The sequence below is a fragment of the Erinaceus europaeus genome (assembly GCF_950295315.1).
Source record: "Erinaceus europaeus chromosome 6 unlocalized genomic scaffold, mEriEur2.1 SUPER_6_unloc_3, whole genome shotgun sequence".
Taxonomy (NCBI): Eukaryota; Metazoa; Chordata; class Mammalia; order Eulipotyphla; family Erinaceidae; genus Erinaceus; species Erinaceus europaeus.
In genome coordinates, this window is record NW_026647136.1 from 886,916 (window position 1) to 959,004 (window position 72,089).

At 43.8% G+C, this 72,089-nt stretch overlaps 2 long non-coding RNA genes across 2 annotated transcripts; both read right to left on the reverse strand.

Annotated features, from left to right (window-relative positions):
* Positions 1–1,806: 1,806 nt before the first annotated feature.
* On the reverse strand, positions 1,807–3,050 carry LOC132536171 (uncharacterized). The gene is made up of 3 exons (XR_009547839.1): positions 3,006–3,050; positions 2,497–2,538; positions 1,807–1,841 (listed from the first exon to the last, which is right to left on the reverse strand). It is a non-coding gene; the product is annotated as an uncharacterized LOC132536171 (long non-coding RNA).
* A 25,854-nt stretch (positions 3,051–28,904) lies between these two features.
* On the reverse strand, positions 28,905–30,280 carry LOC132536172 (uncharacterized). The gene is made up of 3 exons (XR_009547840.1): positions 30,201–30,280; positions 29,578–29,619; positions 28,905–28,945 (listed from the first exon to the last, which is right to left on the reverse strand). It is a non-coding gene; the product is annotated as an uncharacterized LOC132536172 (long non-coding RNA).
* Positions 30,281–72,089: the final 41,809 nt, after the last annotated feature.

Here is a 72,089-nt window from a genome sequence, read left to right on the forward strand (position 1 = left end):
AGACATCCAGAAACAGGTATGGGGCAAAAGAGGGTGGGGGAGAGAGGGGGGAAAAGAGAGAGAGAGAACTGCAGCTCTGCTTCACCACTCACAAAGCTTTTTCCCTGCAGGTGGGGAAGAGGGCTGGTACCCAGGTCCTTACACATTATAATCTGTGAACTCAAACAGGTGCGTGGAAGGCATATTCATGACACACTAAGTTGCTAGTGGAGACAAGAGTGGAGGAGGAATTGGTTTTATAATAGATCAGTATAAATCATTCCACCATAAAGGCGATAGAGAATTGAACAAACAGCATACAGTGCCCAAGGAACCTGCATGCATTATCAAAGGGTCTAATATATCTGTAAGCAGATCTCATGAGAACAATACAGAAAACAGGGAAGAAGAACTACCAGAGCTCATAATGACTAAGGTTCCTAACTCAGTGAGAGAAGTAAATCGACACATTTGAGACAGATACTCAAAGTTTCTATGCTCAAGTTCACATGACTCATTTCTCTGTAGTCCATAAATGTGTGAAGCCACCTACTAGCTTTCACCTTTTCACTTCACTAAGCGTAGTCACGTTCAGTCCCCCTCCCCCAAATGGAAGTGTCAAATTATCTCAATGTTTGTGAGAACTATGGAGTTATTTGTTATGGGAGACACAGAGCTTTGGAGTGGGGTGAGCATGGAAATCTACCCCTATATTTATGTGAGCTTATTAACTATTATTCAGTCACTAGTGAAAATGTAGGCAAGAGAATGTTTTTGGAGGGCCAGGCAGTGGCACACCTGGTTCAGCACATGTAATATTAAACACAAGGACCAGCGCAAGGACTCGGGTTCAAGGCACTGACTCCCTAGTTGTAGGTGGATTGCTTCACTAGCAACAAAGAAGGTCTGCAGTTGTCTCTCTCCTCCCCACTCTCAATTTCTGTCTGTCCTATCCAGTAAAATGGAGGAAAAAATACGGATTCCAGGAGCAGTAGATTTTTAGTGCTGGTACTTAGTCCCAGCTATAACCTTGGAGACTAAAAAAAAATCTTTGTTCTTCATTATAAATATCTTGGATACAGCACTGCAATTCCAGAAATCAAATGATACACAAAGAACTATATTGCCACCAGGGCTGGTGGCTGCATCATGACTCCACTGCTCCTGGCTGCCATCGTCGTCTTCTTTTTTCATTTTATTTCATAGAGAGGAAACAAGGGGGAGAAAGGGGCAGAGGACTAGACAGACACCTGCAGTACTGCTTCACCACTCAGGAAGCTCCCCTGCTGCAAGTAGGACCCAGGGACTTGAACCCAGGTCCTCTTGCATGGTGACATGTGCACTCTGCCAGGTGCACCACTGTCTTCCTCCACACCCTTTCTTGCTTTTTTCCAGTTGAATAAAGAAAACTGGGGTCATTATTTTCTCTTCACTTAAAAGTATCACCCTGTCCAAGGGTAAATAATCTACTGGAAACGACACAGAACACTCTGTAAATGCAAAAAATCCATGCGAATAGAAAAGCTGTCTCTTGAAAACAGTTCAGTACAAGAGACATCAAGGATTGACAGAAGAAGCCTTCTGGAAAAAAATCGTGACATTTCAGGTGCCATGTTCTCTCCATGTTTAAGTCAAATTAATTATTGTTGCATATAGTCCCAGCTTCCTTTTCTGTGTCTGCAGGAAATACACTTTCCTGTCTGGTACATTCTGGATTCTTACGTCATCTCTAGATCTATTTCTGTCGAAGGCAGGAGCTTGGAATGGACATGTACGTTCTAGTCTTAGAAACACTTACACTGATGTCGTCTGCATACTCTAGCATGGCGTCCACATAGTCCATGTTCTCACTGTAAATGTTGCTAATCAAGTCCATAGTGACCCAAAACAGAAGAATAGCTGTTAGCTTGTTTTCTAATCAACTTATGTTTTGGCTGATTACTTCAGTATTTTCCGCTACTTTTTCAAGATATCAACTTTTTAAAGATATATGCAAGATCTAATGAGAGAAACAGTATGCAAATGTATTTTTGGAGAATGGAGAGATACCAGAAAAAGAAAAAAAAATCTATGTTGTCAGGTCACTGAGGCCAGGGCTGCAGATCCCGTCCTCACAGCTTTCCTGCCTGGAGTCCAGGCCAGAATCTCCCTGGCCTATAGGGCTGGCAGATGCATTTGCTTTGCCAACCACCCCACAGAGAAACCTGCCCTTAAGACATGGCAGTTTAATACATGGTCCGGGGTGATGTTAGCTCCCATCACAGCATGGAGAGAAGGGGGACAAGAGGGAGAAGCACTGACTGCTAGGACTCTGCATTCTGAGAACTTGAAGATTTGAAGTACCATGGCCTGGGATAAAGTATTGGACTCTCAAGCATGGGGTCCTGAATTCAATCCCTAGAAGCACATGTACCAGACTGATAACTGGTTCTTTCTCTCTCTCTCCTCCTTTCTCATTGATAAAATAAACAGAATATTCTTAAGAAATGATTTGAAATATGTGAACTAATGACATACCTACAAAGCTCCTTATACCATTGCTCCATCCTCTCAGCTGATCTGAAATCCAAGAGGAGAAAGAAAGTTAGAATGCATAAAATTCACACAAACATATTGTGATTTCTGGCCAGTGTAAACATCGACGTGTTGGTTATTGGTGGGACTGTGTGAGTCTGGAGGCCTGTCCTGTTACTGGGTGGTGAGGGCCCTGCTCTTTGACAGACAGCTTGCTGGGTTGGAAAGAAAAAATTCTAGATGGAGGATAAATTGTGTTGGGGCTTGGGCAGTTATACTGGTGGTTAACTGCACATGTTACCATGCACAAGGACATGGGTTCAAGCCCCTTGTCGCCACCTTCAGAGGGCTTAGCAGTTGTATGTGTTTGCCTGAATCTGATCCATTGGGGACAGTTGACAGCACACAGATGTTTTTGAGGGGGTCAGCACACGTTTGGCTAATAGACCCCCAGATGGAGCTGTGCTCCCCCTTGAGAGTCATGAGGCGAGAGGGCCGGGCTGCAGTCTTACTTAAAAGAGACAACGAAGCTGCGGTCAGCCCAGCCCAAGACCAGCAATGGGAGGTTTCTTGAGACTTTCTTGGGTTTCTTCATGTTGGGTGCCACCCAAATGTCCAGCAGGGCCACCCAGTACTTGATTCTGAAGTGACCCTTGAACCTGGAGAGGGAACAGAGTACAGTGCAGTTAGCTTGCATCTCCAGCATTCTGGGAGCAGCTGGGTTTCTCCTGGGGAGATGGTGGGTGTGTTTCTGTGGCTCCTTGCTCTCTGAGCTTGAGAGCACAGCAGAGGGAGGGCTGGGGCCTGTGTGCTGTGTGCTGACTGGAGCCCGGCCCAGGATGTCCCTGAACACTCCTTACCAGTGGGAGAAAAACAGCCATTTTCCTGAACATTGTAGAACAATTAGATATCCCTCCTATATTTATGAGCTCGCTAAGAGAACCTTGCACTCATTTAGCATCTTTCCATGTAGTGTCTTATTTGTTAATCATAATGATCCATGATCATATTTCCCTTATTAATTGTATGAAAATTGTAATTAACTTATTAGGTAATTATTGTCACCCTGAAAGTGCTTGAGGATACTAATGAAATAACTCATGCATTATAAGTTCAGTTAAATATATTTTCTATGAGACTGAAAGAGTTAAGATGTATTTTCCATGTCACTTTGTTTTAATTGCCACTGGGGTTATCACAGTGGCTGCCTGATGAATCCACTGTTGTTACTGATCATTCCCCTGTTTCTGTGTGTTTGTTTTTGAGAGGACCGAGAGAAATTGAGAGGGTGGGAGACTGAGTTGAAGAGAGGAATGAATCTGCTGCCCTGCTAACTGCTTATGAAGCTTCCCCTGCAGATGAGGAGTGGGGATTGAACCTAGAACCTTGGGCATGGTAATAAGTATGCACACTGAACCAGGTGTGCCACCAGCCAGCCACCCAGTCTCAGTTTCTAAGGGCTTTGCATACCTTTCCATAAGTTAGAGGGAAAACATTTACCTCAAAGAAAGGGTGCACATGTTTACAATGAGTCAATAAGTGCAGCAAGCAAGTAGAACAAAAAATAAAGACACCATAAAGTATTTAATCAAATAGTTTATACTTAGACCTAGATACCTCTTCACCCACTTCCTATTTCACTTCCTAGATCACACTAAGGCTAAACTTGTCAGACAAAGTAAGGACAACAAAAGCTGAATAAGGGCAAGAGACCAGCAGACTTCAATGATGGCTCTCTTGGTCACCACCAGGCCACCCCATCATCTGGGGCCCAAGTCAGGGAATCCTGGGATTCCCACATAGACACGATGGGCCTAGATCTCTGACAGAGACCTGTCTGCACTGTCACTGGTCATCTCCATCAGGAGCAACACCATAAACCTCTTGTGGGCCTCTACAGGACCTTGCCCTCAATGTGGAACAGCAATGGTAGGGACTGCCCCACTCTCTGAAGGGAGGTTGACTCAACATACTCTGCACTGGAGGAAGACTGGTCCTGAAATGAGTGCAGCCTAGAAATGTAAAGGAATCATGTGAGATAAGCTAAAAGGGGAAGGATGAGTAGAGATGATCTCACTTGTAGGCAGAACATAAGGTTCAACAACAGAAAGGAGAAACACGTAACAGAACGTGGACTGGTTTGGTGTATTGAGCCAAAGGAAAGGACTCTAGGGAGGGAGGGCAGGGAGAGGGCTAGGTTGGGGGTGGGGGACAGGGGGTGATTGTGGAGTCCTGGAGCATGATGGGAAAGGACCTAAGTCAGTGAAGAGAGTGTTTTGCAGATACCCGTCAAGGTGCAATGTCAAGATTATCTTTGTGTCAAGAACTGTACTAAACCATAAACCTACAATAATATTAGTTTAAAAGATAAAAAGTTGTTATTTCAAACTTGCTTTATTAGTGTTTTATTTATAATATTTCACTTAAAGTCTGGCCAAATGTAAAAAGCTTCCTAAATGCTGTGCCTATCATAAAGCCAGGTAGAGGCTCATGTGCCATGAAAAGGACCTTGTGCACAAGCAAAGGGAACTGCATAGTGGGAGCTGTCACTGGGTGTCTCTCCTCTCTGTTCCATTCCCCATATCCTTCTCTTGTCTCTCAGGTACTTTCAAAAGAAATTTGAAGAGGACTTTGCTCAACAGTGTTGACCACTGACTGAATTCATTGCCTCGTGTCACACAAAATAAATTCAGTTAATGAATTACTCATTCCCTCATTCCCAGGTCCCCGTCACCAGGTGCAGGCTGTGAATAGAAACACTTTGCAGAAATTCAGTGTGTCTGTGAGTCCTGGGAAGCATGTCTGGCTGTGGCTTGTCCTGTCTCCCTCGTGCCCAGTTGGAAGAGCAGGCCAGTGGTGGGTCCTCCAGGCTGGGTCCCCGCTGGCCTCTGACTCTGCATCCCTCCTTCAGCTTCTCCACCCTGGCTGCCCTTGCCCAGAACTCGGGGCCCTGCCCAGTCTCCCTGCTTCCCCTCTGCTGCCTTCCCAGTGCTGGACAGAAACCTTGCAGAAAAGCCACCTCTTCTGTCCTCAGGGCAGCAGAGAAGCAGCAGCTGTGGGGTAAGGAGCAGGGGGAGCAGGTACGCACTTCATGTTGGAGATGAGCAGCACGTTGGAATATAAGATCATTTGTCTTTTCTGCCACTTCCGCCCCTTCTGGAATTTGGCAGGGCCAAAGAGCAGGATGCGGCCACGAGGCATCACTGGGACACTCTCCTGTTGCGGGCCACTCTCCTCCACAGAAGTCCTGCAACGCAGCAGACCCACAGGGCAGCCTGTCAGCCAGCATTCTGGACACAGGGGCTCATGCTGATGCCAGCACTCACAGCATTACAGAGGAATCTTAGTCCCCTAGAAGGACTCAGCACCCCCACTCAGGAGTCCTGAGCTACACAGAGCTCCTGTGAGAGCTGAGGTCACTGAGGGCCAGTGGAGATGGAGGGCAGCTTGAAGTCCTGGACACAGGGACTGTCACGTTAGTGGCAGGGGACAAGGAAACAGCGGAGTCACTGGACCTGGGAGAAAGGAGACACTAAGAGGGAGTGAGGGGGAGTGAGGGTTGGTGTCCTTGTGCTTCGTGCTGAGGAAGGAGCTGAGTGAGGGGTGAAAGTGTTCTGCAGATCCCGCTCTTGGGGAGATGAGAAATCTTACCTGTGTCAACAATCCGCACTGTAGTGAATTAACACTGGCCCCCAATATAAGAATAAAAAATAAAAGGGAGAGGATGAGAAATGTTTCAAAGACCCAGCTCAGGGCCAAGGCCTAAACGCAGCACAGTGTCTAGAGTGTTGTGGGAAAATCATCAACCCCAAGTATCATCTGCAGTTTTTGCTTCTGTTACTCTGCTTCTCTCTCTACCCATTTATCTCCCCCTTTTCTTTCCTCTTTGCTTCTTTTCTCTTGTCTTCTCTGTCTCTCTTCCTCTGTCATAAAAATAATTTTAAACAGATACATGTGGGACCTATAGAGGTCAGATTGCATGGTCTCCAAGAGTGTGAAGAGGTCATTCCATTGTGGTCTCACATTAACATACACACTTAGATAACAGGATTATTGAAAACTGACTCTAATCTTTAAGTCAGTCTTCACTTTGGGGTTGAGGGGGGCAGGAATCCCACAATCAGCAAATAATAAATCAAACATCCAAATGTTTCTCAACTCAAGGAAGTACTAAGGTATTCCTGGCTGTGCCCTGAGTGAGCCCACAGGACTCTGATCCTAGCAGGTCAAGTCTGCTCTCTGGCATCAGCAGGAGGGAATCTCATGAGCACAAGTAACCGTTCATGAGACCAGGGCTGAAGCTGAGGATTCTGTCAGTGGGCATCACACAGAGCACATCCTGGGACTGCCCTCCTCCTGCTCTGCCGGTCACACAGGGCATGTGAACAGACTCTACCTGAAGCAGGACAGACAGCCCAGACACCCTGAAAGCCGCGAAGACTTTCTGGTAGACTCAGACATCCTCTATTCTTCACTCCTTGACACTAAAGAGAGAGCTGGACACAGAACTGCTTGCACTGTCAGCTCAGTCTTCAAGACTGAAGATTCCACTGTAGCCAAGGCCCCTGGGCTGTGATGTCATCGGTCAAAGGTCAGTGTCATAATTGACCAGCTGACAGCATAACTGACTCCCTGAAGCATGTTACACCACCACTCTTCATTATTAAAATAGTTTTCTTTTGAGATGACTGTAGACTTTCAGGATTTTACTAGGAATAATAGAAATGTCACAAGCCTTGCCCCATTTCACACAGTAGTTATATCATTATATAATTCTAAACAGTAAATATCACAGCAAGATATTCACATGGGTGCTGTCACAGACACACTATTTCCAGGAGCATAAGTAGTTGTGGAGTTGGATAGGGGCCCCGAATATTGAAAGCAGCTTTTGACGTGAAGCCAGTTGTTTCGCATGTGAATATTTCCAGCTGTGCCCACCTTGTGATAACTCTGAAAAGGTGAGACGAGATAGTATTGGGGTCGCAGACTCTCCCCTTGCTTGGAAGGGTGTTGGCCTAGGCTTAAGCTTCCTAATAAAGGCTCTTACTATTGCATGCGATTCTGGTCTTTTTTGTGTGAGATCCGGACTCGAACTTCTGGGTACAAGATTAGAATGTGTGTGTGTGTGTGTGTGTGTGTGTATACAAAAAGGAAATGTTATCTCCATAAACTCATTTTTAAAATAAACAATCCAATAGAAAATGAGTTGTAGTTACTCTTCTTTTTTAGTTTTATTTATTTTTTTGAAATATCTTTAATGGTGAATTAATGTTTTACATTGGATAGTAAATATAATAGTTTGTACATGCATAACATTTCCCACTATTCCATATAACAATACAACCCCCACTAGGTCCTCTGTCACCCTTTTTGTAAACCTGTATTCTCCCTTCCACCCACCCCAGTCTTTTACTTTGGTGCTATATGCCAATTCCAGTTCAGGTTCAAGTTGTACATATTCTATGATGTCCTTCAACTCTAGTATAAAGATACACATCCGAGTAACCACTAGAGGACTTGATGTAGCTTAGAATAGATAGATGCCTTAGCTTTTTGCTATATTTTTCTGTTTTTTATTATTAGGTCTTTCATTTTCTTTTTAATTTGCTATTAATTTTGTTACAAGATTGTGATCACAGTGCACAGTTCCGCACCACCAGAGTACTGTATCCTCTCTCTCCCAAAGACAACCACCAGAGTTCTCACAAGTCTCACAGTTTGCTTGCTTCTGTTTTGTTTGAATTTTTTTTCTTGACAAGTTTGTAAATCAAATCTCCAGATTCCACATATGAGTGAAACCATCTGGTGGTTGTGTTTCATATCTTCACTTATTTTGGTAAGTATGATCACTTCAGTTCCATCCATTTTTTCTTTTTGATTGCAGAGTAGTATTCCATGCAACATCTGTCCCATGAGTCCTTATTCAGTCAAGTCATCTGATGATGGGAATCTAGGTGGCTTCCACTCTTTTTCATTTTCTTTTTAATAATCATTTTATTATAGTTCACTGGACAGGGACAGAGAAAGTGAGAGTGAATGAGCAGATGGAGAGATAGAGAAGGAGAAGGAGAGACACCTGCTTCACTGCTTCAACTGCTTGTGAAGCTCTTCCTCTTCAGGGGGACCAGTGTCTTGAACCCAGCAGCTTGTAACTAGTGCTCTGAGTCATGTGCGCCCCACTCTGCTCCACCCCTCCATCACTTCTTGTCTTAAACAGCCCTGGTAAGATGTACTCCATCTGATCACAGACAAGAAACATACAGATTAACATCAGAGAGAGAGTCACTGGTCAGAACAATCAGGGTGCTGAGCCCCATACATGTGTGTTTGTGTCTGTGTCTGTGTCTGCTTGTGTGGGGAAGAGATGGGGAGAAGCCTGTTCTCACTGCCATGCTGCATGATCTGAGTGCTTGAACAGTCTGAGGGGTTCCTCAGACTCCTCTTTCTTTCTTACCTTTTCCTTAGTATCTCATAAGCTATTTGAAAGAAAATATGATGTGATGTTTGAACAGTGCTTTCTTCACTCAACTCATGAAATATGAGACACTTCCAGAACTGTTCATCAGCTCATAAAGCCTTCTCTCTCTCTCTCTCTCTCTCTCTCTCTCTCTCTCACACACACACACACACACACACACACACACACACACACACACACACACACACACACACAAGTATGGACCCGGGACTTGAAGGCAGCTGCACTGTGGTGGTAACACGTGCACCCTTCCAGCTGAGCCACCAACTGGGGCCTGGTCTTTGCACGGATTCCTCTGTTTGCACAAATCAAGGGCAATTTGTGCACTGTGGTGGGTGACTGCCCAGGTGTGAGACACACACAGACAGACACACAGACACAAACAGCAGGCTGGCAGCAGGCAGGCCTCGTCCCTTGTGTCCTTCCCAGTGGAAGCGGCCTCACTCTCAGGCCTGCAGTGAGAGTTCTGTTTCTCCTTCCCTGTACCTTCTATCTCACACTCTCTCAGCCTATTTCTCTCTGTCTCTGTCATAAAAAGATAATGAGTAAAAAACAATGAAAGGAAAGCTGGCCGCTGGGAGCATTAAATGTATCACACAGACAGCAACCCCCATAGAAAACCCATGCGGCAAAAATGAAGAAATAAATGCATTTAAAATTTTATAAAATCAGACTTCATATGACAATTAAATGTGTTATATTGAAGAGGTACCAATACAACTAAATATTAGGATGAACTCTGTGTAGGGAATTGTTGCTTCCACCAACTAGGTTGTTAGCCTGTGGATACAAAGGTACTCAAGGAAGTACCACTCTTTCTTTCTTTCTCTCTCTCTCTTTCTTCCATAATATCTCTATGTTTATCATGCCTAGGGCTTCACTCCTCCAAGGCTGTTTTTTTTTCTCTCTCTCAGATAAGGACAGAGCGAAGGGGAAGCTCTCAACACTGCCGTCTTCTACAGTGTGGTGAGACCCAGACCTGAGCCCAGGTGATGCACAGGGCAAAGCAGGCAACTGACTGGCTCGGCCATCTTGCTGTTCCTGAAGGGTCTTTCCTACCTCTATTCTAGCTTTTACCTCATTTTATAACACTTCAACATACTAACTACCAGACAGTTCTCATCTTTCGTACTTACTTTTAAAATTTATTTTTAATTTTTTATTAGAGTGTTAATATTCATTCACAAAACTGTAAGGTAATAGGGGTACAGTTCCACACAGTTCTCACCACCAGAATTCAGTGTCCTGACTCCTCCATTTCACCTGGGTGATGTTGGGAGCGTTTGTCACCATGAATCTTGTTTTTATAGCTTCAATGAGAGGGAAGCTAATGTGCAAAACACCAGAGGAAGCTATGCACAGTTTCACTTATCTGAGAGAAAAGTTCTCCCAAGATCGCCAATATAGGCTGATTCTATAACTAATCTATCTGTATGTATATATATATATATCCCTGTCCCCAATTTTTATAGTGGTCCTGCATTTACCCCCTATCTAGTTCACCCCCTGGCATCTATTACTACTTTCAGGAGTCTTTCCCCCCCTTCTCTCTCAGATAAGTAAAACTGTGCAAAGCTTCCATTGGTGTTTTCCAAATTCACTTCCCTTTCATTGATGCTATAAAAACAAGCTTCCTGGTGACAAAAAGATTGGATCCTGGTGGAATAGTGGTACAGAGCCCTCTGGTTCACTTCTGCTCCCATAAATCCCTCTGGGAGTCTGGACCAAAGATCATTATGGGGCGCAGAAGATGGGAGTTCTGGCATCTGTAATTGCTTCTCCACTTGACATAGATATTGGCAGGTTGATCCATACCCCTAGTCTGTATTTATCTTTCCCTGGTGGGGCAGGGTTTTGGAGAGCTGTATTCTGGGTCATGTTGGTGAGGTTGTCTGCCCAGGAAATTCAGGAGGGTAATACAGTAGCAGCCGGAACTTGGTGACTGAAAGTCAGAAAGATGGGAAGCAGGACAAAACATTTAATGAATAAGAACCCTCAAGTACATACAATGCCTTCTTAGGCCCTTCCACTAGAATTCCAGGCTTTTGAGGTCTGAGTCTAATCGGGAAGGACTATGAAGGACTCTTGTCTGAGGCATGTAATTGCCCCTTACTTAGGGGGACATGTACACCTGTGCCAAGCATCCTAGGCCCCAGCCTATGTCTACTCTGTAACTTTGTTCGAAAACGTGCTGTTGAAATGGAACTAGGTGGTCTCATGTGTGAGGAAAGATCTCACCATAAGAGGAGATGGGAGGTTGACATCTCAGACTTGGTGTCTGTGGAGAGAATCCACGGTAACAAGTCAGCAGCAGTGCGTAGTGGCCTGGTGGCTCAGGTAGTGTTGATTTAGCTGAGCTTGTTTTTCTTTGAAATCCCAGTGATTGGGATTTACTCTAACATACTTGACCTCACTATGCTTTCTTCTGTTTAAGGCTGTCTGATAATAACAGAATCTTAGATATTGTCAGGGCCAATTGGTTTTGATCTATCTGGCTAAGGTTATAGGTAAGTTAGGTACTTGTACACACACATACAAACATTCATCAAATGGTCTTTAAAGATTATAAACAGATGTTGTAAATATAGTGGTCAGTGGTGTAGATATGTCTCTCCAAACCTTGTAATTGTCTAAATATGTGATATCTGTTTAAACTGTGTACAGTCTGGAGATTTCTTTATTGGGCAAATTCACTAAGAGAAGAAAACAGCCAGAAAAACTTGAAAGTCTCCAGAGTTTGCTGGGTCAGGAGTCAATGAATTTCAACTGCTATCCTTCTAGGCTTCCATTGATGGTCAGTTGCTCCCTGGGGATCCTCTTGCCTGTCCACTCTCCTTGTTGGGGATATTCTGCCTGATTCAGCAGCTGTTAGCTTTCATTAGTAGAACACATCTGTTATTTTCCCCCCTGGGGGCCCATAGATGTCAGTAGGTCTTGCTGAGATCAAGCATGTGCACCAAAGACACAGTAAGTAGACCAGGGGCTGCTGATGCATTGGTAGCTTTCAGTTTGCCAATGCTCTAACCCTTTGTGACCTAAAGTTTTGTTCTAAAAAAATCCATCCTTATTTGTGAAATGGATGACATGTTTTAATGAGATGACTTTCACACACACACACACAAACACACACACACACACACACACACACACACACACACAAATATGTATGTAAATTTTCCATGGTAAGAAAAACCTAAATAATTGTGGAATTTGGGGCTATTGGATTGGGTTATCTTATGCCTTATAGGTTACATACACATATGCAAAAAAATCCATAGACCTATAAGATGTACCTTACGGAAAACCATAATAATTGTGGAATTTGGGGTTGTTGGCTGTTTGGCTATTGGCCAAGAGTAAGGTTGTTCAGTTTAGGACTTTTTTCTCCCCAGTGCTAAGAGAGGAGCTGCCGCTGGAGGGCAGTGTTAGACAATTAAAAAAAAAAATCAATGCCTAGTATCCTTGCCTTTCTTTCAGAGAGAAGACATTTTAAATCCAACAGTACAGATACAGTTATCTTCTCATTCAACTGCATGAGTTTGACCTCTGAGGTTATTTCACTGTTTTGTTTGTCTCTAGTCTTTGCAGTCCATAGAACTCAGCTCTTCTACCCCCCCCCATGAGCCCCAGTGATTTCACCTACAGGTTATTTAGGAAACCTGAGTCTCTGTATCTGCTGCTTTCTGACTTGAACTGCCTTGTCTTCAGCACTCAGATAATTAATAAAGGAATGCTGCCTCAGGTGTTACTGTGAGTCTGGTTTTGACAGGCTTCCTTGTGCCCGTATGAATGAGATACACTCTTTCTAGAGAGCTTACACAACAAGATTTCTTTCACCACCCACAAGGACATCTTTGGATTGCTCCAAATCTTTCATCTTTCCTGCATCCTAAAGTTGTCTATTTCATCCTAAAGTTGTGTATTTCAATAACCCTGGAGATTATATATATATCGGGTTATTGCTGGCGCTCGGTACGTGCATTGCGAATCCACTGCTTCTGGAGACCATTCCCCACATTTTTGCTGCCTTTGTTGATGCCGTTGTTGTTGTTATTTTTATTGTTGCCATTGCTGTTGTTGTTGCTGCTGGACAGGACAGAGAGAAGTCGAGAGAGAAGGGGAAGACAGAGAGGGGGAGAGAAAGTATGACACCTACAGACCTGCTTCACTGCCTGTGAAGCGACTCCCCTAGAGGTGGGGAGCCAGGGGCTCGAACTTTTTTTATCCTTATGCAGGTCCTTGTGTTTCATGCCATGTGCGCTTAACCCACTGCACTGCTACTGCCTAGCCCCCTATTTTCTAGTTTTAAGGTCTTCCTTGCAAGGGTATGGGTATGCTTACATGCTATTTTTTATAATGAGTGCTCAATTTAAAAATATAAAATGTCTGAATTTAAAATGAATTTTCAATTTAAAACATCCCTGGAGATCAATAATAATTGTATTTATATACTATTTGCACTTGTGTTTCATTTTGCTCTTACTCTTTTTTTTTCCTCCAGTGTTGTTTCTGGGGCTCAGTGCCTGCACCATGAATCTACTGCTACTGCGGGCATTTTTTCTATTTTCTTAGGCAGGGCAGAGAGAAATTGAGAGAGGAGGGGGAGATAGAGAGAATGAGAGAAAGATAGACACCTGCAGACCTGCTTTCCTGCTTGTGAAGCAACCCCTCTGCAGGAGGGGAGCCAGTGGCTTGAACTGGGATCCTAGCGCAGGTCCTTGCACTTTGAACTATGTGTGATTAACCTGGTGAACCACCACCTGACCTGGCCTTTCGTCTTTAACTAAAATTAAAGTATGGTTTTTGTTATGATTGCCACTGTTCAATCAGTAAGGTGGTCCTGACTTTAATCTTGTGATACAGCTATTATCACTATCATTCCAATTTACAGTTGAATTTGCAGCTAGAGATATGTTTTTAACTAATCAGACACTGAAGAAATGTGACCACTAGCTAATTACAGATTGTGTTCATGTAATTGGCAGAGCTGCTCTTGCTGACACTGAAGTTGATTTCACTCACCTCTTAGACTTTCTGTAGATTCTGACTTAGAAAGGTACATCAAAACTCTGGTGACTGCTATGTGCCAAGTAGGGATTCATATGCTTATTAATATTTTCTCAGTAGTGTAAAGCCACCTGTATTCTGAGGCTCATTGGATCAGTCAGTCAGATGTGTAACATACTGGTAGGACCTGAAGGTTCACAAATGAGTAGGAGCACAGCACAACGTGTGCTTGACGACTTAGCTTCCTACCCACCGCAGCATGTCCTGTCCTGGAGTGAATGGTGCTCTGGCCTGTCCCTTATACAAAATTACAACTTAATACTGTTTGACTCACAGGTTGGTTAGTTTTTTAAATCAGTGATTCTATTCAGTGTCAGTGAGGCTGGGGAAGTGACATTCTTACCAGCATTGCTGAGTTGGTTGCAAATTGATGCACACTTTCAGGAGAAAATGTTCTCAAATGATTGTTAAACTAAAAAATCACATGGGCTTGGGAACCGGACAGTGGCACCCCTGATTGAGCACAGACATGACATGTGCAAGGACCCCTGGACAGGACTCCAGTCTCCACCTGTAGGAAAAAGCTTTACAAGTGGTAAAGCAGGGCAGGAGATCTATCTCTATCTATCTATCTATCTATCTATCTATCTATCTATCTATCTATCTCTAACTCTATATCTCCTGTTATCTCTCAATATCTCTTTCCATATTGATTTTTCTGGCCCTTTTAAACAAAGAAGTAACTTATTAATAAAGAGTTGTAAAAAAAAGAAAATACATAGACTCTTTGAATAAGAATATACGTTAAAAAACTTGTCCCAAGGAAATCACTGGGCCTTTGCTCCAAAATTCAATACACAAATCCTGGTACTTCAGAGAAAAATAGACGAATAAGAAACTGGTTTAAAAAATGTTAAGTTCTGTGGACTGGGAGGTGGTGCAGTGGATAAGGCATTGGTTTCTCAAGCATGAGGTCCTAAGTTCAATCCCTGGCAGCACATGTACAAGAGTGATGTCTGGTTCTCGCTCTCCTATAATTTCTCATTACTCAATAAATAAAAGCTGAAAGAAAAATTGTTAAGTTCCAGGAAGATAACTCATAAGCAGAGCACAGAACATAGATGCATAAAATTCCCAGGTCTGGTGTGTGTGTGTGTGTGTGTTTGTGTGTTAGAAATAAGTGTATCTGGGGCTGGGTGGTAGCACACCTGTTTGAGCACACATTTTACAATGCTGAAGGACCCGGGTTGAGGTCCCTAACCCCCAGCTGCAGGGGGAAATCTTTGCAAAAGGTAAAGCAGTGCTGCAGGTGTGTCTCTGTCTCTCTGTCTCTCTTCCTCTCTAACTTCCCTTTCCTCTCAATGTCTGGATGTCTCTGTCCAATAAATAAAGATAATAAATTATATATATATATATATATATATATATGTATCTTTTTTAAAAAACTGCGTGCCACAAAGGAAAGTCACAAATGGGCTGGGTGTATGGATAAACATGCCAACTCCCATGTTAAGAGGAGAAGCAGTTACGGAAGGCAGAATTATTTTTTTTAATTTATTTCATTTATTTATTCCCTTTTGTTGCCCTTGTTGTTTTATTGTTGTAGTTATTATTGTTGTTGTCGTTGTTGGATAGGACAGAGAGAAATGGAGAGAGGAGGGGAAGACAGAGAGGAGTAGAGAAAGATAGACACTTGTAGACCTGCTTTACCGCCTGTGAAGCGACTCCCCAGCAGGTGGGGAGCCGGGGTTCGAACCGGTACCCTTATGCCGGTCTTTGTGCTTTGCGCCACCTGCCCTTAACCCACTGCGCTACAGCCTGATTGCCGGAAGGCAGAATTCTTACCTTCTGCACCTCAAAAGGAATTCTGGTCCATACTCCCAGAGGGAGGAGAAATGTTATGGTAAGGTGACTTAAAGATGACTATTTACAGAATGAATAAGTCAACTCATATCTTTAACCTTGGGAGAACCACATCAGTTCCCAGTGAAGGGGCAGAGAAAGAATGGAATTGTACTTCTGTTGTCTTATAATTTTGTAAATCAATATTAAGCCACTAATAAAAACCTTTCAAAAATTGAATAGTCTGTGGGCAGGCAGTGGCACTCCCAATTGAGTGCACATATTGACATGTGCAAGGACCTCGGTTCAAGCCCTTGGCCTCCATCTGCAGGGAAGAAGCTTCATGAGCAGTGAAGCCAGGATGCAGGCATGTCTCTGTGTCTCTCCTTCTTTCTCCACAACCCCTGCCAGTTTCTTTCTGTCCTGTCAAATATGAAGGAAACAAAAACCAAAAAAAAAGGGAAGGAAAAATGAATGGTCACTAGGGTCAGTGGATTCATTGTGGAAGCACCAAGCCCCAAATGATAACCCTGGTGGAAAAAGAAAATCTGAAAATGGTAGAATTTTGTATTCAATTATCAAAATAATGTAGTAGCATAATTTTTTAAGTTTGGAAATAGATTAAAGATGCCATCTTAAGCAACAAAAGCAAATTAATATATAAAGTATGATGGATTCCTTGTGCAGGCACCAATCCCCAGCAATAACCCTGGTGACGAAAAAAACAAACAATAACAACAACAAAACTAAAAAAAAATGATGTTGAGATAAAGAAGTTAAAAGAATCTTCAAATCTAAAGCAAACAGGTAAACAGTAACAAGTCAGCCCACATATCTTTGTAGACACTATATAGAAGGCAGTGTGCAGACATCAGATAAAACAACAATGCTGTTGGGGGATGGTCTAGACATGAATTGCAGTAGAAAAATAAAATTGTTTCTGGAATGTGATTAGTAGTCTTTTTAGTTACATAGCCTTTCCTTTCATTGTACACATTTGAAATGTTAACGAATCTAATTTCTTTGATACTTGATTAAAACCAAGGGCGAAGGACAGTGATAATGAGGAACAATAACTTCCAAAAAGCCCCCAGGGTTGACTCACTCACCAGCTGGGCGGCCAGTCTCAGTGAAGATTCATGTGACCACCATACTTACCTCTGGACCTGTACGGAGACTTTCCATGAAGTCTTGGAAGAGTGTCTGTCATACTCATGCTTAATGTACCCAAGTGTGAATTAACTAGGGGACAGGTGACCCTTTCAAATCACATGTAGGAACAACTCCAAATTCAGTTAAACTCTGTCCTCTTGCTTGTCTCCTAGACATCCACATAGCAACCCCTGGTCTCTTCCCTGGCTGGCAAGTTTTCCCACCCGCCTGTTGCTGCTTCTGCTGTTCAGACCTCTTTTAATGTGGATGTCCATGTTCACTACAGGCTGTGTTGCAGAATAGACTCAGTGCTCTGTTTGTTTGTTTTTTTTTTTTTAATTTAAGTTTCAGGTGATCTTCAGGGGTTTAATTCAATAGCTTCTTCTTTGGGACACCATCTTTGAAGTTTCTGAGTTTTCCTTGTGCTTTGATCTGATAAACTAGGCCTTGAAGATTGACTGCTCAGCCTCCTTACATGTTCCTGCTGTGCACTGTTTCCTCCTGGTGGAGGCCTTGGTGCTGTTGCCTGACCTCTTCAAAAGTCCTTTTCATCAGCTCAACTCCCACAACTTCCTGCACCTCCTTGTTTGAATGGGAACATTCCTTGTCCCCATCTCAGGAAGTTTTGCTGCTCCAAGAGTTTTTGTTTCCTCTTCCTCTCCTTTTGTTTGGCAGGGTGGGGAGGACCTCAGGCTTCTAGCATGTCTACTCACTCTGGCTGATGTTGCCCATTCATATAGTGATAGACTGAAACACCACTGCTGGGGCCAGATGGTGGCACATATGTTACAATGTGCAAGGACCCGGGATCACCACCAGGTCCCATCTGCAGGGGTGGGGGAGAAGCTTCATCAGTGGTGAAGCAGGGCTGCAGGTGTCTCTCTGTCTCTCTCCCTCTGTATCTCCCCCTTTCAATTTCTGGCTATTCCTATCCAACAAATAAAGATGAAAGAAAGGAAGAATGAGGGACCTGGGTGGTGGTGCAGCGGGTTAAGCGCACAAGGGACGAAGCGCAAGGACTGGCATAAGGCTCCAGGTTCCAGCACCTGGCTCCTCACCTGCAGGGGGTTCGCTTGACAGGTGGTGAATTAGGTCTACAGGTGTCTTTCTTTCTCTTCCATCTCTGTCTTCCCCTCTTCTCTGGATATTTCTCTGACTTTACCAATATTGACAATAGCAATAACAATAGAGAGAAAGGGAAGAGAGAGGTACAGAGAGGGAGAAAGGAAGCAAGGAATAAAGAAAGAGAAAGAAAGAAAGAAAGAAAGAAAGAAAGAAAGAAAGAAAGAAAGAAAGACCACTCTCTGAAACTTGCTCTGGTGCTGTGGTCCCTCACTATGGTACTAGAACTTGAATGTGGACCACATGCATAGCAAGGTTCTTTTGATTTTTAAAATTTTTTAAATTAATTAATTAATTAATTTTGTTGCCCTTGTTGTTTTGTTGTTGTTGTTGATGTCGTTGTTGGATAGGACGGAGAGAAATGGAGAGAGGAGGGGAAGACAGAGAGAGGGAGAGAAAGACAGACACCTGCAGACCTGCTTCACCGCCTGTGAAGTGACTCCCCTGCAGGTGGAGAGCCGGGGGCTCGAACCGGGTTCCTTCTGCTGGTCCTTGTGCTTAGCGCCACCTGCGCTTAACCCGCTGTGCTACCACCCAACTCCCTGTGTTTTTAAATTTTATGATTAGATTGTAAAATTCCAGTGTATAGTGCCATCTGACACCCACCACGAGTCCTGAATCCCAACCACTCCACTACCCAAAGATGACCACTAGAGTTCTCACTAGAGTTTTACACTTTGCTTGAATCTGTTTTGTTTTTTCAAGTTGATATGTTTCAGTTCTCTATATTCCACATGAGTGAAACCATCTTAGAGTTGTCTTTAATGCCTTTATTTATATCTATAAACAAAATCATCTCCAGTTCTATCCATTTTGTCCTGACAGACACAATATAATCTTTTTGATTGCCGAGTAGTATTCCATTGAATATATATCCCCTAACTTCTTTAGCCAGTCTTCTGATGATGGGCATTTAGGCTGCTTCCACTCTTTGACTATTGTGAATAATGCAGCTATGAACATAAAAGTGTCTATGTCCCTTCACATTAGTGTTTGAGTGTACTTTGGATACATGCCTGTATGGAGTTATAGGATTTATATATATTGCATGGAATATTACTGTGCATTCAAAAATATGATTACATACAAAACTTTTAGACAATTTGTTCAATTTTCTTGAAATATGCCACTGAGTCTTGATAGGGGTTGCATTGTAATTGTAGATTACTTTTGGTAGAAAGACCATTTAATATTGTTTATTCTTCCAATACAGGGACAAGGAATGTTCTTTAATTCTTGTGTGTTTTTCTCTATTTCTTTTAACAGTGCCCAATAGTTTTCCTTTATGTGTTTGTGTGGTTTATTTTTTTAACCTCCTTTGTGAGACCATCCCAAGGTATTTTATTTTTTGGTTTTGATTGTAAATGTAATTGAGTCTTTTATTTTACTCTCTTCTAACATTTTTGTATACAGAAATGCCACAGACTTATGAGTATTGACTTTATATCCTGTTACTTTATGAAATTTATTAAATACTTCAGTAGTTTTTCCGTAGAGCCTTGAGGTTCTCCAGATATGTTATCAGTCAGTAGCAAATAGTGCTAGTTTAATTTTTCTTTCTAATTTGCATATATTTGATATCTCTTTCTTGTCTGCTTGCAGTTGTGAGGACCTCAGTGACTATAGTGAATAACAGTGGAGGTAGTGGACATCCTTGTTTGGTTTTCCCCATTGAGAATGATGTTAGCAGTGGGTTTGTCGTAATGGTGTTACTAGGTTGAGTAAATGTCCTTCTTTTCTCAATTTCTTGAGTGTCTTTATTATAAATGGCTAATGGATCATGTCAAATTATTTTTCACCATTAGTTGATATGACAGTGTGATTTTTTTCTTTTCCTTCTCTTCTCTCTCTCTGTCTTTCTGGTATGATAGATTTTATTGATTGGCTTTCAGATATTGTTCCATTCCTGTTTCTCAGGGTTGAATCCCATTTGTACTTGGTGAATTATTTTCTTTTTTTTTATTTAACAAAGGATTAATGAACAAAAACATAAGGTAGGAGGGGTACAACTCCACACAATTCCCACCACCCAATCTCCATAACCCACCCCCACCCATGATAGCTTTCCCATTCTCTAGCCCTCTGGGAGCATGGACCCAGGGTCGTTGAGGGTTGCAGAAGGTAGAAGGTCTGGCTTCTGTAATTGCTTCCCCGCTGAACATGGGCGTTGGCTGGTCGGTCCATACTCCCAGTCTGCCTCTCTCTTTCCCTAGTAAGGTGTGTCTATGGGGAAGCTGAGCTCCAGGACAAATTGGTGGGATCTTCAATCCAGGGAAGCCTGGCCAGCATCCTGGTGGCATCTGGAACCTGGTGATTGAAAAGAGAGTTAACATACGAAGCCAAACAATTTGTTGAGCAATCATGGATCCCAAGCTTGGAATAGTGGAGAGGAAGTGTTAGGGAGGTACTCACTGCAAACTCTAGTGTACTTCTGCTTTCAGGTATATATTTTGCAGTAGTTTATGGATATGTGTGCACATAAGCTCTCTCTCACAGAAACTGGTGTATATCTAGGTTATGGGACTTTGTTAGAAAGTGAAATACCTGAGATGAAATTAGAGTGTACTATAAAAGAAAAGGTCTCACCCGAGTAATGAAGCTGAAGGGTTGTCCAGAAACAAAAATCAACTCCAAATGGATCAAAGACCTAGATGTCAGACCAGAAACAATCAAATACTTAGAGGAAAACATTGGTAAAACACTTTCCCACCTACACCTCAAGGACATCTTTGATGAATCAAACCCAATTGCAAGGAAGACTAAAGCAGAAACAAAGCAATGGGACTATATCAAATTGAAAAGCTTCTGCACATCCAAAGAAACTATTAAACAGAGAGACCCCTCACAGAATGGGAGAAGATCTTCACATGCCAGACATCAGACAAGAAACTAATCACCAAAATATATAAAGAGCTCAGCAAACTTAGCACCAAAAAAGCAAATGACCCCATCCAAGAATTATTTTCTTAACATGTTAGACTCATTTTTTCAGTGTTTTTTAAAAACAAATGGATTGTAATTTCTTTATTATTATTATTTTAATGTATTTATTTATAAAATGGAAAAACTGTTACAAACATTTGTATGTTTATGAAATGGAGGAAATGATTCTCTAAGGAGAATAAAAAGAACTGCACCAGAAAAGGCAAAAACACTGAGTAAAACATCAAATTCATGCATTTCCTTTTAAGTTGCACATCACCTGTTCATACGTAGTTGAAGCTTTTCTCCCTTGGTCGAGATCAACTGCAGCTGCCATAAGTAAACATGTTTTCTGTGAGATCATAACTACTTGGTCAGAAGGACAAAACTGGTACATCTATGAGAAATGGCCAGAATACTAATAAATAGTAATAACACTTCCAGATGAACACAAAGAATAAGAATGAATTAGATAATTCAGCTAAAAAAGCATCTCACTAAGAATTATATAGACTATAGCATTGATTATTGGTTTCAATGTTATATTGTTTTCTCACTGATTTTAGCACCTCCATAGAAATAAAAACATTTTATTTACCTGAAAAAAATACAAATTGATTGAAAAACCTAAATGATTTCTTTCTCCCCATCATGTCAGTGCTTTAAAACATAACGTTAAACAGTAGATCTTTGAGGGCTTTTAACTATTTGTCTCTCATGTAGATTATTGCTTCTTCTCTTCCTCACTTAATTCAAGTGCATGGTTTTTGTTAATTTTTGGTAATCTCTTTAAAAGTATGGGGTGTGTTATCTCCTTCCTGCCAGATCTCTTCCCTACATTCTGCACAAATCAGGGATTTAACTATCTCCTTGTGACAGACAGTTCATGTAAAAATCCCTGCAAATATGTGCAGAGATATGATGAGTTAATGAGTTAACGAGATGTCTTTGAGCCCGACATTCCCATGATCGTTCTTAGTGCTTAATTTTAATAAATATAAATAGTCATTTCTGTATTCTCATCTAACTCTTCAACTAAGTTTTCTAAAAAGAAATGTCACCTGCTAGTAGATCTAAAATTAAATTTCAGATTGATTATAAAAGTCAGTAGTAATTCAAGAGGTAGATTATGGGGGAAGATCCTGAAGATGATATCATGGCTGGAAAAAGGACCAGAAAGCTCAATCAGGGAAGAGAGTAGCTCCCAAATATGGGAAAGGTGTATAAAAATTGTTGACTGTAAGCCCCATAAATTTGATCTGATTCAATGCCCATATTCAGCTTAGGAGCCTATGTGACCTCTGCATCCCTGAGTTCACATTCTATGGTCATGAGTAGGAATGTTCCAAGCTGCCCCAACTTCAGTATCCAACTTCCTCAGGTGGAACATAGAGTATGTTGTCCAGCCTCCCTTAGGAGGATGAAAATTCTTAACTCAGAGACTATTTGAAAAGATAGAGTCAGCTCTTATGAAGAATTTGAAACAACAAGGGCAGCAAAAGGGAAAATAAATAAATAAAATTAAAAAAAGAATTTGAAAGCATCTTGTAAAAAAACTTAACAAGTATATTATAAAAGAAAAAAATGAGGGCCTGGCAGTAGTGCAGTGGTTTAAGCACACAGGGTGCAAATCTCAAAGACTGGCTAAGAGTCCCAGTTGGAGACCCTTGCTCCCCACCTGCAGGGGGATCACTTCACAAGAGGTAAAGCAGGATTGTAGGTGTCTCTATCTCTTTCCCTGTCTCTGTCTTCCTGTCCTCTTTCAAATTCTTTCTGTCCTATCCAACAACAATGACAACAGTGTTAATAACAACAATGATAAGCAACAAAATGGAAAATAGCCTCCAGGAGCAGTGGATTATAGTGCAGGCACTGAGCCCCAGCAATGACCCCAGAGGTTTAAAAAAAATCAACATTTTTCATGTGAAATCATAGGAGACTGAAGAAAAGATATGGCTCTTACCTCCACAGAGCCCTGCTGCCTCACTAGGGAAAGACAGAAACAGGTTGGGGGTATGGACCCACCTGTCAATGCCCATGTCCAGTGGAGAAGCCATTACAGAAGTCACAACTCTACTTTCTGCACCCCATAAAATCTTTGGTCCAGGGGCTGGGTGTTAGGGCAGCAGGTTAAGCACACATGGCACAAAGCTCCAGGATTGGAGTAAGGATCCCAATTTGAGCTCCCAGTTCCCCAGCTGCAGGGTGGGCACTTCATAAGTGGTGAAGCAGGTATCTGTCTTTCTCTCCCCACCTCTGTCGTCCCATCCTCTCTGGATTTCTCTCTGTCCTATCCAACAACAATAGGAATGGCAATAATAACAACAGCAATAACAACAAGGACAAATAATGGAAAATAATGACTTCCAAGAGCAGTGGATAGCACCAAGCCCCAGCTGTAATCCTGGAGGCAAAAAAAAGAAATCTTTGGTCCATTCTCGCAGAGGGATAAAGATTAGGGAACCTTCCAGTGGAGGGGAGGGTATAGGGAACTCTGGTCACTGGAATTGTATGTGATTGTACTTCTCTTATCCCACAATCTTGTTAATCATTATTAAATCACTAATAAAAAAAAACAAGATAAAAAATCTGTAAAATCAAAGAAGCACACTATCTGCTAGGTGCCTTCTTAGTAACTTTCTGAAGCTCCACATCCATTCTGTAGTATATTTAGGAAAGAGTTTAGTCTAGCTAGCTTAACACAAATACTAAAGAAAACATGTTCTCTGTACACTTGTTGAGGGAGGAACATTGATTTTTTTTTCTATTTTTATTAGTGATTTAATAACGAGTCTGTTGTTGTTATTGTTGAGTCAATGATTTATTTATTATCATTTGTTATCCGTCTCTTGTCAGTTATGTGACATCCAGGTATCTTCTGCCAAATTCTGTGTTACCTTTGTGTGTGTGTGTGTGTGTTTATTTTAGAAGAAGTTGTTAAGTTTGTAGAAGCTGTTAAATTTGTTGTAGTCCCAGTAATTTAACCTTGTTTTAGTTTTGCTTACTCATAGCAATGAGTCTCCAAATAGAGCCTGATGTTAAACTGTGGATGTTTTCCACCGATGTTTTCTTTATATTTTTTATTCTCAGTTCCAATAACCAGATCTTTGACCCATTTTGAGTTAATTTGGCATATGTTATTAAGGGGAGGTGAAGTTTCAGTTTTCTGCAATTGACTACCCAGCCTCAGCTATTGAAGAGTCCTTCTTTCCACTCACTGAAAAGGTTTTAGTCCTTTATAATGTATGCACATGTGGGTTTATTTTCCCTTTTTGCCCTTGCTTTTTATTGTTGTAGTTATTGTTGTTGTTGTTATTGATGTCATCATTGTTAGATAGGACAGAGAGAAATGGAGAGAGGAGGGGAAGACAGAGGGAGAGAGAAAGATAGACACCTGCAGACCTGCTTCACCACCTGTGAAGTGATCCCCCCTGCAGCCTCTCTCCATTTCTCTCTGTCCTATCCAATGACAACGATGATATCAACAACAGAAACTACAACAATAAAAATAATAATAATAATCCCAGGCATTAGTAAGCTCTAAAAGACATGAGCCTATCATTCAGAAATGTGAAATTTGGTATGTATGGAACAGGCTTCCAAAAATTCTGACATCGTAAGGAAAGAGATGCTTGCTAACACGCATGTACAAGACAGACTGAGAACACAACCAAATTTACCCTGAAGTTCATAAAATTTAAGCAGAGTCACACATGACCTCGGCTGATTCCAGAACTGCCCAGGTGAGGCTTCAGCAAGGGACTTATGTGAGCCTTGAACAAAAAATAGAGGTCATATAAGTACAGAATTATAGGGTGAATTTTATTATATCAATAAACAGAAAAATACAACAAATGACTATATACCAATATATGACATTATTAATGGGATAATGGGGCCTGTTAAGGGCCAGAGCAGTGCATTGTGGTGCATTGTGGGCGGCCCTGTCCCCACAGCCCATCAGAAACTCAGTGTTAGGCTCCGGGGCAGTCTGGGTCAATACAGGTGGCCGTGTCGGAGCCCTGTGCCGATGAATGAACATGGAGCACTGCCTAGTGCTCTTCATGTTATGGAAGATAGTGTCCTCACTCCTCTGCTCCACAGCCACTGACATACTCTTGTTCTTGTCTCTGTCAACAGAGCTGTCCAGGGTCAGGTAGAGTCACCCCCAGTGCAGAGACCTGTGAACAAAGCAGTGGGTTTAGCAATGGACAAAGGAGGAGCCCCAGGGAGCAGAGCAGAGGCAGTGAGAGGATGAAGGGGTTGGAGAACCAAGGGGCCAAGGGTCCACTTCCTCACTGAAACCATGGTAGAGGGAGAGATGGGAGAGCAAACCCAGTCTTAAGTCGAGGAGACGATTCCTGCATATCAGCAGGGAAATGTTTAATGAGGAGTTGAGGTATGTGACCTTATGCTTTACTGAATTTAATATTTGTAACTGGAATCCAGATAAATTCAATATGGAGTCTCAGCAGAGAGAATGCCTTGAGGAAGAATGCCACATCTCCTTACTCTCACTCTACACCCAGAAAGTCCTCTGAGGCTGACCACAGGCAGCAGCAGAGAACCAGAGTCCTGTGTCACCCTGTCAGGCTTGGTCCTTTTGTGCTGGACATTATTTGGAGGAAGAGCTCATGATCCCTCAGTGACCAAACAAGAGAGATGCTCTATCTGTGGGGGCTGAGTGGGATGAATAAACAGGCTAGTTTATTAAATTGATCTGTCTTCGGGAGTTGGGCGGTAGCACAGTGGGTTAAACACACATGTTGCAAAACACAAGAACCAGTTTGAGCCCCCAGCTCCCAACCTGCAGGGGAGTTGCTTCACAGTTGGTGAAGCAGGTCTGCAGGTGTCTATCTTTATCTCCCCCTCTCTGTCTTCCTGTTCTCCTTCCATTTCTCTCTGTACTATTCAACAACAACAACATATATAATAACTACAACAATAAAACAAGGACAACAAAAGAAAATAAATAAATATTAAAATTTTTTTCAATGTTGTGTCTTCAGTGTTTAGGCAAGATTTGTTTTATCAATACCTCAGGGTTGATGGGGTATGAATACAACCTTGAAAGTGTAAGTCAGTACTTCTGGATTAGAATTATCATAATAAAAATATCTTAACCCATTCTATTCTGATCCAAATAAATACCAACTAGCACTTTTCTTTAAGGCACAAAGATTGGTGGGAGAGTTTTAGCATTATATTGGGGAAAGGGGAGGGACTGGATAGAAGGACCATTTTAAAGACACCTGATAACACATAGACTTTCAGTCTAGTGTCATGCTGATCTGGGCCTGAAGACAACTTGGGAAATGAGATTGCTTTGGGGGTGGAATTGAGAGTTTCACTGTAACAGGAATCCCAAGGCTTCTCCAATACAAGCTCAGAATAGAGTCCAGTCCATTCCTGCAACTCTGAGTTGCTCCACCTCTACCAGAGTCAGTGGAGACACGCATGGTTTCTGGGGGCTTGTAGGTCCCTGCCAATGCTGCCCTCCCTCCCATGGGATTGGTTTTCAGTGTCATGAACTTGTTTCAGGAAGGAAGATCTGACCTGGATCAAGGCATACACAGGCACCCAGGGGGTCCCCTCTCCCCTGCTGGTCTTTACATGCGAGGCTGGGGGACTCCTGTGCTTCCTGTGGAAGCTCCTCAGTGGCCGGCATTTGGCCCACTTCATGCTCCTGCAGATGTTTGCCACCTAGATGGAGAGAAACCTCAGTCTAGGTCCAGGCTGACCATGAAGAGACTCACCTCACTGTAAGTGTGACACAGGGGCCTTCTCCTGGACCTTCTGTGCAAAGAAGGAGATGTCTCTGTGTCACTGTGTTTCTGTGTCTCTGTGTCCCTGAATCTGACAGGAGATCTTGCCCTCACTTGTGCCCAAGAAAAGAGTTGACAAAATAAACAGGAAGATGCTCTTATTCATTCCTGTGCCTGGAATGCCATGAATTCCTCATGAGGAAGAGCTCTACAGAGCAGCCCAATCTGCCACAGAGAAAGAAGTAGAGAAGCAAGGACTGTCCCTAGAGCCTGTTACAGAGCAGTGAGTTGGTCACTGTCTACTGAATGCATGGAGGCCTGTTGCCTGCGCTTTTCCCTGTCAGAAGGTATTGAAGCAAAGCTGGAAACCATTTACTCTGAATCTTTACAGTTAATGTCTCACTCCAGTCAGCCTCTTCTCAGATTGCCCTGACACTCACCTGCAGGTGGCTTTCTGGTTACTTCCAGCCTGGAATTCGCATCCTGGAAGAGAAGGAAGGCAGGGTCACAAAAATCCTTTGCAGTGTGCAGTGGAAGAACACATTTCCCAGCAGCTCTGTTTCCCCAGAGAGAGAGTCCTGTGTCCAGTATCAAAGCTACTTGACCCTTGGGGGTGACTGTGGTTGAGTCGACACTGTAGATTTGAGTGAATCCTTGGGTTTTCAGTGCATGTTCAGAAGTGTGTTGACAAGGATATGTGGATTTCTTCTTGCTTGCTCTCTAGTCTCAGGATATACACACAGGTAACTCCCAGTTGAGTGAGTAATTTATAATTTAAAATGTCAAATATATCAACTATCTACTCAAATGCTTTGAAAAAAAGCAACTCCCCCCACCCCCCTTGAAGGGAAGCATTACCTGGTGTATGAAGAAGCAGGAAAATGTCATCAATGCTGCAGAGTGAAGGCCAACCCTGACATGATGCAGCTGTTCAAATTATGCAAAAAAATTAAAAGAAATAATGAAAAGAAAGCAGGCTAGGAGGTGGTGCAGCTGGTTAGGCACACACCTTACCAAGTCAAGAACCCAGGGCTGAACCCTCACTCCCTACCTGTAGTGGGGAGGCTTCCTTAGAGGTGAAGCAGGTCTGCAGGTTCTATCTCTCTTGAGTGGGGAGAAGTGGGTTATGGTGCACAAGGTTAAGCGTACATAGTACAGACTGCAAGGACCTACATAAGGATCCTGGTTCAGTTCGAGCCCCTGCTCCTGATCTGCATGGGGATCACTTCACAAGTGGTGAAGCAGGTCTGCAGTGTCTCTTTCTCTCTCCTCTATCTTCCCCTCCCCTCTCAATTTCTCTTTGTCCTATCAAAAAAAAAAAGGAAAAGTCAAAAAAATATCCATAAAAGCACTGGATCTGTAGTGCAGCAATGAGCCCCAGCAATAACCCTGGAGGGAGGGAGAGAGATAGAGAGAGAGGGAGGAAACAAAAGGAAAGGAAAAAAGGAAAAGAAAGGAAAGGAAAGGAAAAGAAAATTGAGGTTAGTATTTTCTCTTCACTTGAAGAGCCATCCTTGAATTGGGTTTGGTGTACTGCACCAAAGTAAAGGACTAGGGCGAATGGTTGTTCCAATCCTGGTGCATGGTGGGGGAGGAGGAGCTGGGCTGGGAGTGAAGTGTTTTGCAGAAAAATGATATACATATGTGCCAACAACTATTTACTGTTTACTGTAAACCATTACTCTCCCCATGAATAAAAAGTAAAAAAAAAATCCTGGCCAGGGATAAATTATCTACAGGAAACAATGCAAACCACGTTGTACATGCAAGAGTTAATTGGGAAAACAATCCAAGGTAATAGAAAAGCTGTCTTGTGAAAATTATTTGGTGCAAGAGACATCAAGGATTGATATTAGGGCAATATGAAAAAAATGTTAACTTTTCAGATGCAATCTTCTTTCCAAGTTTAAGTCATGTGACCACTAAGGACTGTTGCATATAGTCCCAGCTTCCTTTTCTGTGTATACACAGACCTGTGTGTCTGTAGAAAGATACACTTTTCTATCTGGTACATTCTGGATTCTTCCCTCATCTCTAGACCTCTTTCTGTCCAAGGCAGAAGCTTGGAGTGTAAGTTCTAGTCTTAGAAACACTTACAATGATGTCTTCCACCTGCTTTCGGAGGGTGTTCTGGAAGTCCAAAATCTCATTCTGAATGTTCCTAATCAAGTCCACAGTGACCCAGAACAGAAGAATATCTGTTAGATTATGTGCAAGTCAACTTACATTTTGACTAGTCACTTCAGTATTTTGCACGCCTTTTTCAAGATATCAACATACTCAGCAAGATCTAATGAAGAGATATACAAATGTATTTCTGAAAAATGAGACCAAATCCTAGAAAACATATATTGTCAGGTCTCTGAGAGCAGGGCTCCAGATCCTGTCTTCACAGCTTTCCTGCCTGGAGTCCAGGCCAGAACCTCCCTGGGATGTAGGGCTGGCAGATGCATTTGCTTTGAGAACCACCCCTCATAGAAACCTGCCCTTAAGTCTGGGCAGGTGAATACATGGTCCAGGGTGATGTTAGCTTCCATCACAGAGTGGAGAGAAGGGGGACAAGAGGGAGAAGCATTGACTGCTAGGACTCTGCATTCTGAGAACTTGAAGATTTGAAACCATGGCCTGGGAGGTAACACAAAGGAAAAAGGATGCAAGCATGAGATCCTAGTTTAATTCCTGGAAGCACATGTACGAGTGATGTGTGGTTCTTACTCTCTCTCCTCCTATCTTTCTCATTAATAAATTAATGTCTTATAAAAAAGATTTGAAATACCTGAACTAAGGACCTACCTATGAAGCTCATTGTACCATTGCTCCATTTTGTCGACTGAACTGAAATCCAAGAGAAGGGCAGAAAAGAAGTTAAAATGCACAAAATTCACACAAACATATTGTGAGTATTTCCCCCACCAATAAAAAGTAAAAACAAATAATAAATAAAATGAAATAAAGTTATCCCTTCCAGGGGGAAATTATCTACAGGAAACAACAACAACAACAATATCAACATGTAAACATCAACATCAGGTTGTTATTGGTGGGACTGTGTGAGTCAGGAGGCCTGTCCTGCTCATTGGGTGGTGAGAGGCCCAGCTCTCTGACAGATAGTTTGCTGCGTGTTGGCAAGGAAATCTTCTAGCTGGAGGAGAAATTGGGTTGAGGCTCAGGTGGTGGTGCCAGTGGTTAATTGCACGTTACCATGCACAAGGACCCAGGTTCAAACCCCTGGTCCCCACCTGCAGAGGGCTTAGAAGCTGCATGTGTTTGCTTGAATCACAACCATTGGGGGACAGTCGAGAGCATACAGCTATCCTTGTAGGGGTCAGAGCACATGTGGCAAATAGACCCCCAGATGGAGCTGTGCCCCCCACCCAGGTGAATCATATGGAGACAGGGCCGGGCTGCAGTCTTACTGAAAAGAGACCACGAAGCTGCGGTCATCCCAGCCCAAGACCAGCGATGTGCGGGCTCTCGCTCCATTCCTTGAGTTCTGTGCCACCCACATGTCCAGCAGGGGCACCCAGTACTTGATTCTGCGGTCACTCTTGAACCTGGAGAGGGAACAGAGCACAGAGCAGTTAGCTGGCATCTCCAGCATTCTGGGAGCAGCTGGGTTTCTCCTGTGGAGATGGTGGGTGTGTTTCTGTGGCTCCTTCCCCTCTGAGCTGAGCCTTGAGAGCACAGCAGAGGGAGGGCTGGGGCCTGAGAGCTGTGTGCTGACTGGAGCCGGGCCCAGGATGTCCCTGAACACTCCTTACCAGTGGGAGGAAAGCAGCCATTTTCCTGAACATTGCAGAACAATTAGATACCCCCCCATATTTATGAGCTCGCTTTTTATGAGAACCTTTCACTCAGTTAGCATCTTTCCTGTTGCTTGCTTGTTAGCCATAATGGTCCATGATCATATTTCCCTTATTAATTGTATGGAAATTGCAATTAATATATTAGTTCATTATTGTCATCCTGAAAGTGCTTGAGGATAATAATAAAATAAATCATGCATTACAGTGTTAGTTAAGAATATTTTCTGGATGTCTACCCCTCACCACAGAGTTTTTACTTTGGTGCCCTACTTACAATTTGGTGAGGTCCTGCTTTTAGTTTCCCTTTCAGATCTTCTTACTCAACTTCTGTTGATGAGTGGGATCATACCCCTCCTACCCTATGTTTTTGTTAAATTATCCTTTCTTTAAATAAAAAAAAAATTATTAAGAATATTTTCTGGGCTGGGCGGTAGTGCGCAAGGACCCGGGTTCAAGCCCCGTCCCCACCTGCAGAGGGAAAGCTTCGCAAGTAGTGAAGCAGGGCTGTAGGTGACTCTCTTTTTCTCCTCCCTATCATCCTCTTCCTTCTCGATTTCTGGCTGTCTCTATCCAATAAGTAAATAAAGATAATTTTTTTAAAAGTTTAAAAGTATATTTTCTATGAGTCCCAAACAATTAAGTTGAATTTTGCATATCTATTATTTTTAATTGCCACTGAGGTTATCACTGTGGCTTGGTGGCTACATGATGAATCCACTGTTTTTGTGGGTCATTTTCCTGGTTTTTGTTTGTTTGTTTTAATATATACTTATTTATGTATTTATTCCCTTTTCTTGTCCTTGTTTTTTTATTGTTGTGGTTATTATTGTTGTTGTTGATGATGATATTGTTGTTGGATAGGACAGAGTGAAATGGAGAGAGGAGGGGAAGATAGAGGGAAGAGAAAGATAGATACCTGCAGACCTGCTTCACCGCTTGTGAAGCAACTCTCCTGCAGGTGGGGAGCCAGGGGCTTGAACCAGGATCCTAATGTTGGTCCTTGCACTTTGTGCCACCTGTGCTTAACCCGCTGTGCTGCCGCCTGACTCCCTGTTTTGTTTTGTTTTAAAGGACTGAGAGAATTAAGATGGTAAGATGACTGAGTGGAAGACAGGAATGAAACCTCCAGCCTTGCTAACTGCTCATGAATCTTTCCCTCTGCAGATGGGGAGTGGGGATTGCACCTGGGTCTTAGGCCATGAATGCTCAACCAGGTGTGCCACCACCACGCAGCCACCCAGTCTCAGTTTCTAAGGGTATTTCATGCCTTTAAAGCTTAAGTTATTGAAAATTTGCTTTCATGAATTTGTATTCATAATTATCCCACTTAGAGTCTGGCAAAACATGAAAATCTGCTTTAGTACTGTGCCCACCTAAACCAGGCAGAGGCTCATGTACCATGAGAAGGACCATGGACCAGGAGCAAAGGGAACTGCACAATGGGAGCTGTGACTGGGTGTCTCTCCTCTCTGTTCCCTTCCCAATCTCCTCTTTGTCTCTCAGGTACTTAAAAAGAAATTTGAGGGTGGTGGGTAGATACTATAATGGTTATGCAAAGATACTCGCATGCCTGAGGCTCCAAAGTGCCAGGTTCACCCCTGCATCCCATCAGCCAGAGCTGAGCAGTGCTCTGGTAAAAAAAAAAAAATGAGGAGGACTTTGCTCAACAGTGTTTTCCACTCACTGAATTCACTGCCTCTTGTCACAAGAGAATAAATTCAGTCAGTGAATGAATCATTCATTCCCTCAGTCCCAGGTCCCTGTCTCCATGTGCAGGCTGTGAATGCAAACACTTTGCAGAAATTCAGTGTGAGTGTCTGTGAGTCCTTGGAAGCAGGGACTGGCTGTGCCTTGTCCTGCCTCCCTCGGGCAGAGCTGGAAGGGCAGACACCTGAAGGAAGAGCAGGCCAGGGGAGGGTCCTCCAGGCTGGTCCCCCTGGGCTCTGTCTCTGCATCTCTCCTTTAGCCTCTCCACTCTGGCTGCCCTTCCCCAGGACACTGCCCCTGCCCAGTCTCCCTGCTTCCCCTCAGACGCGCACCCAGTGCTGGACAGAAACCTCGCAGAACAGCCACCTCTTCTGTCCTTAGGGCAGCAGAGAAGAGGCAGCTGCGGGGTCAGGAGCAGGGGGAGCAGGTACGTACTTTGTGTTGGAGATGAGCAGCACGTTGGAATATAAGATCAGCTGCCTTTTCTGCCACCTCTGCCTCTTCAGGAATTTTCCAGGGCCACTGAGCAGGGTGCGGCCATGAGGCAACACTGGGATGTTCCTCTCTTTTAGGTCGCTCTCCTCCACAGAAGACCTGCAACACAGCAGACCCCCAGGGCAGCTTGTCAATGGGCAAGTGGGACACAGGGACTCGTGCTAATGTCAACACTCACAAGCATTACAGAGGAGTCTCGGTCCCCCGGAAGGACTCAGCACCCTGATTCAGGAGTCCTGAGCTACACAGAGGTCCTGTGAGAGTTGAGGTCACTCAGGGCCAGTGGAGATGGACGGCAGCTTGAAGGACAGGGCACAGGGTCTGTCACTTTAGTGTCAGGGGACAAGGAAGCAGCAGAGTCTCAGCAGGATCTGGTAGAAAGGAGACACTAAGAGGGAGTGAGGGGGAGTGAGGTTATTGGGGTCCTGGTGCTTGATGCTGGGAGAGGAGCTGAGTGGGGAGGAGAGTGTTCTGCAGACACGTCTCACTGGGCGATGAGAAATCTTACCCCGTGTCAACAAACTGCCCCTCCACTAAATGAAGGAACAGTTAGAGGACAAAGGAGAAATGACAAATGTTTCAAACAAGCAACTCAGGTCCATAGCACAGTGTCTAATTGAACTGAAAATCATGTAGCCCCAAGTGTCATCCCAAGTTTTGCATATGCCAGTGACTCTCTGGCTGTCTCCTTCCCCTCCCTCTTCTCCTTCCTCTTCCTCTTCCTTTCCCCATCTCCTTCACCCCTTCACTTTCTCTTTCTTCTGCTTCTGTCTCTGTTTCTCTCTCTCTCGCAATAATAAAAAAAATAACGTAAACAGATATATGACCTTATAGAGGTCAAATTGCAGATTACAAGACATCCAAGAGTGTGAAGAGGTCATTTCACTGTGGTCTCAGGTTAACATACACCCTTAGATAACAGGATTCTGGAAAACTGACTCTAATCTTAACTCAGTCATCACTTTGGGCTTGAGGGAGTTAGGAATCCCAAGATCAGCAGATAATAAATCAAACATCCAAATGTTTCTCAACTCAAGGAAGTACTAAGCTATTCCTTGGCTGTGCCCTGAGTAAGCCCACAGGACTCTGATCCTAGCAGGTCAAGTCTGCTCTCTGGCATCAGCAGGAGGGAATCTCATGAGCACAAGTAACTGTTCATGAGACCAGGGCTGAAGCTGAGGATTCTGTCCGTGGGCATCACACAGAGCACGTCCTGGGACTGCCCTCCTCCTGCTCTGCCGGTCACACAGGGCATGTGAACAGACTCTACCTTAGGCAGGGCAGCCAGCCCAGACACTCTGAAAGCCATGAAGACTTTCTGGTAGACGCAAACATCCTCTACTCTTCACTCGACGCTAAAGAGAGAGCTGAACATATAGCATTGTGTGCACTGTCAACTCAGTCTCTAAGACTGAAGATTCCACTGTAGCCAAGGCCACTGGTCTGTGATGTCAGAGGACAAAGGTCAGTGTCATAACTGACCAGCTGACATACTGAGTCCCTGAAGCAATTTGCATCTTCAGCTTTGAGTTTTTTAATTAGTCCTTTGAAATTTTGTTCTGATAACTATAGACTCCCATGCATTTTTTTAAACCAGTACAGTGTTCAGCTCTAGCTTACGGTGGTGTGGGGAATTGAACCTGGGACTTTAGAGCCTCAGGCACAAGAGTCTGTTTGCATAAACATTGTGCTATCTACCCTCCACCCAACTGCCATGCATTTATTAGAAATAATAGAGATGCAACAAGCCTTGCCCCCATTTCAAGCAGTGGTCATATAATCCTAAAGAGTAAGTATCACAGTAGGATATTTACATGGATGCTGTCAGAGACACACTATGTCCAGGAGCAGAAGTGTGTGTGTGTGTGTGTGTGTGTGTGTGTGTGTGTGTGTGTGTGTGTATGTACAAAGGGAATGTCACTTGGCAAGTGGAATGGCAAAAGAGTTGATATTCTTTGATGACCTTCAACTGTAGTGTAAAAAGTGTACATTCAAGTAAACATTAGAGGACTTGATGTAGCCTAGAATAGATCCCTTCATTTTGTTTTTTTATTTTTTATATTTATTTACTTTCCCTTTAGTTGTCCTTGTTGTTGTTATTGATGTTATTGCTGTTAGATAGGACAGAGAGAAACAGAGAGGAGGGGAATACAGGGGGAGAGAAAGATAGACACCTGCAGAACTGCTTCACCGCCTGGCCTGTGAAGCAACCCCCCTGCAGGTGGGGAGCCAGAGGCTCGAGTCTGGCTCTTTACGCCTCACAACAACTGCGCTTAACCTGCTGCGCTACCGCCCAACTCCCAGTTTTGTTTTTTTAAAGAATTTCTTTATTCATGAGAAAGATAGGAGGAGACAGAGAAACAACCAGTCATCACAGGGGCTACCAGGATTGAACTCTAGAACTTCACCTCCAAAAGGTTCAGGCAGATTTGCTTTAGCTGCAGTTTTGGGATTCAGCCACCTGAGGGCACTCATCCCCTACACATAGCAGCAAAATAAACAAAAATCACTCAGTGTTCTTCAGTACCTAGAAACCAGATTCTACTAATAGGTCCATTCACATATTTTAATTGTGAATGATCAACTTATGACAGTGCATAATGTTAAATAAGAATCAGAGATAGAAAGTACATGTAGATTGATATTACGGCTCAGCTAGAGGCATTCAGCAATTTTTAATTCTATTGATTTGTTATTGGATAGAGAAAGAGAGAAATTGAGAGGAGGAGAGGGAGAGGGAGAGAGACAGAGAGACACCTGCAGACCTGCTTCACCACTTGCAAAACTTTCCTCCTGCAGGTGAGGAACGGAGGCTTGAACCCTGCTCCATCAGAGCCATCACAGCCACCCAGCCCGGAGCCCAGCCCCTCCCTGGGCCATGTGCCCCATGACAGCAGGGCTGCACTGCAGGTCTGTGGACTGAACAAGGGAGAGGATGCTGAGGAACTCTGTTAATAATCAAGACGACCGAAGCCCAGGTGGGTGTAGGAGGAAAGGAGCCTTTTATTCCTGCTTGGGCCAGGGGCTCACATCTTTCTGATAAGTCTGGCACAGGATGGAGGGGAAGCACTGGCTTATATGGGGCACAGGATGGAGAGCAAAAAGCAGAAGCAGAGGCTGCAGGTTAAGGGGTGGGACTTGGACCCACTGCTCAGGGTATGGTTGCCTTATCTGGTTACTGTCATCTTTCCTGCAGAGCTGTGCCTGGGAAAGTTGAGCCTCCACATAAGAGACCCCACTGAGGGTGTGGGGATCCTCTAGGAGACAGGAGCTAGTGGGGTTACAGAAGTGCCTTCTCAGTAAAGGTTCAGCCCGGCCTTCACCGGCTCCACCTGTCGTCCCTTGCTCACCCGGGAAGACCAGCCTGCACTACACACCTGCACTGCTTCAGACCTTCTACACTTCCTAATCCTTTATTACAGTCTCAGGTTTGTTGTTGTTGTTGTTGCTGTTTTGCCTTCAGGGTTATCACTGGGGTTTCAATCCATTGTTGTTGTTATTGCTGTCGTTGGATAGGACAGACAGAAATGGAGAGAGGAGGGGAAGACAGAGAGGGGGAGAGAAAGACAGACACCTGCAGACCTGCTTCACCACCCCTGAAGCGACTCCCCTGCAGGTGGGGAGCTGGGGGCTTGAACCAGGAGCTTTGAGCTTGGTGCCAAGTGGGCTTATCCCACTGCACCACCGCCTGGCCCCCTATATTTTCAGTCTTTCTGTCCTGTATTGCCGCCCACTTACAAATGCATCACAGGCAGATTATAAACACAAAGTACAAGCAGGCCAGGGGCAAAATCTGGGCATTCCCCATTGGTGAGTGAGTCCCACCTCAGCCCCTGCGGCCAACTTCCAAGCCCCAATGGCTCCCAGCAGGTGCTGGACACGTGTGTGCAGCTGAGGACAGACCCGTGACTTTCACACACGCCTGGTCTGCAGCTCCTGCTTGGGCCCCTTCCAGGAGACAGCCCCCAGAATGCTCACAGCGAGAGCTCTGCCCCTGCCCTCACCGCAAAGCCCGCGCCTTTGCTGGCAGCTCTGGCAAGAAGCCCCACAACCCCTGCCTGGGCTTCCTGAGGGTGGAGACCGCAGGGCACGTGTCAGGGAAGCAGCCATGTGTGCCCTGTGCCTGTGACCTTCAGGAAATGCCGCTGGGCGGCTGCACACTGCTGCACCTGGCTAAGCGCACGTGGAACCACGAGCAAGGACCCAGGTTCAAGCCCCGGACCCACTGCGGGTTGGGGGGGCTCAGCTTCAGTAAATACATAAATACACAAGTGCCGTCAGAGAACACCCTGGAGACTCTGAACTAAAATGTCACTGCTTCCACTGTGTGGGGGGAACTTGCTTAATAAAATCAGGACGCTGAGCGCACATGTTACAGTGTGCAGGGACCCGTGTTCGAGCCCCTGCTCCCCACCTGCAGGGAGAAAGCTTTGCAAGTGATGAAGCAATGTGGCTGGTGTCTGCCTCGCTTCCTCTTTTTTTAAATATTGATTTAGTTTTGCCTTTTGTTACCCTTGTTTTTTATTTTGATAGTTATTATTGTTGTTATTGATGTCATCATTGTTGGATAGGACAGAGAGAAATGGAGAGAGGAGGGGAAGACAGAGAGAGGGAGAGAAAGAGAGAGATTCCTGCACACCGGGGCCGGGTGGTGGCGCACCTGGTTGAGCGCACATGTTACAATGCACAAAGTCCTGGGTTCAAGCCCCCACTCCCCACCTGCAGGGGAAAACTTCACAAGTGGTGAAGCAGTGCTCGATTTCTGACTGTCTCTATTCAATAAATAAAGATAATTAAAAAAGTAAAAAGAAAAAGACACCCGCAGACCTGCTCCACCGCCTGTGAAGAGACCTACCTGCCAGTGGGGAGCCAGTGTCTCGAACCAGGGTCCTTATGTCAGTCCTTGCGCTCTGCTGCACGTGCGCTTAACCCGCTGTGCTACTGCCCGGCACCCAATATTTTTTTGTAATACTGCAGGGCGCTGGGTGGAGCTGGGCCCTTCTCCTTGTGAGGGTGATGGAGAGCTGCAGCCCCTCCCCCCCCACCTGCCTTCGGCCTGGAGCAGAGTCACCGCTGCCCTTCGTGTGGTCACACACGTGGCTCTTGCTCACCCTCATCCGCTGACAACCTCTCTCTCCGTCCACAGCCTGCAGTGACCGCACCAGCTGGGCCTGGGACAGAAGTGCGGCCGCAACCAGGCCGGCGCAGCGCTGGGAGACGCAAACCCAGAGAAGAGGCTGCAGAAAGGTAGGCGAACAGGCTTCCTCCCCCGCCCTCACACCCCATCCCCAGACATCGAGTTAGTGGCATCTTTGCAAAGCGGCCAGAACTAGAAACTGTGTCAGCTCTACTGTCATCCGGATCATTGTGGATGATGGGATAATTCCACAGTGGAATAATCTACAGTGATGGAAAGACAAATGTACATGTGCATGGCAAACATTGGATGAATGTCATAACATCCTTTAAGAGAATGAGGATCCCATCAAACATTTCTATTTGCACAAAGTACAAAATAGGCAAAAAGCATCTGAACTTTTGAGCAGGGACCTGAAGGAGACAGGAGGAGCCCTGAGTGCTGCTATGCAGGTGTCTGAGGTGATGCTGGGTTTGGAGGTCAGGTTACCGTATGCAGTTTCCGGGAACTCATTATGACGTGTGCTTTTCTTACTTTTATTATTCTTTGAGGAAATTTTAAATTTTTTTTAAAGGAGGCTTGGTACTCTTCTCTTTTCAGACCCATTAGAATTTTTTTTTTTGCCCATTGTATTGTCAGCATCCTGAATTTCATTGGTTGGTAGCCCAATACTAATTCTTTATAATCATTGCTGCTTGGATGTTAAATAAATTATAATTTATTACATCTGAATTGTAAACTTCTGTTGAGCAGAAACTGTGTCATTTTTTTCTCAGTGTCTTAAGTGAGATTAGATGGTAACAACTGTTAAATCACTGGTACCTTCTCCAACCTCATTTCTCTTTTCTGTACTTTATTGATTTAATAATGATCAACAAGACCTTATTGAAGAGGGGCACAATGCCACACAATTCCCACCACCAGAGTTCCATATCCCATCCCCTCCATTGGAAGCTTCCCTAGTCTTTATCCCTCTAGGAGTATGGACCCAGGATCACTGTGGGGTGCAGAAGGTGGACGTTCTGGCTTCTGTAATTGCTTCTCCGCGAGACATGGGGTTGGCAGGTCGATACACACTCCCAGTTGTACTTTCTTATTTGTTTAATAGAGTGTCCTCTGGCTCTGTACACATTTTCTTTTTTTTAATTTTTTGTAAATTATCTTTATTTATTTACTGGATAGAGACAGAGAGCCATCAAGAGGGAATGAGGAGATAGAGAGGGAGGCAGACAGCTGCAGCCCTGCTTCACCACTAGGAAACTTTTCCCATGCAGATGAGGACCAGGGCCTTGAGCCTGAGTTCTTGTGCACAGTAGCATGTTCGCTTAAGCAGGTGTGCCACCACCCAGACCCTGTGCACATTTCCTCATTTATCAGGAATTTGGTGTGTGAGTACCGTGTGGGTTTTCTTTTTGTTTTGTTTGTTTGTTTGTTTTGTGTGTTTTTATTTTTTGTAACTCAGAAGTCTAAATTTGTTTGCCTTTGCGATAGCACCTGAGGTTATAAAATATATAAATAAATTGGTTCTTGAGTATTTCAGCTCAGTGGATAAGAGCCAGTAGTCATGATAAAATTGAGAGTTTCTCTGCTGTCATATTGATTTTGAGAGCTCTGCCAGGTCATCTATCTCTTAGGGCACTATCATGTGAATGGAAAGAATGATAGGCTCTCCTCCTCTCAGGACCACATCACTGTGCAGACGATGGGGCTTAAATCCAGTTTCTTGTCCTTGCTAATGCAAAGGCCCACGAAGCTGCTCCCCCAGTTCTACTGGCAGATGCTATTTGTCTTCCTAGTGCTCACTGACAGATGAGAGAAAGCTGAGACGGCTGTGCTCCATCGCTCCCCTCAGCTAGTCTTTGAGACAGTGGGTCTCATTCCCTGCAAGGCAACCTGTCAGTAACTCCTACACACACACACAGGTGCCCAAGGAGCATATTTCCACTTGCCATCAGGAAGATTTTCAGTTTTGCTGGGAAAGGAGTGCTTCAACTTGACTGTCTAGGCAGCAGGCTCTCGAAAGTGCTTGAATGCAAAACACTGTATGTGTGGGTGCCTGCCATGGATTTGCCTCAAAATACGCACAGGATTATTGTGAAATCACTTTTAAATGTTCACTGTGCAACTTAGACATGTGCTTAAAACATTTATAGTGAGGGTGCTGGGCAGTAGTGCAGCAGGTTAAGCGCAAATGGCACAAAGCACAAGGACCAGTGTAAGGATACAGGTTTGAGTCCCCAGCTCCCCACCTAAAGGGGGGTCACTTTGCAAGTGGTGAAGCAGGTGTCTATCTTTCTCACCCCCTCTCTGCCTTCCCCATACAAAGCCAAACATACAAAGCCAAACAAATTGTTGAGCAATCATGCACCCAAAGCTTGGAATAGTGGAGAGGAAGTGTTAGGGGATACTCACTGCAAACTCTAGTGTACTTCTGCTTTCAGGTATATATTTTGCAGAAGTTTATGGATACATGTAAACATATGCTTTCTCTCACAGAAACTGGTGTATATCTAGGTTTTGGGACATTGTTGGAAAGTGAACCACCTGAGATGGAATTAGATATACTATGAATGGAAAGGTCTCACCTGAGTAATGAAGCTGAAGGGTTGTCATTCCACATGTGAAGTCTTTGGACACAGTCTGAAGTGAAGCATCGCTGTGTTGATTAGGTAGTGATTGGCAGATGCAATATTATTTTATACGGATTGGGAGAGGCATACGGGAAAGTGGGCCCTATCCAAGGGTTCCAGGACTGGGGGAAGTAGAGGCTCTATAGTGGAGATGTGAGGTTCCTGCTGTCTTAGGGTTCAAAAAGACAATCGATAGTTACTGTTATCATCACATTATTTGGTAATTGGCTTAACTTTGAAAAGGCCTTTTGTTATGGTTTGCTGTACAGTACGCAGTATCTTGTATATAGCTGTGCTATTGGTTGCTTCTGATCTACTTGGTCTAGGCTTTTGAGAGAGTCCACCTATCAAATATACAGCCTATATATTAAAAAGATTCAGTCTGTGTTTTAAAAATCTTCGAGACATACAATTAATTTTCCCCCTCTCATATTAATTAACTAGTGATTTATATGACTAAATTTTACTAGGAGTGTATATAAACACCATTCCCACCACCAAAAGACTGGGACCCATCCCTCCCACCCACTCCCACACCCCACTGGCCCAGGAAGCTGCATGTCTACCCCTCACCACAGGGTTTTTACTTTGGTGCCCTACTTACAATTTGGGAGGTCCTGCTTTTAGTTTCCCTTTCAGATCTTCTTCCTCAACTTCTATTGATGAGTGGGATCATCCCATACTCGTCTTTATATTTCTGACTTAGCTCACTTAACATAATTCCTTCTAGTTCTTTCCAAGATGGGTCAGAGAAGGTGGGTTCATTGTTCTTGGTAGCTGCATAGTATTCCATTGTGTATATATACCACAGCTTTCTCAGCCACTCATCTGTTGTTGGGCACCTGGGTTGCTTCCAGGTTTTAGCTATTATGAATTGTGCTGCTATGAACATAGGAGTACACACCTCTTTTTGGTTGGGTGTTATGGAGTCCTTGTGGTATAATCCCAGGAGAGGAATTGCTGGATCATATGGAAGGTCCATGTCTATCCTTGTGAGAGTTTTCCAGACTGCTCTCCATAGAGGCTGTACCAGTTTACATTTCCACCAGCAATGCAAAAAGGTTCCTCTGTCCCAACAACCTCTCCAGCATTTGTTGCTGCTGTCCTTTATGATGTATGCCATTCTTACAGGAGTGAGGTGATATCTTAGTGTTGTCTTAATTTGCATTTCTCTGACAATAAGTGACCTAGAGCAGTTTTTTATATGTTTGTTAGCCTTTTAGATCTCCTCTGAGATGAATGTTTTGTTCATATCCTCTGCTGTAGTGTATTACACAAATTCTCATGTAATTGCAGCTACATAGTGACAAGGCCATGACTTAGGATTAGTTCAAATGAACCTTCTCTTCTAGAGAGTCCACTAGTTCATTTATTAAAATATTAGTGTCTATTAAAACTGTTTTGGCTTGTCACCAATGTGTTGTGGATGACTATAGATCAGAAGAGGAGAAGGTGTGCATTTGAAATGAATGACCATGAACATTTTCAATTTATGGTGAGTTGTTGGAGTATTTCACTTGGGATCAGTCCAGATGATTTACGGGCATCTGTCAGTGACTATTTTTGTTCAGAGGATGGTAACATATCTAGTCAGGCTGTTGATGCCAAGGTCTCCTAGATTGTAAGGTAAAGAAGATGGTGAGGTTAGTCATTTCTGAAACTCCAGCAAGTCAATTCATGGTAATACCCACATGCTTCACTTTTTTTCTTTATACTCAGAATCTCATACAGATACAACTTCAGTTTCGAATAGCTTTTAATCCAGTTAGAGAGACACACAAAGAAAGAGAGGGAGAGGAAGAGATAGATTGAGAGACTTACCACAGAACCAGAGCTTTCCCTGGGGCCATACTGTTACCATGGGGTATTCAAGCTTGAACCCAGGCTGCAAGTATGGCAAGGTATGTGCCCAATCTGTTGAGCTGTCTTTCTGTCTAACCCAGCTCCCGTTCTTTCAAAACATGTGGAAAGAGGTGTGTAATCCTCAAAAAAAAATTAAACATATATGTTGTATATGATCCAGTTATCCTCCTTCAGGTTTCTTACCTGAAAAAAAAGCATAAACAGTAATTCAAGAGCCACCTACATCTCCATGTTCATTTCAGTACTATTTACAATATGTGAGAACTGAAAACAACCTATTGCCTATAGAGAGGGGAGTGGATAATGAAAATGTAGTCTGCATACACAATATATATTCAAATCAAAGGAAAAGAAGGCCTGCTGTTTGCAGTAGCCTGGATAGACTTTGTAGATATTATGTTTAGGTGGAGAAAGACAAATGCCTCGTGATTTCACTCATTTGTGATAGATAGAGAAAACAAATGGATGAGTTACACCTCTCCATAGTCTTCCCTTATTAGGGATAGATAGAGACAGGCTGGGGATATGGATCAACTAGCTAACATCCCTGGCCAGTAGAGAAGCAATCATGAAAGCCAGAGCTCCTTCCTTCTGCACCTCAAAAAGAATTTGGGGTTCATACTTCCAGCAGTGGGGGGATGTGAAGGGAAGATGACCAGAGAACATTGAACCCCAATTCCATCAGGCCAGGAAATGTTTGTCACCAGGAATCTTTGTTTTTTCCCCATCACTGAAGGGAAAATATCTGGAAATCACCAGAGGAAGTCAGGCAGTGTTTTGCTTATCTGAGAGGGAAGAATAAAATGAAAATTTGGAAGTCGTAATGGGTGTAGGTGTGACTTAGAATGGTAATAGTAATGTGTGTAAGTGTGACTTAGAAAGGAAGAGAAGACAAGGTCATATAAGTGAATATAAATGGTCAAAATATATAGAGATAGGTAGGTAGGTAGATAGATAGATAGATAGATTGGATGATAGATAATAGTCAGTCCTTCCCTGGGCAGATGGCCTCATAAATGTATCCTGTAACCTCATCTCTCCTGAGCCCTAACCCACTAGGGAAAGATAGAAAAGGTTGGGAGCATGGATCAACATGTCAGTGTCCATGTCCAGCAGAGAACAATTACAGAAGCCAGAGTCCATGGCCAGCAGAGAACAATTACAGAAACCAGACTGTCCACATTCTGTACCCCAAAAAAGAATTTTGGTCCATACTCCCAGATGGAGAGACAATAGGAAAGTTTCCAATAGAGGAGATGGGACACAGAACTCTATTGATGGAAGCTGTATGGAATTATTCTCCTATTACAATTATACCTTTTACAATCTAGTAAATCAATATTAATCACTAAAAAATCCATAAAAATATATAGTCAATCCATATCTGTGACTTTGGGAGAACTATTATAATTTCCACTGGAGGGCTGTGGGGACCCATAACTCTGGTGGTAGGTAGGAACAGTGTGGAATTTTACCTCTATTATCTTTTAATTTTGTAAATCACTATTAAATCATTGATAAGCATAAAAAAGCAAGTAGATGAGCTAAATAAAACAGCAATATACTTCTAGGCTCTGAAAAACAACTATATGGTAAAAGGAAAGTGTTGGTGAGTGATTGGAGAAGCACACCTTTTTTTTTTGTCTTTGTGGAAGAGAATACTCCTTGCTGTGGTGTAAATGAAACAGGGAAATTGCAGAAGGCAGAGAGGTAAGAACCTGCTGGCCACCTGTCCCAGAGCCTAGTGCCCTGAGGAACTCAGGCCCTGAAGCTTTTCTGCCAGTTGTGTTATTCCACAGGGCAGGGCGGGGTGGATCTGAAACCCTGGTCATATTCCTTTGCTTTATCCTTCAAGAATGTGTCTTAAAGGAGAAGATCCTTTTCTCTTGAAAAAAGAAACCCATAAGGGCAAATCAGCATTAGTTTTGCTGCATTCGTACCATGGGGCAGCTAGGAGGCTCCCACCTAGTGGTACTGAGAAGAAGAAGACCATCTCACACCGAGATTCGTTCCACACATCATTTAACCCTAATTTGAATGACCTCCAATGTACACCTAAGTGAACAGCACAACTGCAGTGCATGGAACTCCATGAAATTACCTTTGTCTGTTTGGTATTTTTTTTCTTCCCTCAGAAGTGTGTTATATTTCCCTCATTTGTTATTCCAGTTTCTACATTGTGTTTCTAGAAGAATGGATTCACTGTGAGTCCTGACTTTATTGTGCATTTCAGTTCAGGACACTGATGTATTTACATGAGTTGCAGAAAGAGTCCTGACTCCCATACACAACAATCCTGGTATCTTATTTTTACACTGATAGAATCAGAGAGGGTTGAAAGCAAAGCCACACGGCCCCTCACCTTCTAAAAGAATGAAGGCAGCAGAATCCATCTGCTTCTATAGATCCAGCATTCACTGAATGTGTGCATTGCTCATGTCTCTACTAGAGACATAAATAGAAGGCAACCACAGCACATGAGAGAGTTGTCTGCAGGAGGAAGTAGCTACTGTGAAAAGAGGAAGTGTTCTGGCTGCTGACACACAGGGCTTGACAGGAATCTCTGAGCAGGAGTTTGCAGGAATTGCATATTAGTACCCAACCTTTCTTTATTTTTCTTTTTGTCTCCAGGGTTATCTCTGGGGCTTGGTGCCTGCACTTCAAATCCACTGCTCCTGGAGGCCATTTCCCCCTCTTTTTTTTGTTGTTGTTATTTTTAACCTGCTGTGCTACTGTCCATCCCTCAGACCCAGCCTTTGTATATCAGAAATAGAGATGAGCAGACATCTGATTTCAAACAGCCCCAACAAAGAAAGGTCCTACGTGCATGTGTGGCCCTGACCATACAGCTGTGTCTTAACTCCCTCCCAATTTGCAGACCCACAAAACATGTCCTATGTCTGTTCATCCCAGAATCTCCTATTTACAGCAGAAACTTGATCCTGGAACAAACAGCTGCACAGACACCACCATACATCAACTGGAAAACCATCAGCATGAGTGTTCATTAGTAGTGAAAAACAACCTCTCAACATCCAGTATTTAAAATTGGAAATGATCTCTTGTCTCCCATTCCCATTCCCCCTAATGGGAAAAAATAATAGTAAAATAATAATAAAGTCAAAATATGTTCTATTTTCAATATTCAGAAACTTTAAAATCCAGTCTGCAAAAAGCAGAAGTTGTGAGCACGAGCATGCTTTCCTCTTGCATCTTTTCCTGATTACTATGCCCTGCTGCTATTTGTGAAATTCCAAGCATATGATATTTTGCACAATTTCTTTTTTAGGAGACAGGGCCTTCTACATGCATGATTTCACCAAACTGGGCTCCTTTTTCTTTCTTTTTAAAAAATATTTATTTATTGGGAGTCCGTGGTAGCGCAGTGGGTTGGGCGCAGGTGGCGCAAAGCACAAGGATTGGCTGAAGGATCCCGGTTCGAGCCCCCGGCTCCCCACCTGCAGGGGAATCGCTTCACAAGCGGTGAAGCAGGTCTGCAGGTGTCTATCTTTCTCTCCTCCACTTTGTCTTCCCCTCCTCTCTCCATTTCTCTCTGTCCTATCCAACAACAACGACATCAATCATAACTACAACAATAAAACAACTAGGGTAACAAAAGGGAATAAATAATAAATAAAAAATTTTTTTAAAATACATTTATTAATTAATTAATTTATTTTCCATTTTTTTGCCCTTGTTTTATTGTTGTATTTATTACTGTTGTTGTTATTGATGTCATCATTGTTGGACTGGACAGACAGAAATGGAGAGAAGAGGGGAAGACAGAGGAGGAAAGAAAGACAGACACCTGCAGACCTGCTTCACCGTCTGTGAAGCGACTCCCCTGCAAGTGGAGAGCTGATGGCTCAAACTGGGATCCTTAACGCAGGTCCTTGCACTTGGAGCCACCTGCACTTAACCTGCTGTACCACCACCCAACCCCCTTTTTCTTTCAGATAGAGAAACACCACAGCACCAGGTCTTCCTCTAGTGCTGTAGCATCTCCCAGGCAGTTCCAGGACTCAAACCTGAACTGTGCGCACATAACAAGGCACACGCTTTACCTGGTGAATTATATCCCCAGATCCTTAAACCATTTTTCAAGGTTCATTTTTTATTTATTATACTTGAGAGAGAGTTTCATATGAGATGGGGTGGAGAAACACCAGAGCACCACTTTGGCACATATGCTGCCAGGAGTCAAGCCAGGAATCTTAGGCATGCAGGTCTGGCGCTCTACCAGTTGAGACAACTGCAGTTCTACTTCACTACTCATGAAGCTTCCTTTCTGCAGGTGGGGACCAGGGGTTTGAACCCAGATCTTTGAGCACGGTAATGTATGCACTTAGCCAGGTGGTTGGTAATTGAATGGGGGAAAGGGGTGATTTCTGGACCTTCTTTGAAAGAAACATGTTGTATAATGTGGAATAGCACTTTAGTGTTTCTTGTTAGGTTTTATGATTTAATCGTTTTCTAGATATTTGAACTTGGAAGGTAAATGAGACTTCACAAGTGCAGGGTGGTGCCTCCTCATTTTCCTTCTGTTATGCTGTGTCTCCTCCTTTTTCTTGTTCAGCTCATGAGAGGAGCTCAACATGTTTACATGGAAAGTGCACTCATTCCTCTGTGAGCATAGCCCCCTTACACCCCCAAAGCTGTACTGGACAGTGCCTTCCAGGCTACAGGTTTAGGGGACAGGGGTTGAGAGCAGTTGCTTAGCATCATCTTTTTTGGAAATTTATAGAAGACTTTCATATTTCTCCAGGTTTCCTTCCTCTTTCTGTGTCTCTCTATCTGCATGCCTGTCTATATCTCTCCTCTTTTTGAACCACACTCCACATCATGGTATTTTATTTTTATTGGCCTGTTGAAATGCCCATGTTTTAAATTGAGGGCATAGAACATGTCTAGGAAGTAATGAGAATGGCTTTATCTTGTGTGCCCTTTTTGAAGATTAGTCAATAGCTGTGCCCTTTCTCTTTACACTCTGGGTGGACTTAATCTCCTCCACTCTTAAAACGGAATGCATTTGCACTGATGGGCCCACTGTGGGCTCTCACTCAGCATCTCTGTGGAAGGTGTGCCCTCCAGAAGGCTCCATAGAAGCAGAGGAGTAGAACTGAAGGTGGAAATATGCCCTCAGCTGCAGCTTCTCGGTGGTGCTACTCTCTGTTGACACAATTTTTTTTAACTTTTGTAGATGTCTAGGTCAGTGCTGACCTGTCCCCTGGCCACAGACTCCTTCTTCTGCTGTATCTGTGTTCATCTGCTGCGTACAAATATTAAAGTTCCTGATCTGAGGATTTGTTGGATTTTGCCTAAAGGGTGCACTGCTTCTCTGAGACTACTACTACTTTTTCAGCTCTTACACGGGAAGCAGGGCAGTGAGTAGGATTTCTTGCTGCTTTATTTCTAGGTTAAATGAGGTTCTGAAGTGGTTGTCATAGAAGAAAAAAAAGTGTTAGAAATGGTTGCTCTTTTTCAAGTCATGTTGGTGTCCTCAGCTGAGAATAAGTTGCACATCTGCCTTTGAGAATTCTAGATGAATCCCACAGATCCTAGAGCCAATTCTCCATGCAGAAGCCCCCACAAGCCACTTAGGGAGATTCAATTCAGATTGAATTGTGGACATGATATATGCAATAATAACTGGGGTGTATTGAAGATTTGCTACAGGTCCTCAGGCATGGTAAGGGCTAGACTGTAATGGATGAATTATTTCCCCTGTCAGTTATATTTCTGATGTCCATTTGTGAGGTTTGCTCCTTTCTTTCAAGAATCTATAGATGATCAGAATGGCAAGTGCCATGCATTGTCCATGGTGCTGCCTGCAGTGGTGATGAAGGTCGTTAGACTCCTGTGCATACATGTTGAGATGACACTGTGCACACCTATCAAGCTGACACCATATATGCATGCCTAATATGATGACACTGTGTAACCTAGTGAGAAGGGGTCAGTGCACACCTTCTGAGACAGTGTGCACACCTAGTGAAATAGACTCAGTGTACACCCTAGCAAAAAGGACTTAGAGCAAGAATGCAGTTGATGATTTTACTAACTAGAAGTAATCTTAAATGTCTTTTCCTAAGTTTCCTTTTCTTGCACCTTCTATTATTTGCCCATAAAGAGAAACCATTTCAAAGTCCTGGTAGAATCATTGGGACCACTTAGAAACAAGTCATTTTTCAGGAATCAAAGAGATACTTCCAGATGTTGAGTTCAACTATGGGTCACCAACTTCAATTTGATCACTGTACTCTCCCAGTGTGCATACACACTCTCACTCTCATGCCTTCCCTCCCTCCCTTACTACCTCTCTCCCTCTGGTGCACTGAGCAGAGCAGCCTCTGTGAAGACTTCTGTGTGCACAGGAGCTCTGCGCGCTGGAGCTTTGGGTCCCTAGCGGGCCTTCCGGCGCGGGGCTGCACGGTCCTGCAGGGAACTTTGCAGCGCCCGGGGCTGGGCTGGAGCGCACCGCGGTGGAGGCCGCAGCCTCCTTGGGACATGCGCCCGGGCCTTCCGAGGTCCCCATGTCCCCGCTTGACCCACGGGTCCCTGCGCAACATTTGTCTGTTTGGAGAGACTCGGGGGGTGGGGTGAAGAAGGGCGGGCCAGGGGCCTGGGCTGGGGCGCGCGGTGCGAGGCACCAGGGGCTGAGTGTCCCCCTAGGCACGCAGGGGGCTGGCCCCTCTGGTGGAGCGTGCACTGGCTGCCCCCCAGTGTGCAGGTGCCTCCCTGGGCGCTGAGTGCGCAGGCGCCAGCCGCTGGCACAGAAGGAAACCGGGCTTGAGCGCTGGACCGACAGGAACCCTGACTGACTGACCAAGGGAGCCTCGAGTCTCGGAGGCAACAGGACTACGAAGCCTGCCTAGGGGCCCGCTAGCCATGTGGCCCGGCACCTGCTGAGCCTGGAGCACTCGAGGATGTGCACGCTGAGGAAGGTGCGACTGCGGGGCCGGGTCAGGTCGGTGCGGGGGAGGGGGGTGGCGGGTGGCGGGGTAGGGTCCCCGCAGAGCGCGCTGGTGTGGGCGGGGGACCCTGCGCGAGACTGCGTGGGGGCGGGAGCGCGTAGGTCGCTGCTCCTGAGACAGAGCGAGGTCCCCCCGCACCTGTGCGTGGGACCGCGAGTTGGCAGCGTGGCCCCGCGCCCTGGCGGCACTGAGTGCCCGGAGCCAGCGCGTGCGTCCTGCACCGTGGCGGGGTCCCTGGGTCCTGGGTTCTGGGGTGCACGGCGGGCGCCGAGTGGGACGGCACGGAGGTGCGACTGTCCCTCCTTGGCCTTGTAAGCCCAGTAGGCGGGAGACCCATGGAGGGGCTGACTGGCGAGAGGGCTACATGCTGACTGGGACTCGGGTTCTGGCTTAGAAGGGGCAGCCGCCTTGGTGGTGGTGGGGCAGGCGGCACATTGCACCCCCCCCCCAACCTCCTTGGTCAGTTCCGTGTGGTGACGCTCTCTGGGACCCGCGGGAAAGGAGAGGTGTGGGGTCGCTGGGGCGGGGTGGCCTGGGCTGCAGCGACTGGGGTGGGGGGATGGCGTGCGCCGGCAGGGGGTGGCCGACGCCCCCCTTTCCAAGTGCAAGAGAGCTTGCCGGGCCTTTTTAGGGGTGGTTGCTAAGCGAGGCGCTACCCAGCGCAGGATTTTGTAACCAAGCCTCCCCTGGCAGAGGCTGTCGCTGCTTGTGCCCCTTCCCTCTCTTGCGGGAGAAATAATGATGTGATGAGCACAGCCCTGCGCGCCATGGCCAGGGTGCGGCGGGTGCGCCCAGGTGGGCTGGCTGGGGTGTGTGTGTAGGGGGGCCGCTGCCCACCGCCTCGCCCCACCCCCACCACCCACCCCCGCGATGCGACCGGGGTGTTGGGACTAATTAGACTTGGGGAGCCTAAAGGAGAGAAGAGTTGCAAGAGGTGGGGAGGGGGTGGCAAGCTCTGGCGAGGTGGCAAGCAGAGGGGACCTGCCTGCACCACCACAGGAAACTCTGGGCTAGTCCTGGATGAGGGACTCCATCAGCCTTTCGCTCTCGGTGAAGGTCTTGGGATTCAGAATCCATGATTTATCAGTGGTGGCAATATTGTATGGATTAACAATATGGCCATTGCCAGCAGAACCGTCTTCAGTGTTGATCGATTCTGCCTGGGCTGCTTTAGGGAGATTGAAGTGCTGTAGCCTCTCCATCACCTTTGGCTGGAGTGTGCTGGGGAGGCCACCTCACCTGCCACTGAACTGGGGGTGGAAGGGGTTGCCAACGGGGGGATGTCTCTGTTCTCACCCAGTCATCAGTTTGGGGGCCGGGAGGCCTGTGCTTCTGATTGACACTCAGGGACTTTAGTCTCCTAAGACTTGAAGACTCTTCTCAGCATAATCAGAGAGTGTCCCTGTGGCACATTCAGAGATTCCAAAGCCCAGTTAGCAACAGACCCCCTTTTAGCTCCACTTTCACCCCTGGGAGTGACACATTTAGATTTGAGGTTGAGTTGCATTACAGCAGAATTTTCAGTTTACCTGCTTTATTTCCCTGGTGAAAGAAAGGTAATAGGTAACCAAGGCAAAAAAAAAAAAAGGTAAAATGATAAAAACATGCTAATTTTTGGCAGGTCAAGTTGTTACTCTAGTTTTTCAAAAAATACCATTAATCAGAATTTTCCAGTAGCCAAATTGTCTTGTGCAGGCAGCTGTGACTCAGAGATTTTGGCTCTAATAGTAATTGTAGAGTGTGCACCATTTCCTTTAGATGGGGTGACTTTTTCATTGCCTGCAAGAGAACAAATGAGAATTATTTTGTACCCCACATCTGGCATTATGGCTAGTGGGATTCAGGGTGTATGGTGTACGTGGGTACATTTGGACTGAGAGGTAGGGCCTTGCAGGCCTGCAGGGACAGGAACAGGAACTACACGCACCAAAGACACTATCTTCTCCACCAACATTTAGAGTCAATTTATCCTCTGTCAGTAGTTCAGCAGACCTGAGGGTTCTTCTCAGTAAAAGTTGTTCAAGGGAACTGGACTTTATACATGCAAATCACTCAGTTCCCTTTATTAACTCTTTCCTCCATGTTTCTCTGTTCTTGGTTAAGAGTTCATATAAGCCACAGATGTCATTGATGTCACTTGTCATGTCAAACTTGTATATTGCACTTGAGACTAAGTGGTAACTTGAGTGAGCAAAATGAGTACTATGTCCAGTAACCAAGCAGATGAAATAAAGGTTCTCAGTTCATCATTCTAAGTCATTGTTTCAAACTCTTAATCATTTATTCCTCCTTCTTCGAAAGAACTTTGCACTTATAGTATAATTATCCTAAGTGGTACTGTTTGAGACAAAAATAAACATGTATTCTGCTTTCCAGTATTTCTGAATGTTATAGGTTACTTGTGGTGGAAATGAAATTTAACATGTAAAACCCTTCTATAGAATTCGGATTACTTTGGTATTTCTCCCCTTTGACATATATAACCTGTAGCTCTCTGTAGTTAGGTTTTTTAAAATGGTATAAGTTACAAAATAAATAATAGCAATTAATAATAATACTCAATAGAAAAAGTCCTTTGGGGGGCCGGCAGTAGTGCTTCAGGTTAAGCATACATAGTACGAAGTGCAAGGACCTGTGAAAGTATCCCAGTTCAAGCCCCAGCTCCCTACCTACAGAGGAGTTGCTTCACAGGTAGTGAACCAGGTCTGCAGTCATCTCTTTCTCTTCCCCTTTCTTCCCTTCCTCTCTCAATTTCACTCTGTCCTGGGACCAGATGGTGGCACACCTGGTTGAGTGCACATGTTACAATGTGCAAGGACCCAGGTTCGAGCCAGGTCCCCACCTGCAGGGGGAAAACTTCACAAGTGTTGAAGCAGGGCTGCAGGTATCTCTCTGTCTCTCTCCCTCTCTATCATCCTCATCCCTCTTGATTTCTGGCTGTCTCTATCCAATAAATAAATCAATAAAGATAAAAAAGGAAGTTGGGTGGTAGCGTAAGTGTTAAGCACATGTGGCGCAAAGTGCAAGGACTGGCATAAGAATGCCGGTTCGGGCCCCTGGCTCCCCACCTGGAGAGGAGTCACTTCACAAGTGGTGAAGCAGGTCTGCAGGTGTCTCTTTTTCTCTTCCCCCTCTCTGTCTTCCCCTTCTCTCTCCATTTTTGTCTGTCCTATCTAACAATGATAACATCAATAACAACAATAATAAAAATCAACAAGGGTGACAAAAAGGAAAAATAAATATTAAAAAAAGAAAAAAATTCACTCTGTCCTATCCTATAAAAAAAGTGCTTTGCAGAATTTAAATACATTGTATTTCATGTACCTAGAACCTGACCATTTTGAAAGTAAAGGATAATAATGGGGCTTTTTTTTAATTGTTAGAGGATCTGTTATTGCTCTTAACAGAGTATCTTTCATGAAATGCACATAGGGTGAAGAGATGCCTTGATGCTTTTGTTATTTAAAACAACATATTGAGGTGACGACTAGGAGATAGCTCACTTAGTAGAGCACACACTTTGCCATGCTAAGGATTCATAGGAGCACCATGCAGAGGGGAAACTCCATGAGTGGTAAAGTAGTGCTGTGGTGTTTCTCCACCCTCTCTCCCCCCTCTCTATTTATGTCTCTCTCCCTCTCTCTCTCTCTCTCTCTCTCTCTCTCCACACGTTTCTATATTCCATCTTCTGTATGAAAAAAAAAGAGAAAATAGTCTACTTGGAGTGGTTGATTGTTGCAGACACTGGTGGCAAAAAAGTAAGTATATCATATTGATTTAAGAAAACATGGAAGTCATAGTTTCTCAGTTGCCCAAGTTATTGAATAATAGGCACTTTGACTACAGATTTTAAAGGAGTGTTAATTAAATATATTTTATTGACACACATAATAGATATGCCCTGGTCTTTTACTGGACACAATAAAAATAACTATGCCTTTGTGCCCTGGGCAGAAGGGAGTCCTGTGTCAGCACTGCCAGTACATTGGTTATGAAGAGTTGTGTTCAGGAAGTCAGTCGTAAGGACAAGATGAGTCAGTGGGCAGCACATATACCTTACCATGAGTTTTAGTCTTGGCACCACATGGGAGTCCCATGGATAGCACTGGGGTAGCTCCCCTGATGAGGTAGAATGATGATGTGATACCCCTCTTCTCTCCTGTCCCGCATATAGTGAAGAAAGAAAAAGGGCCAAAGAGGTCTCTCAGTAGTGTTATCTGCCACGCATGAAGCCATAAATTGATGTTGCATATGTACAAGGCTCAGAGCTCATTTCTGGTACTACATTAAAACAAATAAATAAACAGGAAGTCAGCAAGCAGAGTGTTCTCGTGCAGTTAAATCACTTGTAAGGACTGACAAAGTTGCTTACTTGGATAATGCAGAGCTTTGCCACCTATGTGACCCAAGTTTGAGCCTGGGCCCCCATAGCATTGAAGAAAGCCTCAGTGTTCTGGTCTCTCTCACTCTTTCTACTTCTGCCCATTAAAAAGAAAAGTTATTCTTCATCCACCATAGTTTTACTTAATGCTGTTTTCATCAAACAGTCCATTCCCGGAAGACTGACATTTTCTTTGTCTGGGCTCCTTAGTGTATAAGATGGTTTGTGTGTGTGTGTGTGTGTGTGTGTGTGTGTGTGTGTGTGTGTGTGTGTGTGTGTGGTGTCAGGGCTCTCCTTTGAAACGCCAAGTCTCAGCGCTGTCCTGTGGTGTGCCAGACACAGATAGGAGCACTTACCCTGCCTTCTAGCCTGAACAGTAGTGACAAGGAATGGACTGAGCTGTCCATGGCAGCTGGAGTTCAGTAACCACTGCTCTGCTTTTTCAGCCATTACTTTCTGCCCCTATGCTGTGGAGATGCTTCTCAGTCAGCAGCTACTTGTCCTCACATTCAGTCCCTTGGAGTGACAGTCCTCTTGGGCTGATCTGTCATTTCTCAGAGAGAATATTATAGGGCTCACTCTTGAGAAAATGTGTGTCTCCTGAATTATTCCCAGTCATTTTTCCATGATGGATGCCTCCAGCTTTTATTCTTAAACTCTCTTTCCTGCTAGAAGAAGTTGTCCTGCACTCTTGCCCTTGTGATTGGCCCTCCATAGACATTTGCATGTAAATTTCCTTGGACTATTATATTTGCCTTTCTGAGAGTCTTGCTATTTTCAAAATGGTTTCTGCTTTGTCTAATGAGAACCATTCCTGTTTGAGAATTTTGGTATCCAGGGATAAGATAGCATGGCATTTATTTATTTATTTTTGAGCTGAGACAGAAACTTGCCTTTTGAGCAGAGGGAATTCTTGGGAGGAAGGCTGAAAGGAAGTGGGGCCTAGAATTGTTGCTTGGTGCCAACAGCTTAGGTGGTGACTGTCTGTACACAGAGCAACATGGCCACTTTACTGTGAATTCAGGCAAGAATCTGGTTGTCTGTCCATGGCAACCACAGTAAAGTATGAGTTTTTCTAAAATAATAATAATAATTACAAGAAAACTACTGAAGAGCAAGATTTTCAGTCTTCAGCTGATATTCTCATCTGGTGTAGTCATAGAATAACAAAAAAGAAAACTTTTAATGAGTCATTGCTAAAAAGGAACATTTGCAACAACACTTTCCTTAAAATCATAGAAAATATTTTAACAGTAACTTTGTAAGTTTAGGTAGGCATTACCTTTAAAATGATGTACTATACTCTGCACAAAAGATAAAAGTACTGAACTAATCCACCAGAACCTGTAAGTATATATGTTAAGCCAGCCAAGATGTCATTATCCCCTTGTCTGTCATGAAAAGTTGTCCTGCTCTCCTGCATGAGGATGAATTGGAGCCCCCCTGGGGTGACAGTTCAAGTGGTATCACTGAGTTCTGATCCTAATACTCAAAAGGGGACAGAATCAATGCTGATTTGATAGGATTGTCACAAGGATGAAGTGAAACTGTGGCTGTACAGCATACAGCATTTAGAGAAGCTCCAGAGGTGACTCAGCAGGTAGAACACAGAGCCTGTGTGTGTGAGAGTCCCAAGTTCAATCCCTGGTATGTACATGCTAGAGTTGTTACTGATTCTCTCTTTCTCCTAAATAAGTACATACATACACCATGAATTTTCCCCCCTTTTTATTTGATAGGACAGAGAGAAATTGAGAGGAGGGTGAGGAGACAGCCAAAGAGAAAGAGGAAACACTTGCAGTACTGTGTCACTGCACATGAAGCATTCCTCCTGCAGATGGGGACTTGGGACTTGAACACCAGTGCCACTACAACATGTGTGCTCAACTGGGTGCACCACTGCCCAGTCTCCATATTTTAAAAATAAAGCATTTAGCATAGTGCTCACTGTCATGCTCAATGAAGCTGGTTCATTGGGACCCAGTTGCAGCCATCTTGCATAGGTTGTGACCAGGCCATCTTCATATTACCATCCACCCAGAAAATATTGATTTACAGGACAGTTCTTACATGGGTTACTTGTTCATCCTTCCATGATAGGTATCTACACACCATTCCCACCATCAATTTTGCTCCACCACTGTGCATTGGGTCCCTGATAGCCACTCAACTCCCTTCCGTGGGCTTTCTGCAGTGGAGAACATCTAGTCTGGTTTTCACCCAGTGTTTTATCTTTCTTTCTTTTAAAAAAATTATTTATTCCCTTTTGTTGCTCTTTTTTATTGTTGTAGTTCCTACTGTTGTTGTTGTATAGGGCAGAGAGAAATGGAGAAAGGAGGGGAAGACAGAGAGGTGGGAGAGAAAGACAGACACCTGCAGACCTGCTTCACTGCCTGTGAAGCGACTCCCCTGCAGGTGGGGAGCTGGGGGCTCAAACAGGGATCCTTACACCAGTCTTTGCGCTTTGTGCTACATGCACTTAACCCACTGTGCTACCGCCCGACTCCCTGTGTTTCATCTTTAAGTTCCACTTATAAGTGAGATCATATAGTGTTCATTCTTCTCCTTTTGATTGATCTCACTTAACATGATTTCTTCAAGTTCCATTCAAGATGGGGCAAAAGAGATTGTTACATCATTTTAAATAACTGAATAGTATTCCATTATGAATATAGACCACAATTACCTTTCTCTTCTATTCCATTCTTCTTCCTCCTCCTCTTTCTCTTCTCTTCTCTTCTCTTCTCTTCTCTTCTCTTCTCTTCTCTTCTCTTCTCTTCTCTTCTCTTCTCTTCTCCCCTCCCACCACCTCCCCTCCCCTCCTTTCTCTCTCCCCCCCTCTCCGAACAGGGGCTTAAATCCAGGTCTTTAACATGGTAATATGTGTGTTTAATTGGATGCACCACTGCCTACCCCTAGACGCTAAATTTCTTAACCACCTGTCTGTTGTTGGACATTTAGCATGGTCTGTTGTTGAGCTATTTTCCCAGAGAATTATGGCTGCTGTTCTGAATGTGAAACCATGTGGGTGAAGTCTTAAGCTTTTGTCTCCAAATCCAAGCTACTTTTCTGTCCCCCCGCCCAACGCTTGGGAAGCAAGGTGAGTGTCCCAATGAGAACTTAGGTGTGGTATCAGTACCACTTTCTGATCCACAGGGTGGGCCAAGTAACACTCTTCACCTTCTATGGAATAGCATCTCACCATCAAAATCTCCCCATCCCCCCAGACCCCCTGCCCCTGCCACCTTTCTTCTGGAGAGACAGCTCTTAAAAAACAGTGCCTGGGGAGTTGGGCGGTGGCGCAGTGGGTTAAGTGCATGTGGCACAAAGCACAAGGACATGCGTAAGGATCCCTGTTAGAACCCCCAGCTCTCCACCTGCAGGGGAGTCACTTCACAAGTGTTGAAGCAGGTCTGCAGGTGTCTGTCTTTCTCTCACCTCTCTGTCTTCCCCTCCTCTCCATTTCTCTCTATTCTATCCAACAAAAATGACATCAATAACCACAACAACGTTAAACAACAAGAGCAACAAAAGGGAAAATAAATAAACAAAACAAAAAAAAACCAGTGCCTGGTCTTATTTAGCTAAGATCTGACCGAAGAGGTCATACTATTCTGTGGATGAGTGAGTGAGACTGTGGGACACATTACAGATTCTCCAGATCTGTCTAGAAAATATTTTAACAGTAACTTTGTAAGTTTAGGTAGGCATTACCTTAAAAATGATGTACTATACTCTGCATAAAAGAAAAAAGTACTGAACTAATCCACCAGAACCTGTAAGTATATATGTTAAGCCAGCCAAGATGTCATTATCCCCTTGTCCGTCATGAAAAGTTGCCCTGCTCTCCTGCATGAGGATGAATTGGAGCCCCCCTGGGGTGACAGTTCAAGTGGTATCAGTCTTGTGAACACTGCCACTTCCTGTGGGCCCAGTACTCTGCTCTTGGGTCCTGTTACTCTGTACCAGTTTCTGATTCACCTACACAAGGACAAGATTCCCTGATTTTTAATTTAATGAATTAATTTATTTAGCCTTTTCCTTGTTTTCTTCTCATTTGTTCTTTATGACCTCACTGAATAGCTACTTCTGCTGTGCCTGTGTCTCAGGTCTTAACTGCCAAAAGTCAATCTATCTGTGTGGCCCTGGGTCTCTGCCTGTCTCAGGGAATATTCTGTGGAAGATTTGTTCTCCAGGCTGCCCAGCTAGAGTATGGCACTGTCTTTAGGGGTTGAGATTCAGTGAATGGGCAAGTTTGGCAGTCTCCCAGTTTCCACATAGTTTCTGAATGAATAAATAAATCCACAACCAACTAACTCCACAGTCCACTACTAGAAAGTGTCCTACTGGCATGTTTTCACATTTCTTCTATAAATTGTGTGAGAGAGACAGATGGAGCTAGAGGACCTCATGAGCAAGTTAGTGGGTATGAATACTTTTTATTTGCTTGTAATAGGATAACTTTGACTCTTTAAAAATAACTTCAATCTTTTGTAATATTTTGACAAGTTTTCCAACATTTGTTTTCTGGTTCTATTAAAAACGTAGCACTGAAATCTTTACTATAGGCAATTTAGATTTTTTTTTTTTTGCCTCCAGGCCTATTGCTGGTGCGCGGTGCCTGCGCTGCAAATCCATTGATCCTGGAGGCTGTTTTTTTCCTTTCGTTGCCCTTATTGTTTACTGTTATTGCTGTCATTGTTGTTGTATAGGACAGAGAGTAATCACGAGAGAGAGGAAGAAAAGACAGAGAGAAGGAGAGAAGGATAGGCACCTGCAGACCTGCTTCACCGCTTGTGAAGTGATCCCGTGCAGGTGGGGAGCTGGAGGCTCGAACCTGGATCCTTATGCCTGTTCTTGCGCTTTGTACCATGTGTGCTTAACCTGCTATGTTATCTGCCCCCCAGAAATTTAGAATTTTTCACAAACTGTTGATGTTGTCTTTTCAGTCTTTCATCATGATAACTACATATTCCCAAGTCTATACTATGCTGTTTATGTCATCAACCATCATTAGGCCAAGATTTTAGTTTTTTGTAAGGCAAGTTACATTGCTCTTTGAAGTCTGAACATTATTTCTTAGTCTTCAATTTATCTATTTGTTTATATTTCCTTGTTTCTATAATGATATTGTACTAAGGGTCATAGCACACATTTAAAAAGCACTACTATTCCAGGGCCTGGTGGTGGCTCAACTGGCAGAATTGGTAGCACACGCTACCAAGCACAAGGACCCAAGTTCATGTCCTTGGTGTCTCCCTTCAGGGACCTTCATGGGCTGTGAAGCAGTGTTGCAGACATCTCTCCTTCTCTGTGTCTCTCTATTATTCTTTCTCTATGTCTCTTGCTCTCTAAAGAAATGTCAGCCTGTAAGGGGGAAGTAATGTAGGTACCATGTTCCAGTGGCAGCAAGAACACCACCATCATTCTTTCTGCTTCCAGCAGTTTCATTTCTGGGAACATATCCTAAGAAAATTATCATGAATTTATAGGAAATTAGCTGAACAGATGTTCTCTTCAGCTTTGTTCATTGTAAGAAGTTGGAAAATAGCATTAACCATTGGATAAAGCCAGTGTGAAAAGTAAAAGAAAAGGAAAAGAAAACTATATGTATGCATTAAAAGGATGAAAGTTTAATACAAAATACTGTGCTCAGTGAAGAAAAGCAGGCCCTTGTACCCCAAATACCTGTCATCCTTTTCAATCCTGACACCAATCTAACTATGTCAACCCGTCTGACTGAGTTTGTCCTTATCTAACCAGATTGGAACACCACGTGGGAGAGTGTGTTACTGTAGTCCGAAGTGCATATGCCACTTCATTCTGTTCTGTTGCCTCCTCACATGCCACACTCATGGGTGGGAGATAAAAGACCCTTAGGGCCCAGGAAGAATAAGGGGTGTGTGTGTGTGTGTGTGTGTGTGTGTGTGTGTGTGTTTGTGTGTGATGTATGTGAATCTTTGACTGTTTCATGGAACTGGGAAACCTGATGTGTTTCTTTTCACAGAATAGAGACCTCCTGAGGTTCTCCAGAGGATTTTAACCTGTATTTCACAAACCTAATACTGGTTTGAAAAGCCACTCAACACTTTAAAAACTGGGAGAAAGTCTAAGCTTGTCTGATATAGAAGGGACTCCAAAAGCTGGATAAGGGCAGGAGACTGGCTCACTCGATGATGGTCTCTTTAGCCAGTGTCAAGCCACTCTTATCACCTAGGGTCCTATCCAGAGGATCATAGGATTCCCCCATAGATGATGTGGGGCAAGATCTCTAGGAGTTCCCTCTAACACCACTGGTCACATCCATTGGGAATATTACCAGAAACTCCATTGAAAACACTGTGTTTAAAATGGGAGTTGCCTCAGATAAATCAGATCTAGAGACAGCTTCAGAAAATGATGGAAAATTCCCTTTCCTTTTATGTTCATTTCCACCTCCACGTTTCAGAGACAGTAATTAAAATTTTTATTTATAAAAAGGAAACCCTGACAAAAACCATATATATGATGGGTACAATTCCCCACAATTCCTGCCACCAGAATGCCATATCCCACCCCCTCCCCTGATAGTTTTCCTCTTCTTTCTCCCTCTGGGAGTATGGACCCAGGGTCATTATAGGGTACAGAAGGTGGAATGTTTGGCTTCTGTAATTACTTCCCCACTGAACATGGGTGTTTGTAGGTTGATCCATACTACCAGCCTGTCTCTCTTTCCCTAGTGGGGCGGGGTTTTGGGGAAGCAGAGCTCAAAGACACATTGGTGTGGGGTTTTCTGCCCACGGAAGTCCAGTTGGCATCATGTTAGGATCTGGAACCTGTTGTCTGAAAAAAGATTTAACATATAAAACAAACAAACAAAAGTTGACTAATCATTATCCTAAATGCTGTAAAAGTTCATATGAAGAGTTGGGGGGTATCCATTTTAGAGTTAGTTATAGTTCTATTTTAGTTGTATTCCAAAGAGCCTATGACTATACTACTTTGTTTTCCTGAGCCTAACATCTAATATGCAGGTGGATCTAAGTTATTGTCTGTGGAGATGATATCATGGCTTGAGAAAGGACCAGAAAGCTGGATCAGCGAAGAGAGTAGCTCCCAAGTATGGGATAGGTGTATAAATATTGTTGACTGTAAACCACATAAATTTGATCTGATCTGGTGACCATATTAAGCTTTGGAGCCTATGAGACCTCTGCATCCCTATAGACCTGAGTTCACATTCTGAGGTCATGAGTAGGAATGTTCCAAGCTGCCCCAATTTCAGTATCCAACTTCCTCAGGTGGAAAATAGAGAAACATTCTCTACTCAGAGACTATTTGAAAAGATAGAGTCGGCTATTATTAATAATTTGAAACAAGGGCAACAAAAGGATAAATAAAAAAAATAATTTGAAGGCATTCTTTAAAAAATTAACAAGTAATATATATATATAAATATATAAATATATAGATATATAGATATATAGATATATAGATATATAGATATATAGATATATAGATATATAGATATATAGATATATAGATATATAGATATATAGATATATAGATATATAGATATATAGATATATAGATATATAGATATATAGATATATAAATATATAAATATATAAATATATATATATATATATAATTGGGGGCCTGGCGGTAGTGCAGTGGATTAAGTGCACATGGTACAAGGCTCAAAGCCTGGCCTAAGGATCCTGATTGGAACCCCTAGCTCCTGACCTGCGGGGCGGGGGGTCACGTCAGAAGTGGTAAAGATGGACTGTAGGTGTCTCTCTCTCTTTCCCCATCTCTGTCTTCCTGTCCTCTCTCAGTTTTCTCTGTCCTATCCAACAACAATAACAACATTGTTAATAACAACAATGATAAGCAACAAAAGGGAAAATAACCTCCAGGAGCAGTGGATTATAGTGCAGGCACTGAGCCTCAGCAATAACCCCAGAGGTAAAAAAAAAAATAAATAAACATTTTTCATGTGAAATAATAGAAGACTAAAAAAAGATATGGCTTTTACCTCCCCAGAGCCCTGCTGCCTCACTTGGGAAAGACAGAAACAGATTGGGGGTATGGACCCAACGGGCAATGCCCATGTCCAGTGGAGAAGCAATTACAGAATTCAGAACTCCTCCTTCTGCACCCCATAAAATCTTTGCTCCAGTGGTTGGGCGGTAGCACAGCGCATTAAGTGCACTTGGTGCAAAGCTCCAGGATTGGAGTAAGGATCCCAGTTCAAGCCCCCAGCTCTCAACTGTAGGGTGGCCACTTAACACTTGTGAGGCAGGTCTGCAGGTGTCTGTTTTTCTCTCCCCACCTCTGTCTTCCCATCCTCTCTGTATTTCTGTCTGTCCTATCCAACAAAAATAGCAATGGCAACAATAACCACAGCAGTAACAACTAGGACAAAAGAATGGAAAATAATGACCTCCAGGAGCAGTGGACTGTAGTGCAGGCACCAAGCCACAGATGTAACCCTGGAGGAAAAAAAAAAAGAAATCTTTGGTCCATTCTCCCAGAAGGATAAAGATTAGGGAACCTTCCAGTGAAGGGGAGGGTATAAGGAACTCTGGTGACTGGAATTGTATGGGATTGTGCTTCTATTCTCCCACAATATTGTTAATCATTATTAAATCACTAATTTTAAAAAAAGATTAAAAAATCTATAAAAACACAGAAGCACACTATCTGCTAGCTACCTTCTTAGTAACTTTATGAAGCACCACATCCATTCTGTAGTATATTTAGAAAAGAGTTTAGTCTAGCTAGCTTAACACAAATACTAAAGAAAACATGTTCTCTATACACTTGTTGCTGGAGGAACATGGCTTGGTTTTTTTTTCCTATTTTTATTAGTGATTTAATAATGGGTTTAATTGTTGTTATTGTTGAGTCATATGATTTATTTATTGTCATTTGTGATCAGTCTCTTGTCAGTTTTGTGACATCCAGGTATCTTCTCCCAGTTTCCAGGTTACCTTTGTGTGTGTGTGTGTCTGTGTGTGTGTGTGTCTGTGTGTGTGTGTGTATGAACTTTTCTTTTAATGTGAAGAAGCTGTTAAATTTGATGTAGTCCCAGTAATTTAACCTTGTTTTAGTTTTGCTTACCCATAGTGTGATGAGTCTCCAAATAGAGCCTGATGTTAAATTGTGGACGTGTTTCACCAATGTTTTCTTCTCTATAATTTTTAGTCTTAGTTCCAATAACCAGATCTTTGATCCATCTTGAGTTATTTGGCATATGGTGTTAAGGGGCTGGTGCAGTTTCATTTTTCATTGACTACCCAGCATCAGCTATTGAAGAGGTCTTTTTCCCTCGCACCCCCCACTGAAAAGGTTTTAGTCCTTTATTATGTACACACATATGGGTTTATTTATGAAATTTCAATTTTATTTTGTTGGTCTATAAATTGATTTTGTTCCAGTACAGTATGTAACATTAATTACTATTGCTTTGTAGCATCAATGGAAGTCAGGAATGTTATGTAAACATTGTTTGGTTTTTGCTAGACTGCTATGGTGCTGACTCCCCTCTGGACATCTTTATTAAATATTTTCAATAAATGTGAAAACGCATACCTTGGGATTCATAGTGTGATTATTAGTACATGATTGTTAGTTTCTATACTTAGCATATTTAATAAATATTAAAGTAGATTTTTAAATTAATTCATCTCTATATAATTAAATATGGCAAAGTTAGTAAAAATGTAAAACCAAGGTCTCTTTTACAGTCTTCTCCTTGGGAAACAGAAGATGGCTTGTCATTTATAAGCCAGGTTCTAGTAGGAATGAACATGTCTGGCTCCACTCTGAAACATTTATTTTTAATATTTACTATGGCTTTCAATTTCCCATCGTTTTCCATCCAAGTTCAGCTCATTAGCAAATCCAGTAGCAAGTCTAGAATGAAATTTTCAAGAGAAAATTATCTTGTCTTTTACTTCCAAATGCCTGAAGATTCAGTGAAAAGACAGATGTATTTATTTCTTCTAGTGTAGGTGATTATTTTTCTTATGATTAATGAAGAAATAGCTACAATTCAAGGCCAGAGGGTAAGCTGTTGCCCAGGGGTTCTTTTCAACTTTTTGTTAATTAGTAAATCCCTAAGCCCAATTATTCAAGTAATGCTTTGACTACTTTCTTTTTTTATTATCTTTATTTTTAATATTTATTATTCCCTTTTGTTGCCCTTTTTTATTGTAATTTTTGTTATTGTAAGTTTTGTTATTGTTATTGTAATTTATTGCCTTTTTTGTTATTGTAATTATTTTTGTTATTGATGCTATCGTTGTTGGATAGGACAGAGGGAAGAGGAGGGGAAGACAGAGAGGCAGAGAGAAAGATAGACACCTGCAGACCTGCTTCACCTCCTGTCAAGCGACTCCACTGCAGGTGGGGAGCCAGGGGCTTGAACTGAGATCCTTACACTGGTCCTTGAGCTTTGTGCCACCTGCGCTTAATCCGTTGTGCTACCACTTGACTCGCTATTTGACTACTTTCTTTGTAAATAGATTTAGGTAAATTAGTTCTCCTACAGGACCATATTTAAAGCTGACTCTCCATCAAAATCCAAAGGCACACACCTGTGAAAAATGGCAAAAAGGCACTGAAGTTTCAGGTTCAATCTGCCATACCATTGGAAGCCACAGTTGAGCAGTTCTATGGTAAAATAAAAATAAAATAAAACAAAATAAAGAATTTAAATAAAAAATAAATCTACCACCCTCAAAACTGTGTCTTTGGGGGAATATAATTTCATGGGAGGAGAATAATGGAGATTCCTCTTTAGAGATAAGGCCAACTTCTTGGGAAAAGTTAACCAGTGAGGAAAGCAGAATTTTATGTGTAGTCATGTCCTTTTATTCACCATGTCTCTTCTTGCTAAGCTTACGAGCTGGCCTTCTGTTACCCCCTCACAATGTCCTCTGTGTTAACTAAGCTATTAAAGATGGCGTCGAAGAACACATGGTGAGTTCCTCACCATATCTGACTCTCATATGTGAAGGTGGTGTGCATGTTATTAATCATCCTTTATTTTTCTCTAATCCGTTTTTCTAATGCCTACTTAAGCAGTATCTGAAGAACTCTGATGGGTAGAAGATAATTTCTTTCTTGTTTGAACACTATAGAACATTCATATTTAGTTTTTTTCCCTTCCTTTTTGTACTCTCTAGGCCAATGTACTCCCAATGTGCAGGTGTCTAAAAATTCCTGAAAAGCATGCTTTCTCTTCATTTTTTGCTGAGTTTATGTGTGAGGAAATTTTATTTATTTGTTTAAATTTCTCAGTTTTCTTTTTTTATTAATATTATTTTTGAAAGAATGGAGAGACACACACAGAGAACCCCATGTTTAATTTTAAATGTCTTCTTTGGGGGAAATGTTTCTTTTTAATATTCTGTTTACTTATCTATTTCCTGGGTAGAGACAGAAATTGAGAGGGAAGCAGGAGATGATGAGATTAGAGAAAGGACAATTAGAAAAGTGCCCTTCATTTTCTCAGGATGCCAGTTTGACCTGTGACCTTCTGACCTGCATGTGGTGCACAGGGGCCAATGTCAGCAGAATGAGTGACTATTCCATGAACTATTGTCCCCACACTTGGCCTCTGTCTGGGAAGTGCTGGCTAAGGAGTAAAAGGCTAGTAGCTGAGGGACTAGTGTGGGAGAGGCTTCACCTTGAGCTTTGCTGTGAAGTGTGCTGATGACAGTAACAGCCTTCCAGAAATCAGAAGTGCACCATCTCTAGTATCTGCTACTGTATTCAGCCATGTACTTGCTCTGGCCCCTGGGACATTGACAGGTGGGACTCAGGGAGAGACCTCAGTGCCTGTCTGGCTGTGGGGAGCCCTTCTTCCAGCACTTCTTCTTCTAGCATTTGCCTCTTCCAGCACTGAGGAAGCTAGGTGCCACCCTGTGGAGGCCTGGGGAACAGGCAAGACACACATAGTAGCTCCAGTGGAGCTGTTAGCTGCCTGCAGACACACATGACCTCAGATGATGTAGAGCTGCCCTGAGGAGCCCACCAAGGGCTGTTCTGAGCCCCGAGCAAAGAGAGGGGTCATCTAAGGCAAAGAGTCAGGAAGTGATCTTTATTATAGCAATAAGCAAGAAAATACAGTAAAAGAATATATAACTACATATATACCATGAAAGGAATAATAAGCAAGAAATTTCTGTGAAAAGACCAGGGAGCAAGGGATTAAGGAAGAAGACTCAAATGAAATGATCTGGATATGGAATGCTGACATTTTCCATTGTGACCCCACTAGACAAGAAGTTTAAAAGTCTTAGTCAAAGGACTTCAAGTCTTCCACCAGAAAGTTTACACATTGATGGCAGGACTGAGGAACAATGCAAAATCCTGCAAAGTATTAGCATATAATTGTTCTCAATTGTATATCATAAACTAATAGGAAAAAGAAAGGGTCAGTTCTCGGAAGGGGAAGGCTGGCTGTAGGCATTTCAGCAGACACGCAGGAGGCCTCACTGATTGCAGACCTGCCAGGGGAGCCCCCAGCAAGGTGCTGAGAGGAGCCCTGAGCTCCTTAGCAGCTGAGCAGGGTGTAGACAGGGTGCTGCCTGGACCCCGCTCAGAGAGGTCGGAGATGGTCCATCACTGCGCTTTCTGTAGGTGTCACTCTCCCAGCTTGGAATTAGGAGGCTGTCTTATTGTCATGCCTGAAATGAAACACAGAGAGCTGTCTCAGTCAAGTCACATTCTCAGACACTAGCTTCCTCTTGATTCCTGAAGAAATGAATTATCCCAGGAGAGAATTTTTCCAAGGAGATAAATGCATGAAGGGGCTGAGTATTACCCACCTGGTGAGCACAAATGCCACAGTGAGCAAGGACCTGGGTTCTTGCCCCTGTGCCCACCTACAAAAAGGGAAAGCTTCAGGAGCTTGAAAGCAGATCTGTAGGCATCTTTCCTTCTCTCCCCTCTGTCTCTCCCTCTCATTTTAATTTGTCTCTAGCCATTAGGTAAATTGAATCATTATCAGGAGTGAAATATATTAAAACCTAGTCAGCACATAGTAGAAACCTTTCCTCTCAAATCAATACAGCAAAAATCTGCAGCCTCCATCAAGACTGTGCTGCCAGAAGAATGAAGTCCTGCCATTGTTGGGATGTGATTCTCTTGTCCTGTTTTAAACAACCAGAACACCATGTGTAGCACACAGACTGGTTGCTAGACTAATCTCACATGGCATAGGCTCACCCAGACTCATGGTGTAGATGAGCAGTGTCCAGGAGCCTGGTCACCTTTGTACAGCTGGCATCAGTGAGGAAGAAGGCGCCTACCTCTAGCAGAACAGGGACCAGGATGGAGGGTCACACTCCTCCCTCTCCTCCTTGTTAATCCCTGTATGGTTGTGGGTGCACAGCACGGCCATGAAGCAGGAGAACTGAGTGCGGGTGGCCTCCTCCTTCTGGTGGACCAGATGGACACAGTCCCTGATATCCTCCACTGCCAGGTTCACGGGGATGATGGGGTTGCCCAGGGCATAGTTGTAGAGTGACACCTTGTGGGTGGCCCTGTCCCCATAGCCCATCAGATAGTCAACCCTGAGCTCAGAGGCGGTGAGGTCCAGCAGAGGCAGCCATGAGAGGGCCCCGTGTAGACGGGTGGACATGGAGCTCTACCAGATGCTTTCCACATATTGCACGGCGGTGACAGTGTCACTCCTCTGGCCCACAGCCACCAAGATGCTCTTCTGGTGGCCTCTGCCAACAGAGCTGACCAGGGTCCAGATAGAGTCACCTCCAGCACAGATACCTGTGAACATAGCAGTGGGTTTAGCAATGGAAAAAAAGAGGCACCCCAGAGAGCAGAGCAGAGGCAGTGAGAGGATGAAGGACTTGGAGAACCAAGGGGCTGAGGGTCCACTACCTCACTGACACCATTGCAGAGGGACTGATGGGGAGAGCAAACCAGGCTTAAATCTAGGAGACAATTCCCACATATCAGCAGGAAAATGTTTAATGAGGAGTGGAGACAGGAGACCAGGAGTCCCTAATTTTTACTGAATTTGAAGGTGTGGGACTGGAGTTGCCTTTTTAATTGAGAACTTAAGAACTTAAGAGGTTTCTGTAAACTTGGCACTGGAAGTTATCATGCTGGGTCATTGTTAATTCTGGTGTATATTCTGATCCCATTTCCCCAGGGAGTTTGGTTTTCAGTGTCCTGAGCTTGTTTTCAGGAGGGGATAGATGGCCAGAGAGGTGGCACTTGCAACAAAGGGTGCAGTTCCCCTCTACCCTGCTGACCTGACCTGGGGAACTGGGCTTGAGGAGGAGCTGACCTGGGGTGTCCTCTAGTAGCTGCTCCAAAAGGAAGGACTCCTGGCAGCTGGAAGCTGAGCTGGAGTCTTCCTGTTGCTGTGACAGGTCCTCAGTCACAGGCGGTGGTGCCATTCCATTTTCATGGTGATAGTCACAGTCTGTGTGGAGAGAAATCCAAGCATAGATTCAGGCTGAGGTGCCATGATGAGCGCATTGTGATCCCAGAATGTGACCACAGCTTAGCAAGGGAGCTGTGTTTTTCTTGGAGACGTGTATGGTTTCTGGGGGCTACTGGGTTCCTTCCAGTCCTTTGTCCCCCATGGAACTGGTTTTCAGGGTCATGAGTTTGTTTCAGGAAGGAAGATCTGACCTGGTAGGAGGCATTTACAGGAACCCAGGGGGTCCCCTCTCCTCAGATGGTCTCCACATGCCAGGCTGGGGGAGTCATCGGCTTCTCGTGGAAGCTCCTCAGTGGCTGTCATTTGGCCCACTTCATGCTCCTGCAGATGTTTGCCATCTAGATGGAGAGAAACCTCAGTCTAGGTCCAGGCTGACCATGACCATGAAGAGACTCACCTCATAAAGAATATGACACATGGGCCTTCTCCTGGACCTTCTGTGCTAAGAAGGCTGTGTCTCTGTGTCCCTGAATCTGTCAGGAGGCCCTGCCCTCCCATGTGCCCAAGAAAAGAGTTGACAAAATAAAGAGGAAGATGCTCTTATACATTCCTGTGCCTGGAATGCCATGAATTCCTCATGAGGAAGAGCTCTACAGAGCAGCCCAATCTGCCACAGAGAAAGAAGTAGAGAAGCAAGGACTATCCCTAGAGCCTGTTACAGAGCAGTGAGCTGATCACTGTCTACTGAATGCACGGAGGCCTGTTGCCTGCGCTTTTCCCTGTCAGATGGTATTGAAGCGAAGCTGGAAACCATTTATTTACTCTGAGTCTTTGCAGTTAATATCTCACTCCAATAAGCTTCTCAGATTGCTCTGACACTCACCGGCAGGTGGCTCTGTGGTTTCCTCCATCCTGGAACTCACAGGTCCCTGATCATCTTTCTCAGAGTCCTGGAAGAGAAAGAAGTCAGGGTCACAATAATCATTGCAGTGAGCAGTGGTAGAGCACATTTCCCAGCAGCTCTGTTTCCCCAGAGAGAGCCCTGTGTCAGTAGCAAAGCTACTTGACCCCCGGGGGGGGTGGTGGGGTGACTGGTTTAGAGTCTACACTGTAGATTTGAGTGAATCCTTGGGTTTTCAGTGCATTTTCAGAAGTTTATTGACAAGGATATGTAGATTTCTTCCTGCTTGCTCTCAAGTCTCCCTTGCTGCAAGTAGGACCCAGGGACTTGAACTCAGGTCCTCTTGCATGGTGACATGTGCACTCTACCAGGTACACCAGTGTCTCCCCCCACACCCTTTCTTGCTTTTTTCCAGTTGAATAAGGAAAACTGGGGTCAATATTTTCTCTTCACTTAAAAGTTTCACCCTGTCCAGGGGTAAATAATCCACTGAAAACGACACAGACCACTCTGTATACACAACAGTCAATTGGGGAAAAAATCCATGTGAATAGAAAAGCTGTCTCCTGAAAACAGTTCAGTACAAGAGCCATCAAGGATTGACACAAGAAGCCTTCTGGAAAAAATTGTGACATTTCAGGTGCCATGGTCTCTCCATGTTTAAGTCAAATTAATTATTGTTGCATATAGTCCCAGCTTCTTTTTCTGTGTATACACAGACCTGTGTGTCTGCAGGAAAATACACTTTCCTGTCTGGTACATTCTGGATTCTTCCCTCAACTGTAGACCTCTTTCTGTCCAAGGCAGGAGCTTGGAATGTACGTTCTAGTATTAGACACACTTACACTGATGTTGTCCTCTGCATACTCCAGGATGGCATCTTCATAGTCCATGTTCTCACTGTAAATGTTGCTAATCAAGTCCACAGTGACCCAAAACAAAAGAATACCTGTTAGGTTGTTTTCTAATCAACTTAAGTTTTAGCTGTTACTTCAGTATTTTCCACTACTTTTTCAAGATAATCAACTTTTTAAAGATATATGCAAGATCTAATGAGAGAAACAGTATGCAAATGTATTTTTGGAGAATGGACAGATACCAGAAAAAGAATGAAAGCTATGTTGTCAGGCCTCTGAGACTAGGGCTGCAGATCCTGTCCTCACAGCTTTCCTGCCGGGAGTCCAGGCCAGACCCTCCCTGGCCTGTAGGGCTGGCAGATGCATTTGCTTTGAGAACCACCCAGTGAAGAAAACTGCCCTTAAGTCAGTGAAGTTTAATACATAGTCTTGGGTGATGTTAGCTCCCATCACAGCATGGAAAGAAGGGGGATGAGAGGGAGCGGCACTGACTGCTAGGACTCTGCATTCTGAGAACTTAAAGATTTGAAATACCATGGCCTGGGAAGTGGCACAATGGATAAAGTACTGGGCTCTCAAGCATGAGGTCCTGAGTTCAATCCCCAGAAGCACATGTACCAGAATGATATCTGGTTCTTTCTCTTTCTCTCTCTCTCTCCTCCTTTCCCATTAATAAAATAAAATATTCTTAAGAAATGATTTGAAATATGTAAACTAATGACATACCTACAAAGCTCTTTAAACCATTGCTCCATCCTCTCAACTGATCTGAAATGCAAGGGAAGAGGGGAAATCCAGTTAGAATGCATAAAATTCACACAAACATATTATGAGTGCTGGTCAGTGTAAACATCAATGTCGGTCATTATTGGTGGGACTGTGTGAGTCAGGAGGACTGTCCTGGTCACTGGGTGTGAGGGAGCCCTGCTCTTTGACAGACAGTTTGCTGGGTTGGCAAGGAAGTTATCTAGATGGAGGCTAATTGGGTTGGGGGGTAAGGCAGTTATGCTGGTGGTTACCTGCACATTTTACCAAGCACAAGGACCCAGGTCCAAGCCCCTAGTCCCTATCTGCAGAGGGCTTAGCAGTTGCATGTGTTTGCCTGAATCAGAGCCACTAGGGGACAGTTGAGAGCACACAGATGTTTTTGAGGGGGTCAGAGCACGTTTGGCTAATAGATCCCCAGATGGAGCTGTGTTCCCCCCTGAGAATCATGAGGAGACAGGGCCGGGCTGCAGTCTTACTGAAAAGAGACAACGAATCGGTGTTCAGCCCAGCCCAAGACCAGCGATAGGCGGACTCTTGTGAATTTCTTGGCTTTCTTCAAGTTGCATATAACCCACATGTCCAGCAGGGGCACAGTGTACTTGATTCTGAAGTGACCCTTGAACCTGGAGAGGGAACTGAGCACACTGCAGTTAGCTGGCCTCAACAGCATTCTGGGAGCAGCTGGGTTTCTCCTGGGGAGATGGTGGGTGTGTTTCTGTGGCTCCTTCCCCTCTGAGCTGAGCCTTGAGAGCACAGCAGAGGGAGGGCTGGGGCCTGAGAGCTGTGTGCTGACTGAAGCCCGGCCCAGGATGTCCCTGAACACTCCTGACCAGTGGGAGGAAAGCAGCCATTTTCCTGAACATTGTAGAACAATTAGATACCCCCCTATATTTATGAGCTCGCTAAGAGAACCTTTCACTCAGTTAGAATCTTTCCATGTAGTGTCTTCTTTGTTAATCATAATGATCCATGATCATATTTCCCTTATTAATCATATAAAAATTGTAATTAACTTATTAGGTAATTATTGTCACCCTGAAAGTGCTTGAGGATACTAATGAAATAAGTCATGCATTATAAGTTCCGTTAAATACATTTTCTATGAGAATGAAAGAAGTAAGATGTATTTTCTATGTCACTTTGTTTTAATTGCCACTGGGGTTATCACAGTGGCAGCCTGATGAATCCACTGTTCTTACTGATCATTCCCCTGTTTCTGTGTGTTTGTTTTTGAGAGGACCGAGAGAAATTGAGAGGGTGGGAGACTAAGTTGAAAAGAGGAATGAAATCTTTAGCCCTAGGGTGTTGCAGCAGGTTAAGTGCATGTGGCTCAAAGTGCAAGGACTGGCATTAAGGATCCTGGTTTGAGGTCCTGGCTCCCC